At 36.4% G+C, this 72,089-nt stretch overlaps 2 protein-coding genes across 2 annotated transcripts in view; one reads left to right on the forward strand and one right to left on the reverse strand.

The window, feature by feature from the left end:
• Nucleotides 1-8,026, reverse strand: part of LOC128548321 (polyamine-transporting ATPase 13A3-like) — a 117,747-nt gene extending 109,721 nt beyond the window's left edge. Inside the window, exon 1 of the mRNA XM_053522807.1 lies at nt 7,983-8,026. The gene's annotated coding sequence lies outside the window, so the exon portion shown is untranslated. The remainder of the gene's footprint in view (nt 1-7,982) is intronic.
• A 12,648-nt stretch (nt 8,027-20,674) lies between these two features.
• Nucleotides 20,675-59,735, forward strand: LOC123543807 (zinc finger and SCAN domain-containing protein 20-like). The gene is made up of 5 exons (XM_053522809.1): nt 20,675-20,781; nt 40,704-40,794; nt 48,167-48,323; nt 54,962-55,498; nt 59,139-59,735. Exons 2-5 carry the CDS (start codon nt 40,708-40,710, stop codon nt 59,390-59,392), a joined length of 1,035 nt encoding a protein of 344 aa, XP_053378784.1. The 5' UTR covers nt 20,675-20,781; nt 40,704-40,707; the 3' UTR covers nt 59,393-59,735.
• The last annotated feature ends 12,354 nt before the right edge of the window (nt 59,736-72,089 follow it).

Genomic DNA, 72,089 nt, shown 5'->3' on the forward strand with positions numbered 1-72,089 from the left:
TTTTTTTTTTTTTGGATTTAACGTCGCACCGACACATGATAGGTCATATGGCGACTTTCCAGCTTTAATGGTGGAGGAAGACCCCAGATGCCCCTCCGTGCATTATTTCATCACGAGCGGGCACCTGGGTAGAACCACCGACCTTCCGTAAGCCAGCTGGATGGCTTCCTCACATGAAGAATTCAACGCCCCGAGTGAGGCTCGAACCCACATCGATGAGGGGCAAGTGATTTGAAGTCAGCGACCTTAACCACTCGGCCACGGAGGCCCCTGGAAATTAATCATGTATTAGAAATTGAGGATGCGCTTCAGAGTAAGGTTATACATTTTATGTCTTTATAAATGAGGGCTAACACTATGAAAGTTGAAGACATCGTAGTGTGATTATACATAACGCCCCAATATAATATAACGTTAAACGTATACCATGCAAATTGAGGATGCATGTCCGAGTAAATTATACATCAATTCATTTTTCAAGAGAACTTTATACGTTAAAGCTTTGGACGACCGTCAGATTGTTTTTTGTATTACTTTTGATATGAGTTTCTGGTAGAATTTTGCAGACAGTTTCTACATTTCCTTAGTTGAGTGATTTTTCGATGAGCATCATGTATGTACTCTTCTATATTCAAGGGTGTTTGCTTAGCATCATGTTTGTAAATCGTTTATATTATTCATTATAGATATTAAATGAACTGACAACACACTGGTGGTGTAATATTTCTTATAAGATACAGAAAAATAAATTAAATTTCACCTATACCCCATACTTATACTTTTTGACAGACTTTGATAAAGGAAATTTTTTCAGCTCAAATTTTATCCAATGTATTCCTCTTTAATAATGACTTAAATTGTATCACCTTATTCTGAGGTGCATCCTCGATTTATATAATGTACATTTCTAATTAATACCGCTTTTTAAACTATTTAACCTGACTCTGAAAGGCACCCACAGCTGTTATAGTATAATGCTATCTTAAATAATGCCTCAGTTTAGCTTTTATGATATATGTAGTCTTCTTTAATAGAGGCTAAATATGTAAACTGACTCTGAGGTGCGTCCTCAACTTTAACAGTATGGACTTCTCTCAAATAAATCTAGTGACTCTGAGATGCGTCCACGATTTCTGTTCTGTATAAGCTGACTATAAGATGCGTATATGCAACTTTTATAATATGTACAGTATTCTTAAATAGAGGCGAAAAGCATAAACCGACTCTGAGACATGTCTTCTATTTCTTTCTATACTTAATTTTCCTCCGTCTTAACACAGGCTTAATGTATAATCTGACTCTAAGGTGCGTCCGCAGCTTTTTTATTGTAAAGTATTTTTAACAAGAGGCAAAATGTATAAACAGACTCTGAGAGGCATCCATACATTTTATAGAATGTATTCATTTTAAAAAGAGGTCAAATGTATCAACTGAGCCTCTTCTTTAAACGAGGCCTAATTTATATACTAACACTGAGATATGTAATCGATTTTTATACTGCATGTTTCTCTTATAATTATGACATGCTTAATGAACAAGCTGTCTCTAAGATGCATCCGAAGATTTTATATAAGTAGTATGTAAAGTCTTCTTTAATAAAGGCAAAATATATAAACTGACTCTGATCTGCACCCATAGATTTTATAGAATGTAGCTCTTTAAAAAAGTGGCCAAATGTATCAACTAACACTGAGGTGCGTTCTCAATTACCATAGTATGCAATCCTGTCTAATAGATGCCTAATATATATACCGGTATATATATTGACTCTGAGATGCCTCGTCGATTTCTACACGGAATATTCCTCTTAAAACATGCTTAATGTGCCAACTGACTATCAGATATGTCCGCAGCTTTTATTAATACAAGATTATAAACTGACTCTGACGTGCGTCCAAAGCTTTCATAATATGCACTCCTCTTCGATAACGGTCCATCAAATGACTCTGAGGTGCGTCCTCAACTTTCATAGGATACACACCTTGTCGATGAAGGCTAAATATATATACTGGATCTGAGATGCGTCCTCGATCTCTGTACAGTATATTCCTTTTTAGTATATGTATAATGTATAAACTGACTTTGAGGTACGTCCGCTGTTTTTTTTTAGTATGCAGTCTTCTTCACTGGAGGCTTAATGTATCAATCGACTCTGAAATGCGTCCTCAATGTCTAAACTGAATATTCTTCTTGAATATAGGCTTAAGGTGTTAGCTGACTCTGAGGTGCTCCTGTAGCTTTTATAGTATATACTTTCTTTAATAGAGGTCAAAAATGTATAAGCTGACTCTAGGCTGCGTCATTAACTTCAAAACTATGTATTCCTCTTCAGTGGAGGCCTAATGTATCAACTAACTCAGAGATGCATCTTCGAGTTCTATACTGTATAGTCCTCTTCAATATAGCCTTAATATATAAACTGACTGTGAGGTGCGTCCGCAGCTGTTACATTCTGCAATCCTCCTAAATGGAGGCTGAATGTATCAAATGACTCTGAAATGCGTCATAAAGTTCTAAACTAAATAATTGACTTTTATATTAAGTACTTTTTTTAATAGAGGCCAAAACTGTACAAGCTGACTGGGGGATGCGTCATTTAACATCAAGACTACATATGTCTAAGACCTAATGTATCAAGATTCTAAGATGTTTCTTCGATTTCTATACTGTATATTCCTTTTCAATATAGGCTTAATATATAAACTGACTGTGAGGTGTGTCCGCAGTTGTTATGGTATGCAGTCTAATTAAATGGAGGGATGCGCCCAACATTTCTACAATGAATATTCCTCTTTAATATATGCTTAATGTATATGCTGACAAAGGGGTGCGTCAGCAGTTGTTATAGTATGTAGCCTTCTTAAATGAAGGCCTTATGTATTAACTAACTCAGGGATGCGTCATTCATTTCTTAAAGGAATATTCCTCTTTAATACATGCTTAGTGTAAAAGCTGATTCTCGGGTGCGTCCGCAGCTTTTATGATATGTAGTCTTATTCAATGGAGGCTTTATGTATCAACTAACTCTGAGATGCGTCATCAATTTCTACACTGAATATTCGTCTTTAATATTGACTAAGGTATTAGCTGACTTTGAGGTGCGTCCGTCGCGTTTAAAGTATGTATTCCTCTTTAGTAGAAGCCAAACATATTAGAATAAGCTGACCCTGAGATGTGTCATTAACTTCAAGACTATGTAATTCCCCTCAATGGAGGCCTAAGGTATGAGCCTACTCTGAGATGCGTCCTCGATTTCTGTACTGTATATTCCTCTTCAAAAAAGGCTTAATTTATAAACTGACTGTGAGGTACGTCCGCAGTTAAATGGAAGTCTTATGTATTAGCCTTCTCCATTTCTCAATGAAAATTCTTTAATACATGTTTAAAATATAAACAGACTCTAGGGTGCGTCCGCAGCTTCTATAGTACGCAGCTAGTCGTCTTCTTCGTAGGAGGCTTAATATATTGATCAACTGACTGCGAGATGCGTTCTCAATGTCTAAGCTGAATATTCGTCTTTAATATGGGCTTAGGTATAAGCTGACTCTGAGGTGCTTCCGCCGCTTTCATAGTATATACTGGTCTTACACACAGGTAAAAAAGGTATAAGCCGGTGTAATGAAGTATTTCGACCCCCATAGAATAATGATCCCCCCCCCCCCCGGTCATTATTCTATAGAAAAAGTGACCCCCGGTCATACTATTATGACCTCCAGATCATAGTACTATGACTCCCCCACGTGAAGTAAACTGAACCTCACGAAGAATATTGACTCCCATAAAAAAACGACCCCCGGTCATTTGGTCAAATTTAGTGATAACTCATGTATCTAAGGCCTAATTGCTGCATTTTATGCCCCCACTCGGGGGAGGGGGCGCATATAGATTTGCCCTTGTCCGTCCGCCCGTCCGTCCTTCCTTTTGACCATTAGCCCCAGATACCATCACTTGACACAGAAATCAGAGCATTCCGCAACGGGAAAAGGGATTCTATTTTTAGACGCTGTATCTTGGTGTATACATTTTTTTCAGGAAAATAACAATTCACAATACGTTCACAAAACACACCAGTGTCAATAATCCCTGCAAACTTCGGTATGAAGTAATTCTTCAGAAGAAAACTGCACAAGAAACTGCTAGCATAGAACTTAGTATTAATAGAAGTTGCAATACTAAGCAGTGGCAGTAAAGTACGGTAGCGGCAACAATAGAAAGTAGTAGTAGTAGTAGTAGTAGTAGTAGTAGTGGCAGTGGCAGTGCCAGCAGCAGCAGCAGCAGCAGCAGCAGAGGAATAAATGACAGCAACAACAGAAGCAGGAGAAGAAGAGGTAGATGTACAAGACGTATTAGTGGAAGCAGGTATAGTAGTATCAGTAGTAGCAGTTGTAGTAGTAGTAGTAGTAGTAGAAGTAGTAGTAGTAGTAGAAGAAGAAGAAGTACATGTAGTAATAGCAATAGAAGTAGCGGCACCAGGTAGTAGTAGTACAATCAAAATGTTAACTATTGGCAATGGAGGGTATTAGAGTTGTAGATCTAGTAAAATTGTCCGTTAGGTTTGGTGGGGATCACTTTTTAATAGATATTATCGTCGAAAGTCTTTTTAGGAGCCGGTGTTTTACACGGAAAGAGTAACTTTTTTAAATAGAATAATGTCCGGGAATCGATATTGTATGAGAGTTCGAATGTAGTAAATTCGGCAGTGAGTATTTTACATAGAAGGAGTCACTTCTTCTATATAATAATAACCGGGGTCGTTATTCTATGAGATTCGAAGGGAGTCATCTTTAGGGAGTCAGTATTTTACTTGGAGGGGTCAGTTTTTCTATAGAATAATGACCGGGGGGTCGTTATTCTATAGAGTTTTCAAAGGGAGTCAGTTTTTTATAAGGGGAGTCAATATTTTACAGGAAAGGAGTCACATTTTCTATAGAAAAATGACCGAGGGGTCGTTATTCTATGGGGGTCGAAATACTTCATTACACCGGCTCTGAGATCGTCATTAATTTCAAGATTATGTACTCCTCTTCTGTGGAGGCTTAATATTTCAACTGTCTTCGATTTCTATACTGTTTATTCCTTTTCAATATAGGCTTAATGTATAAACTGACTGTGAAGTGCGTCCGCAGCTGTTATAGTATGCAGTCTTCTTAAAGGATGCCTTATGCATAAGTTGATTGTGAAGTGCTTATATATACCCTGACTGTGGGGTGCGTCCGCAGCTGTTATAGGTTGCAGTCTTCTTAAAGGATGCCTTATGTATAAACTGGCTGTGAAGTGCGCCCGAAGCTGTTATAGTATAGTTGAAAACTTTTTAAAGGATGTCGTATGTATAAACTGACTGTAAGTGTCCGCAGCTGTTTTGGGTGCAGTCTTCTACAGAGATACTTATGATAACTGACTGTAAAGTGTCGCAGCTTTATAGATGTAGAAACTGACTGTGAAGTGCGTCCGCAGCTGTTATGGGTATGCAGTCTTCTACAGAGATGCCTTATGTATAAACTGACTGTAAAGTGCGTCCGCAGCTGTTATAGATGTAGATACTACTGTAAGTGCGTCCCAGCTGTTATAGATTAGAAACTGACTGTGAGTGCGTCCGCAGCTGTTTTAGTAGCAGTCTTCTTACAGAGATACCTTATGTATAAACTGACTGTGAAGTGCGTCCGCAGCTGTTATAGGTTCAGTCTTCTAAGAGATGCCTTATGTATAAACTGACTGTAAAGTGCGTCCCAGCTGTTATGATGTAGAAACTGACTGTGAGGTGCGTCCGCAGCTGTTTAGTTGCAGTTTCCTTACAGAGATCCTTATGTATAAACTGACTGTGAAGTGCGTCCGCAAGCTGTTATAGGTGTTTGCAGTCTTTCTTACAGAGATACGTATGTATAAACTGACTGTGAAGTGCGTCCGCAGCTGTTTTAGGTTGCAGTCTTCTTACAGAGATACCTTATGTATAAACTGAATGTAGGTGCGTCCGCAGCTGTAGTTGCAGTTTCTTACAAGATGCTAGTAAAACTGACTGTGAGTGCGCCCGCAGCTGTTATAGTTTGCAGTCTTCTACAGAGATACCTTATTAATAAACTGACTGTAAAGTGCGTCCGCAGCTGTTAAGATGTAGAAACTGACTGTGAAATGCGTCCGCAGCTGTTATAGGTTGCAGTCTTCTACAGAGATGCCTTATGTATAAACTGACTGTGAGGTGCGTCCGCAGCTGTTATAGGTTGCAGTGTTCTGACAGAGATGCCTTAGTATAATGACTGTGAGGTGGTCGCAGTGTTATAGGCAGTGTTCTTACAGAGATGCCTTATGTATAAACTGACTGTGAGGTGCGTCCGCAGCTGTTATAGGTTGCAGTTTTCTTACAGAGATGCCTTATGTATAAACTGACTGTGAAGTGCGTCCGCAGCTGTTATATTATGCAGTATTTTTTAAGGATGCCTTATGTATAAACTGACTTAGCGATCCATCCTCTTCTACAATGAATATATGTCTTAATATCTCTTTATGTATAAACTGACTGTAAGGTACGTCCACAGCTCTTATAGTGTGCTGTTTACTTACATGAATGCCTTATGTATATTTTTACTCAGGGATCCGTCCTCAATTTCTACATTGTATATTCCTCTTTAATGTATGCTTAATGTATATGCTGACTCTGAGGTGCGTCCACAGCTGTTATAGTATGCAGTCTTCTTAACTGACTCTGGGATCCGTCATGAATAATCCTCTTTGATATATGCTTAATATATAAGCTGAATCTAGAGTGCGTCCGCAGTTGTTATGTTATGCAGTCTTTTAAAAAGAAGGCCTAATATATCAAGTGACTCTGAGATGCGTCCTCAATTTCTAAACTGTATATTATTCTCCAATATAGGCTTAATGTATCAACTGACTGGGAGGTGCGTCTGCAGCTGTTATAGTATGCAGTCTTGCAATATGGAGGGATCATGTATTAACTGACTCAAGAATGCGTCCTCGGCTTCTACGATGAACTTTCACCTGTTATACATGCTTAATATATAAGCTGACTCTAGGGTGCGCCCACAGCTGTTATTGTGACTAGGTATACAGTGCTCTTCAATGGAGGCCTAATATATCAAATGTCTGAAATTCGTCCTCGATTTTTATACTGTATATTCCTGTTCAAAATAGGATTAATTAATGTATTAACTGACTGTGAGGTGCGTCCGCAACTGTTATGGTATGCAGTCTTCTTAAATAGATGTCTTATGTATAAACTGACTCAGGGATGCGTCCTCCATTTCTATAATGAATATTCTATTTTAAAAATGCTTACGGTATTATCTGACTCTGGGGTGCGTCCGCAGCTTTTACATTAAGTGAGTTTGGTTTTACGGCGAATCGACACAAAATGGTCATATATCGCCGAGAGCTTTTATAGTACTATGCAGTCTTCTTCAATGGAGGCTTAATAGATGCGTCCACATGTAGCTTTTAAAGTACAACGTAATCTGAAGTATAATGATTTAATAAATATGCTGAATCTGAATTGCGTTCGTAGCTGAAAAGTTATGGTATATATTCCTCTTTATTATTGACCATTATATTAGGCCCTACTGGATTACGAGGTCCGTAACTCTTCATAACCCTCTTTATAGTGTTTAGTCCGCTTCTATAGTATAACGTATAGTGTACATTCCTTTCTGTACAAGCTAAAATGTATTTCCTGACTCTAAAGTGCGCCCATAATTGTTGTAGTGGAAGGTCCACTTTAAAATCATATAAACTTGACTCTTAATTTCTCAACTTTATAGTTTGTTGTCCTTTTTAATAATTACCTCAATAGTGGCATCCTTCTCTTGCATCCTTCTCTTCTGTAGCGAACATTTCTCTTTTAAAAGGCATGCTAAGAACTAAATCGAGTACCTGTCAATCATTCATCCAACTCCACCCTATAAATTCACCGCCCCTTACTGTAAGGTGCGTCCGCAGAATCCTAACTGCAAGGTGCGTCTTCGTAAGCCTACCTTTCTCCATATTGGGAAATCCTTTTGTACTACCTTATTTGATTGGTTGGTGATGCTGCTATCATCTCCTACTCTTTACACGGACAATATTCCGTAAAGGCTGAACACCACTAAATCTGACTGTTGTCTACATCTACATCAGGTACATCTACATCTACATCGGTACAACCAACAATCGATTTCCGATTATGACTGGTCGGCGCTGTCAGAGAAACAGTTGTTAAAGAATATAAGATTCTTTCACTGGATGTAGGTGCAGATGGGAATATCCGGCCTCGAGGGTAACTGTTTAGGCGGTAACTCGGCTCCCAGTTACCGCCTAAACAGTTACCCGAGTGCCGGATATTTCCATCTGCGCCTATAACCAGTGACAGAATCTTTTTCTTGCATACCGATTTCAAGAAATATTAATAAAAATAAAATCAATGGAACGGCTTTCTTTTTAGAACTATTTCTTATGGCAGTGTATTTAAACAAAGCGCGAGAAACCAACGTCCGTAAACAGGAAAGAGGGAGTGTGTATAATCCGGCCATTCCCGGCTATCCGGATAGATTTTGACGGAAAATCCGGTCACCCCTATTTATTTATCATTTGTTTACATATTACAATAATTTATACATCATTGTAAAGCTGACGTGATGCAGTTTAAGAATATGTAAAGAAGTTAATAATCCGACCTTTAACGAATTTAAAATATTATTTTGAAATTTAGTTTTTTTTTACCGTAATCAAAATAGAATTCAGAAGGTGATAAAATACGGCCATCTCTACTTTTTTCTAATTACGTTGTATTTTGCAATGAAATATATGTATTTTGAAGCTGACATTATGCAGATTACAAATATGTAAAGATTTAGAGCATCCGACTGCAAATGACTTGTTAATACCGATTTGAAAATAGCTGATTTTTCCCCGTTGTCACCATCAGTTTCCGTAAGTCAGAAAACACGGCCATCCTTGTTATTTTCCTCATAACTTTAAATTTGACAATTATCTATTCATGATTTGAAAGATTAAATTCTGTAGTTTATAAATATGTAAAGATATGATCTATCATATCTCTAATGCCTTTGTAATACTCTTTTAATTTTTTCACAAATGAGTTGGAATGGCAGTATCAATTTCTCACGGCTATGCATAACCCTATTTTACAACTGCGATTATCATTATATAACTTTCAAACATATGAACCATCTTATATTTTCTTAAGCAGTTTACCAACATTTTTAAGACTTGTCTGCAGGCCCACTGATGTGTGGCAGTGAATATTGTTCATTGTGCGTCAGTTTAATCGCACGGCTTTGTTAAACTAAACTGCGGGCTGTAGGCAATTATAATTTAATGTTTCTGATATGTGTACCTTATGGATTCCTTTGATATTATAAATAGCACTGGATAGTTTTCTATGAGAACTTGCAAGGATAAATGGAACAATGTCAAATCAAACTTCAGCAGTGAAGATCAGCAGACAATACGAACAACAGTTAAATGTGATCAATAACATTTATTAAATTGTATTTGAAAATATAACGAGTATAGGGTAATATGTATATAAAAAGTACTTATCAAAATGAACAAATATATACATTTATCAGTGTGATATCTGTTAATCATATGAAATAATACAATGAAAATACAATGTACATTTATAGAACAGAACAGAACAGAACAAATCTATTATTTTTAAGACTTGAGCTTACGCTCCTCATCCTTGAACAAAGAAACACATATATAAATATCAATAGCAATTTACATTAACAATCAAACTACAAGGTACATTTATATAGTGTCAACATTATTAACTTTATATACATATAATTAAAGTAGTGTCGTTTGATGAAATGTAATCAATTTACTTTGATACCAATTTACAGTTTGAAATTTTAAAAAAATCTGCTAACAAAATGTATTAAATTACCATGTGCATGATCTTTTTTTGTTTTGTTTTTTTTTTTGTTTTTTTGTTGGGTTTAACGTCGCGCCGACACAATTTTAGGTCATATGGCGACTTTCCAGCTTTAATGGTGGAGGAAGACCCCAGGTGCCCCTCCGTGCACTATTTCATCACGAGCGGGCACCTGGGTAGAACCACCGACCTTCCGTAAGCCAGCTGGATGGCTTCCTCACGTGAAGAATTCTACGCCCCAAATGAGGTTTCGAACCTACATCGATGAGGGGCAAATGGTTTGAAGTCAACGACTCTAACCACTCGGCCACGGAGGCCCCATGTGCATGATCTACATAGCCAACTGTCATTTATATTAGACACGCATTTTTTATGAAACCATTTTCCACAAGATTTATTGTCACATTGTATCATGTCATCTATTATGTCTGGCATTTTACACGTGCAGTAAAGTCTAATTTTTGCTGTTTTTGGCTCATTGCAGGGCATTTTCGGCATTTTCCTTACTTTAGGGAAAAGTTCCATTTTATTCTCTTCAATGCATTTTAACAAATGTTCCCGCATTGACGCAGTTGTAAATCTAATTCTTGATACGTCAACATCAAAATCGTTAAGAACCAGTTCTGTGAGAAAAGCTATCGCGAAAACACCACAATTTGAAGAGTTATTTTGTCTCTGAACATCAGGAATAAGTACCTTTATATTGCTGTTTTCCCTGTTGTAAATTTGAGAAATTTGGATAGTAAGGTTAGCATTTAAAGTCCTATTTGATTTCAAACTGTCAAGGATAAAAACTGGTCCATTAGATGTCTTTTGAAACGACGATACCCAATGACTGTTGCCATTAAAATGAAGCTGGCCACTTGGAGCATTTTGCTTTTTGAAATGTTCATGTACAACCCATTCTTGTTTGGTGTCATCAAAATGAGGGGCAAATAAAGTGTCCTGTAAACCATTTGATGGGCCTGAAGATTTAAGCAGATTTTGAACATGATTCATGACTCGATCGTTCAGCCATGCATTTTCGTTTAAAATATCGTCCCTGTCTGATAATAGAAGCTGTTCAATCCATTTATCCTCTACACAAGTATTTAAATCGATGTTTGAAGTGCTCAGTTCTTCAATCAAAATTTCTTCAGCTATTGTTGACATATCATTGTTTCCTACCGAATCGATATTTTCTTCAAATTTTATCTTCTTTTTGGCTTTAGAGGAAGTTTCGTTGGATTTTCGTTTTTTAAGCTACTTTTTAGAACGCGATTCCCTTTTGTACATGGAGTCCGTGGTGTAACATTACATTTGTTTTCTGTTTTGAACATGGGTGTCGGTATATCATTTGCTGACGGTGTGGAGCATTTCTGTGCAGACATAGAATCAGGCGCAGCCATTACTTCAAAATCTGTTTTTCTGGGTTTTTTCTGGCCCGGACAAAAAAGGACAAAATCAAACAGGGAATGCCATGTTCCAAAAACGCAGCTTCCCCCAAAAGATGAACACACATACACTCACACACAACAACACACACACACACACACGCGCGCGCGCGCGCGCGCGCGCGCATACAAAGCAAACACACGAGGACAAAACGAACAAATTAAGGATCACAGTGGGGCACCTCCTTCTAACGGTCAATGGCAAAAGAAACAGAACTGGGGAGCTAAACCAGTTTATGGTGCCCACCAAACCTCACTGTTAGCCCCACCATATTCCAAAGACACAGATAGTGTACATGAAAGTAATCCCCGCCAGGTGTCTCTAACACGTAATGGAAACAAAAAAGCATGGCATATAAAGCACAAAATGCTCCTGTATAGATATATAAAAAGCAAACATTAAGAACCAAAAAACGTATGCACTCAATGCCTTTGTAGAAGACAGAGCAACAAGAGAAACAACTTTAAGGGCCCGACGAAAAATAGGTCAGTCCTGGTGGGATTTCAGAACTACTTATCATAGAGTCCTCCACCAGTTCCGTCAGACACAGGAAAGCGTAGCGTCCAACTGTAAAAGGGCTGAACGTCAAACATACCGCTATCAAACCGTTACCATTAACACAAACAGTGCCACCGAGATGCTGGAGCAGCTTTGACGGGAAACACTTAATAGACGAAGAAAGATCAGGGTCATACTTTTCTAAATTATTAAACTCAGCCTCATAGACATCGAGGCAGATCAGTATCTTACAAAATTGCGATCTACTTCCAGAACCAGGGCAACCCATCGCCTAAGACAATACCTCTACAGATTTCTTCAAGTACAGCTTATTCCCCAGCACAATTCCGACATGGCACAGGCTACCAGCATCTGTTGCTGAGGCTCCTTCTCTGGCATCTTTCAAGAATGAGCTATCTCACCCACCCTTCTAACTTGGTCTTTTATCCAAGCTATGAGTAAAGTTATAGGATTGGTATGAGCTGTGCCTGACAGGCCTTGTACCCTGTAACAGGAACGGAAGCCGGATTTGTCCATCACTAATGACCGCACATGTAGTTGGGTCAAACTACCTTTACATTTCTCACTGTTATTATTTTCATGCACCTATGTTCATGTCAGCGTAACTTTTTCTGTTATTACTATGTTTCTTAATTTGTCCTGTGAAGGATTGTCAAGTTTAATATCAAAGTATCGAAGTAGATGTATTTTTAATGTAGAAGGCAGATCAATACCATATCAGATGTCAGCCTACACTGGTCTACTCGCAAGTTGTCCAAATAAATAGTGCCAATCTTTCTCTATAGCATCGTGGTTTCTTTTACTCTATCGCGTTCCAGTATTAGCATTCTATCGAAATCGACATGTTCCTAACACATGCTAGGTAAATTTGGCAGCGTAAGAATTTAATGTCTCGAAAAGATAAATTAAAAGTATTTCCGAATTCAAAAGAGGCCTAAATATTTGCCACTCAGAATTGTTTGCAAACTTCGACTGTTCAAGAAATTACGGAAGTCCTTTAAGCATAAATTAGAAAAATTAGTTTCAAAAATAGAAAAAAGTGGAAACTTTACAAGTCATGTAACAAGTAAGATTGCTTATGGTAAACAAAATCTTCCATGGCGGAATTTTGAAATTAAAAGGTTGATAAAGAAACGGGGCATGCTACACTGTAAAGTTAAGAAAAGTATTTTTTTTTGGGGGGGGCGGGGGGGCGGGGCGGTATACAAAGTTTACAAAATGATTCTTGTGTTTCTTTTGCTTGGGTTTAACGTCGCACCGACACAATTATAGGTCATATGGCGACTTTCCAGCTTTGATGGTGGAGGAAGACCCTAAGTGCCCCTCTGTGCATTATTTCATCACGACCGGGTACCTGGGTAGAACCACCGACCTTCCGCAAGTCAGCTGGATGGCTTCCTCACATGAAGAATTCAAAGCCCCGAGTGAGGCTCGACCCCACATTGATCAGGGGCAAGTGATTTGAAGTCAGTGACCTTAAAGACACTGATTCTGGTATGCCAGGTATATGGCCTATGGGAATGATACGGTCTGCGTATTGGCGGTAAGGGCCAATACACAAGACTGGACAATTGATAGACTAGCTTCTGTTTACCATAATAAGCTACTGTATATAGCTACTGTACAGTACATAGATTGCATGTTATATTTCTCACCTTTATAGTAATCCAGTTCCCACCTTTAAAACGAGTTTAGAAAGTCTGATTAAATCAGGGCGAAACAAACAAAGTGATAAAATACAGCAGTATTTTTTTTAATAAGTCAAGTTTTTTAATAATATTTATTAAAAATGCAACCAAAGAGCTATAAGAATAAATAGATCGGCAACTTGAAAGGCATATAGAGCAAATCTCGCCAACGTTCCGTGATAACTAAATGAGATCTCGTTTACCGGAAGTAACGCTTTCTCCGCGCGCCATTTTGTATTCGAAAGCAATCATTCATCGGTAAATTAATTATCACCGTATGACCACGCTTCTTTTGATGGCAAGAAACGTGTACTTTGTGTCTTAAGTTAAGACTTTTTCACATTAAACTTATGTTGTTTTAGACGCTAACATGTATTTGAAATGTAGTTTTAAAGGTACAAATTGTAACTCCATGCACGCCGATGTTTGTTTTTACGAAGATAACGCCAATTCACGCTCTGACACGAGATCACGCGAGATTACAGCCAGTTGCCATTCTGTGTATTTTATACTTCTTTGATGCAACTGAACGCTTCTTTAATTTCTAATAAAATCCAGCAATGATCTAATTTTCTGGTTTTATTTTGTTACTTAGATAAAAATCATAATAATTGAATAAAACAAGAGCTGTCTCCATAGGATGACACATGCCCCCGATGGCACTTTGAATGAATAGTTATGGCCGATGTTAGAGTTTAGGACCTTTGACCTACGGAGCTGGGTCTTGCGCGCGACACGTCGTCTTACTGTGTCACACATTCATGTGTAATTATTTTAAAATCCATGCATGAATGACAATGATATGGACCGGACACGTCCATCAATGCACTATCATGAAAAATGACCTTTAATGTCTAAGTGTGACCTTGACCTTTGAGCTACGGACCTGGGTCTTGCGTGCGACATGTCATCTTACTGTGGTACACATTCATGCCAAGTTTTTTGAAAATCCATCCATCGATGACAAAGATATGGACCGGACACGCCCATCAATGCACTATCCTTTAACGTCTAAGTGTGACCTTGACCTTTGAGCTACGGACCTGGGTCTTGCGCGCGACACGTCGTCTTACTGGTGTACACATTCATGCCAAGTTATTTGAAAATCCATCCATCGATGACAAAGATATGGACCGGACACGCCCATCAATGCACTATCCTTTAACGTCTAAGTGTGACCTTGACCTTTGAGCTACGGACCTGGGTCTTGCGCGCGACACGTCGTCTTACTGTGGTACACATTCATGCCAAGTTATTTGAAAATCCATCCATCGATGACAAAGATATGGACCGGACACGCCCATCAATGCACTATCCTTTAATGTCTAAGTGTGACCTTGACCTTTGAGCTACGGGCCTGGGTCTTGCGCGCGACACGTCGTCTTACTGTGGTACACATTCATGCCAAGTTATTTGAAAATCCATCCATCGATGACAAAGATATGGACCGGACACGAAAATTGCGGACAGACTGACAGACCGACAGACAGACTGACAGACCGACAGACTGACAGACCGACAGACGGTTCAAAAACTATATGCCTCCCTTCGGGGGCATAAAAATGGTCATTTCTCTTATTCAGTTTTAGATACATTTTAATCATTATTTTTTATTAAATAAAGGTAAGAGTTTTTGAAAAATGTGAGAATTGCTTTACTTTAAAAGTTATAATTTAATTGGTCAATGACTGAGAAATTACAATTAGCATATTATCAACTAAAAATGCTGTGTATATTTAAAAAAAACAACACTTTTTAATCAATGAAATGCAAAACACAGAAAATAACTAATTATCTGTACATATCAATAAAGTTTATGATCCTCTGACATGGACTACATGTCATGTCTACAGGGGTTTTATGGACCCTTGACAGGATTCTGTTTATTGAGGATTAAGATGTCTGGCATTTGGTGGTGGGGGGGGGGGGGGGGGGGAAGAGGGTCACTTGTATTGGAGATTTTCTTAGCCTTTAACCACTCGGTCACGGAAGCCCCCGATTCTTGTGGTGTTGCTCCCGAGAAATTGGTGTTTTAAACTCTAGCACCAAGTATATAAGTCTGAAATTTTAAACAAACAATTTTCTTCTGTTTTTACAAATGATCCAGATCATAATCTACCAAACCTTGGACCTAGCCCTTTTGCCAGCTTGCCTGAAATAAAAAAAAAACAACAATAAACAAACAAACAGAAAAATGGTAATAAGAAAATTCTAAAATCCATAAAAAGCAGCAGATCCGGATCAGATTTAATCTAGAATTTTTAAGAAATGTGCAAATAAGAAAGCACTTATATGTTACTGCTTTATTCAATAAATCCCATAAGACTAGCTCTGTACCCTCTGATTGGTCCGAGGACTATATAACGCCTGGTTTTTAAAAAAGGTGAAATTTTCAAGCTTTAAATTTTAGGCCATTGTCTTTAACCTGTATAGCTTGTAAGATCATGCAGCACAAAGTAGTTGGTAATATTTTAGATCATTTAGATAAATTCAATATCGTGGTGGACAATCAGCATGATTTTCGAGTCCAGCGATCTTGCGAGACAAAGATAGTGGGTTTTATTCATGATTTAGCCCAGTCAGTACAGCCAATCCAGGTTGATGTTGCCATCATGGATTTTTCTAAAGCCTTGGATGTAGTCCATCATGGCAAACTACTCTTAAAATTATTCCATTATGGCATCAGGTGCTCTCATTCTTTACAATTCTTGGATATTAGCATTTCTGGGAAATCGAAGTCAAAATGTTGTGGTCGATTGGGCAATGTCCGGCTCGGCTCCTCTTATATCAGGCGTCCCTCAAGGTCAGTTTAGGACCTCTCCTGTTTCTGCTTTACATAAATGGCCTACCCTACCTGTGTCTGTATCTTCTAGCGGACGCTTTTTGCAGATGATTGTGTAGTCTGTAGGACAATACGTTCTCAGAATGATTCAGTTTAGCTGAAAAGGGACCTTGACAGTTTATCATTATGAGAGCAGAAATGGAAGACGTCATTCAACGTAAACAAATGCAACATACTGCATGTCTCTAGGTCCAGAAAACTTATAAATACAGTCTACACTTTGCACAGTCAGTCTCTGTCTGTTGTCAGTCAAAACACCTATTTAGGCATGGAAGTATCAACCACTTTATCTTGGTCTCCACGTGTAAATAAAATTTCTAATAAAGTTAGCCAGTACTAAGGTTTCTTAATACGTAACATACATTCTTCCACAGAGGCAGCTGCTTGTAATACTATTGTAAGACTAAATTAATATGTTACACCTTACTCAAGGCAGTACAGGCACTACAATCATCTGGCATTTCAGATTCCATCTACTACATCTGATTATTACAAAAATTCATTCTTTCCTAGAACAGTTTCTCAATAGAACACATTTCCATCTCATGTAGTCAGTGTTGAAACCGTCTCCGGGTTCAAATCACCACTGGCTAGATTGATTTAAAATGGAAATGGAAAAGGTACAAAGAGCCAGCCAGATATGTTATGAAGGACTACTAATATCAAAGCAGTGTAACATCAATGCTTGAAACTCTTAAATGGCAGACATTAAAACAAAGAAAAATACATGCATCTTTAATTATGTTGTATAAAATATCACACAACCTCGTCTATGTAGATCATAACCACCCGACAACCTCTAGAAATTTAAACTTTATCATTCCATCTTCAAGAACACAATATCATATGAACTCCTTTTCCCCCGCACAGTCAGATACTGGAACGCCTTACCTTATAACATCAAGGACAATGTGAACCTTCAGTGCTTCACATTTGACCTAGACTCATATATGTACTAATGTCATCATCCTGTGTTTATTTTTAATAGGCTGTATATATAACTACTCTTATTCTCTTAACAACATGAATATCATGTATCATGTAACATGGCAACATGCTTTTAACAACTGCTCCGACCTCCCAGTTATGATCAGAAATTGATTGTTGGGAGTATCTCCGTAGATGTAGATGTAGATATTTACACCATAATTCCACTACGGATCTTTTTGCTTTTATCCTGTTTTAACCCTACTAACTTCTTCCTTCCTGGGCAACCTTCCAGTTATAAAAGAAATTGATTGTTGGAAGTAACATAGTTGAAGTTGAAACAGTTTATGTGTAAATATAATCCGCAATTAAGGGAATTGAGGTTTTAGGTGTTAGGTTTTTGCACCTTTTATCACAGCTGTTAGGAAGCACTAGGTGGATTGAGTAGCATAGGATACCTGACCGTCTTTTACTTTCTCTAACACCCCCGTACCCTACACATTGCCATAATTTAACAATAAGGAACGTTTGCCATTTGATATTATAAAAGAAATTAGAAGACAAAAGAAGGCAGCGAAAAGGATAAAATCAGCAGATTGTTTTAACGCACTGTAGTTTCCTTATATACAAGTTAACACTCCTTTTCTTCTTTTTTTTTTAAAGTAGCGATATAGTTCTTTATGGGAATATAAGTCTCTGAAAATCTGATATGATAGACAATGTCGAAAAACCGTTATAATGTATACAAATTGTATAACCCTATCTCTTATTTTACAGCTTGCTTACTATATGTTTAACTGTTTATCTTTGTTATATATAGTCGGTAAAAAAGCGCTTGTTGCTTATGTTGTATTGTTTCTCTGTCTCGCCAACTTAAGGAGGTAGGTTACCTTAATATTTGTATGTGCGCATGTCCAACCGGAAGCAAACGTGACGATTTACGACAACGTTTACGACAAACTAAATGTATTTATATATCCATTCTTCTGAAAACATATTATGAACCTGTCTCCGATCTGATGCTTTATGATTTGATAATACTTAAATAATGAATAAATTGCCGCAGAAATGCTTCAAAACAATGTTGCCTTAAAATGATATCACTTACGTCATGACGTTACGTGTCAGTTACCGCACAAAATTTATAGCTTTTATTTTGAAAGTACGTAATTCTGTGCATTTTCTTTATTTAAACTATTTTCGAACAGCAATTATTTGCTGAAATATTTTTATGAGTCTTTTGCTTTGAATAATAATCAATATTTTGCTTCTTTTATTTAGTTATATTGAAATGTTATGCGGAATGTAAGAAAATGGATGATGGTAACTAACGTTATTTGGAATATAGTTGGGTGTAAGGTTACTTGTTACGGCCATTTTCAAATAAAAAATCTGGCATTTTGATTTGTCATACCTATTTTCCAGTTTCCATATACCTTCAACAAAATTCCTAATTGGTCAGTTTATATTGTATTACTATTTTGTTAATAATGCATGTATTCACACGAAATTTCACATATCGACATTTGAAAAGGTACTGCAGCTAATTATTGATTTATTTTTGGCGACTCACAGCCAAAGTAACCTCATTAGGCGTTTTGACTAACATTACATATTTTGCACGTGCAGGGCATGTGCACCAACATGCACGTGTTCGTTTACACTTTTGGCATTTCTGACGAAAGTCCTACTAGAAAAACACATATCATGGTGAAATTGACACAAAAGCAACGCGATCGAGCTATCGGAATATTGCTAACCGGGACACATTTACGATATGTGTGTAATTATTTTTGCAATTGCAAAAGAATTTTGATATAATTTGTTTGTAGCTGTTACTTTGATGGTTATTTCCATTTTTAACCTTATTTCCGTTTACAAGAACCTTCAATCGTTGGTTATCTACCATCCGCGCTCTTTTGGCAAAATTTAACCCAAGGACAATTCATTGAAGTGACCGATTTTGAGATTTGTTGTAAAATTCCGACAGCCCGGGCGCGTTGCTCTTGTGTCAATTTCACAATGATATGTGTTTTTCTAGTAGGACTTTCGTCAGTAATGCCAAAAATGTTCACTAACAAGTGCATAATGGTGCGCATGCCCTGCACGTGCAAAATATGCAATATTGGTCAAAACGCCTAATGCGGTTACGCTGGCCGTGAGTCGGCCAAAAATAAATCAATAATTAGCTGCGGTACCTATTCAAATGTCGGTATGTGAAATTTCTTGTAAATACATGCATTATTAACAAAATAGTAATACAATATAAACTGACCAATTAGGAATTTTGTTAAGTGTATAATTTGTTACTTATATACTAAAACTAAGCTATTATATTGTTCAAATTTCAGTAGAAAATTGTGGTTTCTTAAATTGAATTGATGTTACCATGGTAACTAAGCCCGTGACCTATATATCTAAATATAAAATTCAGAAGCGTTGACACTGGTCTATTTAAGGAACACAGCTTCGGCTTTTTATTTTCATTTCTACAATATCCATGAGAATAATAGCAGCATGCCGAACTATTTTTCCATGAAAAATGCCAGACGAAGGGTACTGCTTACCTATTTTAAGCTGTGAAATCTGTTTGAATAAATGCAAATAACACGAAAATATAACTTACGTTAGAAAAAATATGTTTTAAAGCTACATTAACAAGAAAGATAATTTTGTTCATTTTTTTTAATAAGAAATTACGACAAAAAGCAAGATATAAGCTATTTTAAACATCTCTGTTGCCATGGTTACTTTAAACTTTAAGAAAAATAGAGTTTAATGTAAAGTGCTTGGTATTTTGCTAACAATAGTACCCAAATATTCCATGTTGGTCATTAACAGAATGGCACTGGAGCCGTCGAAAAACCCGTTTTTATACATAGTTGTTTAAAAATGAGGGAAAATGCGTTACCATGGAAACAGAGCCCCGCAACATATACATTTTAAGCTTTTATTAGAAAGCTAACGCGCATACTAGTAAAATTATCAATTATGCAGACTTCTACGGATATCAATGAAACTAAAATACAATGAAAAGTGTTAAATATTCATATTTTCCTTCTTCTTCTTTTAATATAAGATGCCGGTGGAGGGTCATGTTCTTTAAACCTAAATAAAACTTGAACTTGAAGGGTCAGAGATAAACGAAATTGAGTTTGAATAAAGAAGTATAAATAGTTTTATAGCTCTTCGAATTGGAGCATTTAAAACATCATATTACACGGAATATAAACAATTGCTGTGGTTCAACTTATTTGAATTTACCCTGGTAACAAAGTAACCTACCTCCTTCAAATAAAATTTATCTTATCTTCTCTTATCTTATCTTATCTTGGATTTTATATGAAATAAAGAACAGTCGGATTTAGTGGTGTTCTGCCTAGAAGTACGGATTACGGAACGTCCTTTCGTTACAGAAATTATACAATCATATTTACCCATCAAAAAGTTAAAGATATTGTACATTTTTTGGAAGGTGTAAGGTAAAAAACGGATTTGAAAAATTTAAAATATGATAAGAATATACACACCACAAGATGATGTCTTTATAAATTATTTATTAATCGTTGCAAAAATTAGATTTCAACTTCTTCTTTTGACGCATTCTCCCAGCAGTTTCCGGACCGAAATCGCTATTTTTTGCCAGTAACTTTCAAACAAAACATAGTAGAAACACAAAATTTTCACAGAGGAAAGCTAGGTTCTTCGTATACACGATGCAGAATTCGTATTACCCTTGCGTTCATAACAAAAATGTAGATGAGGCCTCAAACAGGGCAATTAATTCCATTAATATCTCAATTAGTCCAGGGCATACATGTGATCTCCTGCGCGGGAGGGTCAAAATCCTGATTTTTTCACCTTGCCTCCCGTCTCCCGACCAAAACCATATTTCTCCCGCTTTTCAAAAAAAAAAAAAAAAAAAAAAAAAAATCAGTATTATGACTGGGTTACGACTGTTGTGTATTATACATGTTTGACACACATGTAGCTGGAGGAAAGAGTTGTTTTTCACAGGTGAATTATTAATTGTTTGTCTTGATAAGGGATTAGACAAGCAGGACATTTCCCACCTGTCTCACGGGGCCGAATATCTGCCCATTCTCAATGCCAATTAAGCTCCATTTTTTACCAATTTGAAGCAAAAAACTCCCAGTCATAAGAAAATAATTCCCAACTGAAATGAATTTTGATTATTCAAAGAAAAATTTTGCTCAGTAATAAAATCACATAAGTAATTGTTGGAAAAACCAACCCATTACTATTTTTAGAACAGGAGTGTTATTTCCCCTAATGGAGTTACGCCATTTTCTTCCAATGTTTACCAAATTAATTTTGCTACTAAATCGGACATATTTCATTGAAAACTGGATGACAACACACACTCATTTATTTGATAATATCAATCTACATTATTTTGGTAAGGGTAAATACATGTTGATGCATTTCTGTTTTCTATTTTTCATGTCAAAATCATCAGTATTTTTATACGAAAGTGGGTGGGGTAAAGAATTTACATAATTTATGAGTTGTGTTCAGACCAATTTAGAGCTTCGTTTTTTTTAAGTCCTCGAGTAGAATAATGTTAATGCATGTTCACCTTCATTTCAGACCTAAATTGAGACTTTGTTTCTACAAATTTAATCTATTAAGAAAGTTAGAACAAGAGGGAGTTTCTGTAAGATAGCATGCTCGACTTTTTTCAGTGATTGACTCTGAATTAAAGCTTTGCCAGTAAAAGAGGCAATTAAAGCTTTGCCAGTAAAAGGGGCATAATAGTCAATAGCTTTGAATGTAACAGAGATATTAGACATTATATAAAACTTTAACAAAAAACAATGAAGTTAAAAAGTGGCATAACTCTGTCAAAATTCAAATCAAGAGTTATGAGGATTGTTCCTTCCGGTGTAGACTTATATACATTATTTTGTGGCCGAAAATGTTGGATTTTGCCTCTAAGTTACGTGTCCGCGCGCTTAATTTATGTCGATGAAAAACCTCCAGTTTTGAGACCCCAACTCCAGCTGAAAAATGGCAAACCTCCAGTTTTGGGATTCTAAACTTATCACATGTATGGTCCAGGGTCTTTCAAAAATGAGTGACCCTGATTAGTCCAAGTAGTTTTCCGGACCTTTCATTGTAATGGTTGTAACCTTTCTGTAAAAGAAAACATTTCCGATTTCGTTATATGTATTCAAATTTAAAACATAATTCTAAGGCGTGATGACGATTTGAAAAGTATATTTCAAGAATTTAACAAATACTAGATTTATAATACGCTCATTACAGTTACATCTAATGACGTTTGCAACGTCACGCTTAAATCATGGGACGTATTTAGCGGACTGGTTATATTACAAAAAAAAATTAAGAACATTTAATATAATTAACAGCTTTTTTTAGAAAAAAAAAAGAACAAGACCGGTCTCAGAATCTAACGCCCTGACCACTCGGGCATGGACACTGCTGCTAAACATTTGATTGATAGACGGTATCGTAGGTAAATCCCTGTCTTTTTTGGTTCCTGTTTTTAATCGATAATTTAATGCCGTAGTGTAGTGAACAGGTCGATTTTTTCTGAATTTCATTGTTTAATTTTATTACTATCGGAATGTTTTACTGTATCGTCTGTAAATGGGAGCATCAATTGACTGATGTTTACCTTCAAGGGGCCTCAATTTCTGCGCATCTGCACTGTAACTGGAATTCCCCTGCAGTTGACAATTTCTTGTGTAAACATTACATCGAAGTAAGTTAAAACAACCAGGATGTTCAAATAATAAGTAGGTTTCGTAATGCTAGGTTTTCGCTGCTATGAAAAGGCAGCAAAGGTCTAGATGATATGATATTGTTACCCAGATACTTTACGACGGCGTAAAGTCTATACAGCACGAAATGTAAAAGGTCCGGAAAACTACTTGGGTCCGGAAACTACTGGGAAACCAGTAGGGGTGACAAATGAGATATGAAAAAAATCAATTTTTTTCTATTAGAGTGACGGCTGATTTAGTGGTAATACAGTAATATAATGATATGAACTTAGGTGCTACCTAGAAGGCAGAGCTCCCTTGAAAAATCACCGGTGTCCCTTGAAAATTAAAGGAGTGCTGCTAGAATTATCTGGAATTATTGATCCGTTTTAGGAAGTTTATTAAAATTTTAAGAATTGATGATAATTCATGATTTCTGAATGAATGTCTTAGAATGCATTAAGATTAAATCTTGACATGCGAAAACTCTACAAATATGCTATATACGAATTAAGGAAAGTTACGGTTCTTTTCAGAAGGAAGAATGTGTCCAACTTTAAGGCAAAAATACTGCTATGATAGACGTCTGGTATGGGAGAATGAAAATCATTTACATGTACAAAGCTTGTTTAAAACCCAAAAGACTAGCCATCTTTAAAAGTTAGTGATGAGAATTTTACCCAGAGAAAATCAGTGTTTGCTGAAATTCTCAAAAACTCCTGTTTTATTTACTGGACTGCTAAGTTAACAGTCTATGACATTTTTATTGTTAATCTTTTAGCACAACTGGTATAGAATAGGAATGGTAGCAGGAGCATTTTTGATGATTATTGATAATTTATAGCCAATAGTTTTTTTTCCTAGTAATAAACTCTGGTCAGTGATTTTTGACCTTGTGGATGAAATATATGTGAAGGGGAGAAGAGCATTATGTGTTTTTCACAGTTCAATGCCTGTATATTTTGATCCAAAAACCTTTTTTGAAAATAAGTTTTATCTACAGACAGTACATTGGAACCTGACATAACTAACTAAACACTTGTTAAATTTCACATGAATGACTTTATTTTTTACAATGCTTTCAAAACTTATAATAAATAAATAAAAAACTGAAATAAAAAAGAAATTAAAAAAAAATGCTTCTGGTGAGGATCGAACTCCTGACCTTTGGTTTTCGACGCGAACTCGCTAACCACTACACCAATGTGAAAGTATGACGTCATCAACACAAATATAAGTATATATAATATATTTCAGTTATGGCAGCGTGACGAAAATCGTTTCGCATTGAAAATATTGTATTTTATCTTTTTTTCTTCGTAGAAAATGTATTTAGCACTGAATTCTTATTATCAGACGCACATTTACATCTTTATTCAACGTTCAAAGCTGCAAGCGAAACGCTTTTGTCAACCGTAAACAGCAAGCGTCTACTGATGTCTTACTGATTAATTACTATGAGCATTGTATACAGGGAGAAAACCGAACAACACCGTTTCCAAAAAAGTACCACGAATTTTCAACTCGATAGTAAAACTATACACAGTTTTATTCATTTTCTTTTTCACACGTCTAACCGTAATGCGACGCTGTCGGCGCCGGTTTGCGGCGCCAGTAGCTCTGCTATAAATTGCTACGTTTTCCAAAGTTTTACCAGTACAACTAGTCCACTTTCTGAAATATGGCATCATATTTATAACAACTATGAATAATTTTTTCATCATTTTTGTGACTTACCCTTCGCAACTATTGTTTTAAGTGTGTAAATTGTGCACACCTACAGCTTTAAAATAGTATGTTTTTCGGTTTTGGTATACATTTTATAAATCGGATCATTTGTACAAATGCATACAAATGGCGCGCATAGCCTTCATTTACTAGCAAATTCAAAATAAAACAAAAAATAACTTTTATTCAAATGATTCAAACACTCTTTTGTCAACTTAAGCAGTCTAGACATAGAAATTGAAAATATAATTGTTTTGCTCTTTCCTGACTGGGAAAACCAGCAGAATTTAATCAATCATGTTACAAAAAGGAACCGGCATTGCTTAAATCCATAAAAGTAAGGCATTCAAATCGTCCTTTAAATGATATGAGACATCTCATAAATGATTGTTATCGGCATGATGCACAAATCAAGCCAGACGTAACTATTATATGGAAAAGTATCACAAAACATATACGATATTCAAGAAAAGATTTTAATCACTACTTGTCCAGACTTCAGTGCAAATTTTGGAAATAATAGTAACATTCATAGTTTAGGTAACATATTTGTTCAGAACTTCTCGATGAACTTAGACAGATTAACTAAAAGTTGCACTTATAATGTAACAAATTTCAAAACAAATATTTGACAGTTTGCCTTAAAAATAAACACATATGGTACGAAATAGTGTAGTATTTTGGGCTGAGTAAATATATCATTTCGTGTGTTCATCTCATATCAAAAGTCACACCTTGTCCCGTAAATGACTTACTAAACCTGATTTTGTTACTTGTATGCAACAGTATAATATAAATACATTATATGCTTTATAGATCTCGAGTGCTTGCAAAAGCTATGTATTCTTTATATATTCTATGATCAAGATTATTACCACTCCCCAGTAATATAAGCCAGTGTCGATAACATCAACATTAATATTTTTGAGAACTCTTTGTGTTCAAAAACCCGGAGAAATTAACATCAGACTAGTAATTCATACACCAAGAGAACCAATTAAATACATATGTGACTGTTACAGGAATTTTAACAGTAACATTCGTAACAAAATATCAACCCTATTGACTATATATTGAGTTAAGTCAAATCTCGTATCATCCCTTATTACAATGTCCCGTAAATGACTTCGTAAACTTGGAGGTCTCGTCACTCTCAGCAAACACTCTGCGTGACTTTCCTGTTGCGTTCAGCTCATCGACCACCTTTAAAACAATGCTGTTGCTGCCGCCCAGATTCTACCTTCTTTTGCTAGCCATCTAAACAGCCTCACTACTTTACTGCATTTCTCCATGTATTTTGTCATTCTTGTCTATAACTTTGATTTTGCCAATGTAGCATTTCTATTACAAACTATTCGAATTTCTTCTGAGCTTGCCCTTCGTCTACATTAATTTTGCACTGTTCCTATTTTCAACAATTTTGCAGAATGCATCTTACTTTTCTCTCTTCTTCTTTCTATTTGTTGTTTTCCTCTTTTCATTTTAAAACAGGAAAGAAGTAACCTTTAACGCGCAGGTTCTCTCTTGGAAGCCATTCATCGCCCAATAAAGTTTTTTTTTCTTGTCCTGTACTCTTACATTCTCTGTGCTTTTGTCTTGGCCATTTTGTGAAAAAAAAAAATAAGAGGAAAACTAAGAATTTGCTGTCTTATATACATTAGAAATCTTAAACATTACCTTCCAAAATCGGTATAAAAAATACTTCTATTGTTTTGTTCAAAAATAATTCCATACCGCATGAAGGGTTTACATCCATATAGAGTATAGTTTTATATAAAAATACATATAATGCATAGTGTGTATTTGCCATAAACCATCATAATGCTTTAATAATGATGAATTTTCATCATTTGCGTGTATTTGATGTCTTTAAATTATGTTCTTACCCAAAATCGGGCTTAGAAAATTTTTGTCATTTACGGGACGCATTTTATCTGCAGTACCATCTCATTCAAACCATAACACAGGTTGCATTATTAACATATTTTTTAAAGTAATGACAAGAGAGGCTTTATGATATTTTATAATAATCAGTTCAAGTAAGTGATAAGCAGACGATCCCGCTTCGCTTTAAGATCATTGCAAAACAACTTTTTTGTTGGAATGTGTCAATGAAAGAATCAACATCGATTTACTTTGTATATTTAAACATCAATTTTTAAATATCCTTTAAAGAAGATATAAGCGAATAATTTTGAATAGTATGATGAATTTGCACGACAATGTTATATCTTGTCTTGCAAATTTCGTCACCGGCCCTAGCCAAGGTCATGCTTGGAAACCGGGAATACTATTTGTTTCTAAACATCAACATCAAATATAGTTCTGTTTATATTTCAGATAAATAAAGTCGAAATGCAATTGTAAGAATAGTTTTACATACTTTAGCTTCGCTGGCCATTATTACAGAAAACTGTAACTGCGGTTTTTGTTCGAGATGAATTTGACTGCCGAAGTTACCCAATGAGCGTATCGGAAAAGGAAAGAGCGCCAATGTGATCAAAATGTTCTCATGATGCCATTCATAAATGTGACGTCATATAAATTACCTTAGAAGAATTATTCAAGAACATTGTGGGTTTTTCCACACAGATTTTAATTCAAGGTGTCGAATATACACGACTGTCGAATTTATCCGAAGTTACTCTATAGGGCATTTATGAAGATAATTTGTTACTTTACGGACCTAATTCTATAAAATATACACTGAATTTAGGGTAACATGTACATGTATGTAGTCAACTTAATCAATTGATCTTTTTAAATGTCAATTTGTTTAGATTTCTTAATGATGATTTTTTTCTATGTTATTCAAATGGATTCAAGTTTTAATTATGAAATATAATTATGAAATATATGAGTAGATTTATTTTACAATAGTAGATGTAAATATTAACTAGGGGTTAGAATTAGAGGCCAGGGTATATGTTTATCCTTTAGTATAATAATGATAGCCCATTTGTAATAACATGTAATATGGGTATTATAAGTGCAATATGATGTGGAATTTATTTTTATGATATGTTTTTATATATTTAACAAGATATTATAGTCTCAGGTAACACAGGATTGAGTGGCAGCATTCAGTATGTTTGGTGTTATTATATGTAATTTACATGTATGCACTGTGATGTTATTTATGTATGCTGATGAGACTGAAACAAATAAATAAACAAACTAATATTACAATTTGAAGGTCATTCATTTCATTGTAGGTCAATATTTTAAACTTTTCATAGGTGTTGTGATTTAATCAGCTTCTTTTGATTGACAGGAATAAGTGTTAAAATATAAATGGATTAACTGGCAAACCTGTAGTATATTAAACTTTAATTAATCTAAACCTTGACTGATCTTATGGAAATAAAAAAACAAACAACAAAATTATACTCATCACTCAGAAATGATGTTGCTTCAAAAATGAAACTAACTCAATATCTTGTCTAAGTTTATTTGCAAAAATTAAATAAATTAAATTTGACAGATTCAGTAATTCCTTCCTATTTTCCATTGACATCAGATTATCAGATTTACAGAGTGGGCCATCTACAGTAATATGGTTTTAAACATTTTCTTTTTGACATACAAGAAGAAAGTAATATCCTTTATTCTAAAGAATTAAGATTACAAAATTTACATTTTATTAATCCCCCGCCACAAATGGTGGGGGGTTATAGGAATGGTCTCCGTCCGTCCTTCCGTCTGTCCATAACACTTTCGTGTCCGCTCCATATCTCCTAAACCCCTTGAAGGATTTTCATGAAACTTGGGGCAAATGATCACCTCATCAAGACGATGTGCAGAACCCATGAGTCAGCCATGCCAGCTCAAGGTCAAGGTCACAACTTAGGGTCAAAGGTTTGAGCCTTCAATTTTGTGTCCGCTCTCTATCTCCTAAACCCCTTGGAGGATGATCATGAAACTGGGGTCAAATGATCACCTCATCAAGACGATGTGCAGAACCCATAAGTCAGCCATGTCGGTTCAAGGTCAAGGTCACAACTTAAGGTCAAAGATTTGAGCCTTCTATTTTGTGTCCGCTCTGTATCTCTTAAACCCCTTGAAGGATAATCATGAATTTTGGGTCAAATGATCACCTCATCAAGAACTCAAGGTTAAGGTCACAGCTCAAGGTCAAAGGTTTGAGCTCTGTATCTCCTAAACCCCTTGATTGATTTTCTTGAAACTTGGGTCAAATGATCACCTCATCAAGACATTGTGCAGAATTCATGAGTCAGCCATGTCAGTTCAAGGTCAAGGTTAAAGCTAAAGGTCAAAGCCCTTTCACTATCCATAGCAGTGGCGGGGGATTTAGCTGTCTTTCAGACTGCCTTGTATCATTATGATCCATGTTGTTATATCTACCTTTTTTTATTTCAAAATTATGTTATGATAATCTAAATCTACTAAGAGCAATAGTTATTCGAAATTTTTTATCTTCAGTTATACTTAAGTATTTTTTAAGATTAAAGGAATGTTTAAATCTACTATAACAAGAGCCATGTTAGACATGGCTAATCCCCCTGCAGGGCATATTATAATTGAAGGCTAAATTTCCTGGCAAGTTAGTGTCTGAAAGTATTAATTTTGGGGAAAGTTTTGAAGAACCGTTTAGTTGTGGTCCGCATCAGGGGTTTTAAAGATGTGGAAGAAAGAATAAATCAGTGGAGAGGTGGTTTACTGCTAAATTTTATTAATTTTCATGAACAGTATAGCTATGATGTTTTTCTATATGGCTGCTGTAAAAAGAAGGAATGGAAAGCTAACAGGGAAAAATGACCATAAGAGGTTACCTATATGTGAATCCAAGTTAAATAGCACTTCCTCCAATGTGTTCTGTCAGTGGATGAAGTTTGAAGAAACTCCCTCCAGTACTTTTGGAGTTATGCTTCGGACAAATTTTTTTAAGGAAATATGATGAAGGGGAATAACTAAAAAAATAGGCAATGTAGAGTTATTGTTCTTGCACACTGCACTTCCTCCCAATGTGTTCTATCAGTGTTTGAAGTTTGAAGAAAATCCCTCCAGTACTTTTGGAGTTATGTTTCAGACAAAATTATTTAAGAAAATATGATAAAGGGGAATAACTAAAAAAATAGACAAGGTAGAGTTATTTTTCTTGCACACTGCACTTCCTCCAAATGTGTTCTATCAGTGTATAAAGTTTGAAGAAAATCCCTCCAGTACTTTTGGAGTTATGCTCCGGACAAAGATCGTTGCGGACTCACAGATGCACACACGGACAGATAGCATTTCTAATATCACGCTTCGCCTTTAGCGGGGGGATAAATAAGAGAGTAATTGTGGAGAATTGTTAATGTTTGCATATCAAGTTTGATAATAATTGTCCAATATTCTCTGAAGATAAAGAATTACTGTTACTATCTTGACTTAATCCATATATCCGACAATCCCAGGTTTTCTAACAGCATTTTTATTTGAAACACCCAGTTTGAATTATTATATGTACAGTAATGTTATTGTTTGCATCGTTATGCAGCATATGATAAATTCTTTTTTGTAGTGAGTTTTCATTCGATTTCAGTGAACGGAACCAGTAGCTTACCATATAATACTAATTATTTATCTTTTTTATGCCCCCGCGTCTACTGATGTGGGAGGCATATAGTGATCGTCCTGTCCGTCTGTTCGTCCGTTCGTCCGTCCGTACGAGGTTAACCAAATGGGACCGTTTTGTCTAGCATCAATACCCCTTACTAGAATGACTTGATACTAATGCAGATGTAACCTGTGACCATTCCTCATCTTCAGACATCACCTTACCTCAGTTTGACCTTGACCTCATTTTGGACTTAGGTTGCTTTATATGGGCCATCTCTTGGTTAACCAAATGGGACCGTTTCGTTTAGCATCAATACCCCTTACTAGAATGACTTTATACTAATGCAGACATAACCTGTGACCATTCCTCATCTTCAGACATCACCTGACCTCAGTTTGACCTTGACCTTGACCTCATTTTGGACTAAGGTTGCTTTATATGGGCCATCTCTTGGTTAACCAAATGGGACCGTTCCATCTGGCATCAATACCCCTTACTAGAATGACTTGATACTAATGCAGATGTAACCTCTGACCATTCCTCATCTTCAGACGTCACCCGACTACAGTTTGACCTTGAATTTGACCTTGAACTTGACGTCATTTTGGACTTAGGTTGCTTTGTATTGACAAGGATGCCACCGGGGGCATCAAACGTTTATTGAACGCAGCTTCTTGTTTTCTTATTCTATTATAGTACGGATGCTTGTAAAATTAATTCTATTTCCCTCATTTTTGTCTTTCACAAAATGTATTTCTTGCTTTCTTGAAATTATTTTTTGCTGTATATGTAACAAGATTCATCAAACCACTTCGACTTATTAGATAATCGAGAATTTGTATTTGATATAACTTGAACATGTACAGTTTATCATTATAAGGACAAAATTTACTAAAACATGCAAGAGAATGCTGCCAATTAATTAACAGTTGATAGACTTAATTTGTCTTGCATCACTTGCCTATTAAGGATAACAATGTACTCAACTGTAAAATCATGTGTGCGATATAATCATTCACAGTCAGACTTCTTTGAGTCACATGTCGGTTTGAAACAAGGCCACCCGTCATCTCCATTACTTTTTATGTTTTTTGTGAATGATCTAATGAATAATTATAAATTCGGATTTGAATGATATATTTACTATAGAGGAAATGAAGTTATTCCTTTTACTCTATGCTGACGATCAGGCAGTATTTGCTAGGTCTCCAGACAGTCAGCAAAAGTTGTTGAATGATATTGAAAATTATTGCAATGCCTGGAGCCTTAGAATTAATACAGCAACATTAAAGGCATGATATTTGAGAAAGGGAGGTTAACACGTCGTGACTTTTGTTTGTACGGTTCTAGCTTGGAGGTAGTAAATAGTTTCAAGTATCTTGGTATTAACCTGTATAGAAAGGGTAACTGGTATAGGAGTCAGAAAGACATAGCTAAACATGCATCATATGCATTAAAGGGTTTATTCCAAATCTTCAAATCAATTGAATTACCAAATTCACAAAAATGTAAGCTTTTTGATGCATTAGTGTCTTCTATTCTACATTTTGGAGATGAACTGATTGGTTCATACCCATGCACAGACTTGGAACTTGTTCACACTAAATTTCTAAGAAGAATCTTTATTATGCCCCCCTTCGAAGAAGGAGGGGTATATTGTTTTGCAGATGTTGGTCGGTCGGTCGGTCGGTCTGTCGGTCGGAATGTAGGCCAATCCGTTTCCGGATGATAACTCAAGAACGCTTGGGCCTAGGATCATGAAAGTTGATAGGGAGGTTGGTCATCACCAGCAGATGACCCCTATTGATTTTGAGGTCTGTATGTCAAAGGTCACAGTGACACTGAATAGTAAAACGGTTTCCGGATGATAACTCGAGAACACTTGGGCCTAGGATCATGAAAGTTGATGGGGAGTTTGGTAATGACCAGCAGATGACCCCTATTGATTTTGAGGTCAGTATGTTAAAGGTCAAGGTCACAGTGACCCTGAACAGTAAAACGGTTTCCGGATGATAACTCAAGAATGCTTGGGCCTAGGATCATGAAAGTTGATGGGGAGTTTGGTAATGACCAGCAGATGACCCCTATTGATTTTGAGGTAAGTATGTCAAAGGTCAAGGTCACAGTGACCAGGAACAGTAAAATGGTTTCCAGGCGATAACTCAAGAACACTTGGGCCTAGTGTCAGGAAAATTGATAGTTAGGTTGGCCATGATTAGCAGATGACCCCTATTGATTTTGAGGTCATTAGGTCAAAGGTCAAGGTCGCATTGGCCAGGAACAGTTAAACGATTTCTGATCTTCTTATCCAAAACCATAGGGCTTTGGTATTTGGTATGAAGCAAAATCTAGTGGTCCTCTATCAAGATTGTTCAGATTATTTCCCTGGGGTCAGATATGGCCCCACCCTGGGGGTCACATGGTTTATATAGACTTATATAGGAAAAAAGCTTCGAAAAACCTCTTGTCCAAAACCACAGGGCCTAGGGCTTTGATATTTTGTATATGACATCATCTAGTGGTCCTCTACTTAGATTGTTCAAATTATTCCCCTAGGGTCAAATATGGCTCCGCCCTCGGGGTCACATGGTTTACATAGATTTATATAGGGAAAAAATTTGAAAATCTTCTTGTCCAAACCACAAAGACTATGGCTTTGATATTTTGTAATGTTGCATCATTTAGTGGTTCTCTACCAAGTTTGTTCAAATTATCCCTCTAGGGTCAAATATGGCCCCGTCCCAGGGGTCATATGGTTCATATAGACTTTTATAGGGAAAAATCTAGAATCTTCATGTCCATAACTTACATCATTCAAATTTGGACGACATGTATAGTTTTGTGTGGCAAGATGAACCTTGACACGAGTTGATCTTGACCTAGTGACCTACTTTCACATTTCTGTAGCTACAGCCTTCAAATTTGGACCACATGCATAGGTTTGTGTACCAAAAAAAACTTTGACCTTGTTATTGACCTAGTGACCTACTTTCACATTTTTGAAGGTACAGGCTTTAAATTTGGACCATATGCAAAGCTTTTTGTTCCCAAATAAAATTTGACCTTGATTTTGACCTAGTGACCTACTTTCACATTTCTCAAGCTACAGCCTTCAAATTTGAACCACAAGCATAGTTTTGTGTACTGAAATGAACTTTGATCTTGAGATTGACCTAGTGACCTACTTTCACATTTCTGAAGGTACAGGCTTCAAATTTGGACCACTTGCATAGTTTTGTGTTCCGAAATAAAATTTGACCTTGATTTTGACCTAGTGACCTACTTTCACATTTCTCAAGCTACAGCCTTCAAATTTGGACCATGTGCATATTTTTATGTTCTGAATTGAAATTTGACATTGATTTTTACCTATTTCCTACTTTCACATTTCTCAAGCTACAGCCTCCAAATTTGAAGCACATGCATAGTTCTGTCTACCGAAATGAACTTTGACCTTGAAATTGATCTAGTGACCTGCTTTCACATTTCTCAAGCCACAGCTTCAGATTTGGACCACATACACATTGTTTTGTACCGAAATGAAATTTGACCTTGAGCTAGCCTTGAAATTTGGAAAATGGCTTACTGGATGGCACCAAGATCACTCTGTAATCTCTTGTTAGGTTAATAGGTTAAAGGTCAAGGTCAGATTAAACCAGAATGGTAGAACTTTAATTTACAGTGAGCATATAATTCTGTTCCTTGTGCAATTACTGAATGCATCAAGGGGGGCATTTCGTGTTCGACGAGCTCTTGTTAGTGAAGCGTTCAACAAATACTGCGGCTTTGTATGGTGAATTAGGTAGGGTACCGCTTATTATTATCCGTAAGGTTAGAATGATCAAGTACTGGCTCAAAATTCTGAAGTCACCACATGATAGTTTAATATATAAAACCTATGAAATGTTAAGGTTAGATGCAAATGTGTCAAGATCTTATAATGGTAGATTCTGGGCCTTTCAGATAAAACAACTGTTGCAGGAACATGGGTTGAGTAATGTTTGGGACAGCAGTGTACATGAGGGGATAAATTTTCTCATGATAAGACAGAGAATATTTGATATGTATCATCAACAGTGGTATGCTAGTATAAATAACTCTAGTAAACCGAAAACATACAGTGTATTTAAACATGACTTTAATTTTGAAAGTTACTTAGATAATATAGCTATACCTAAATTTAGAATAGCGCTTTCAAAGTTTAGAGTTTCTTCACATGAATTATCAATAGAATCTGGAAGATATTATAATATACCACAGTCTGAGAGCAAATGCCGTCGTTGCTCGATGAGTGTAGTTGAAACAGAGTATCATTTTCTGCTGGTGTGTCCTTTTTATAGAGACCTTAGGAGAAAGTTTCTTCGGCCATATTTCTGTCACTGGCCAACTATGAACAAATTTGATATTTTGATGTCTTCAGAACAAAAGTTGGTTCCGTTACATTTAGCAAAATACATATACTTTGCTGGAGAAAAAAGAAAAACACTAACTTGAATGTTAGTGAAAATACAATTCATACATGTATTGGGGATGTGTATCACTGTGAAGGTTAAAATGATCTATCAATGCCTCTGTGTTAACTCTTACCAACATATGTGGCTATATATATAATTATATATTATATTGTGGCTATAAACACTATAACATGTTTAATGCTAATAAAATATCTTTCTATTCTATTTCTATTTCTATTTCTATTCTATTCTATTCTATTTCTATTTCTATTTCTATTTCTATTTCTATTTCTATTCTATTCTATTCTATTTCTATTCTATTTCTATTCTATCCCTATTCTATTCTATTCTATTATATTCTATAATCTAACAATTAAGTTGTCAACAACAAACAATGTGCATTATAAAACATTTTTCCACAATAGATTTATTGCTTATTTCCTACACAAAATCAGCATAATATTTGGACAAAATTAATTAATGCATCCGAAAATCCCCAAACTTTGATTTAATTAGCCAAATATAAATCTTCTATAAACACTTCATTGACTTATATAAATTATTTTCTCACAATATAACAAACAAGACAAATGGGTCAATTTTTTGTTCAGTCTTATTTTTTACCATTGAACTTTATTGTACAAAATTTGCAAATATTTATATATTTCTATACTATGATGTAAATATTACTGTTAATTGATAGCAAACTTTCAAACCTTGAACAACAAGGCTTATTTTAACATCAATAATATATTTTATACTTTGTAGTTATTATAATATCAAATGTACTTCTATTTTTTTCAATCACTGAACATCAAACAAAGGGATTAAAATATTGTTATAGTTAGTTTAAAAGTTTTGTAACTATTATCAAAAGTAGATCTACCTGTAATCGTATAAGTCACATTTTCAATCATTGAACAAACAAATGGATTAAAAGATAACCTTGTAATTAACTTGTGTTTAAATTTTATGGTCATCTCGACACGAACAAACATCATAAAATATATTTTTTTAATGTATTAACCTAATTATAATACATATGAAATTATTCATAACTATACAACACTTCTTTTAGCACAGGCGAATGTTCTATAATGAAAAAGTAATGATTCTAAATGAAAATAGGTATTTATTTACATGACTGGTAATTATCCTGAAACGAAACTGAGAATATCGACGTAAATCTTTGATAATTTATTAAATCTATTATAATGCTGTCATTTGACCCAAGCAGAAACAGATGGAAGCTTTTGAATATTTTCCTGATGGCCAAGATATGTTATTGTCAAAAGTTTGGTATATCATATTAATATATAAGTTAATTTTTAAACCGATCATCACGTGATGAACCATGGTCATGTGAATGTTGTGTTGTGTTGTGCAGAGATCAATGAGCGAAGCGGCAAGGGAGATCACTGCATTGGAGTTTGGTTTGCCGTGTTCTTGTGGCATTATGCTTATTAATGACATTTTATCCAATTTTCTGACCAATGCTTGATCTTTTAAAAAAAAATATCTTGTTTTTTTCTACCAACTGGAAATCTTTCTTACATCATTATTGAGTGATGGATAATATTCAGCAATCAAATGAAATTCTGTATTCATTGCCAACAAAGCATTTGGTTACGCACACCTATTTAAGTGGTACGCATACAACCCGATGGTGCTGTAGTTATAGAGGTTATAGATAACAAAGACGTTATCATTTCACTCAGTGTCACACATGACTCAGCGTGAAGCCACTCTTATTAAATCTCTCATTATGACTTAAAATACCGAGAATACCTTACCAAGCAATCCGATTGGTACATTATTCAGGTGGCATAAGGTCATACGAGGTCATAAAATTGTGCTTAATACGGCACGCTGAAAAAAAATCCTGACTGATGGAAGTAGAACAAATTGGCGGCGCCCAGATGTTGACGAAGATTTTTCAGTTCCATCACTGCCTCATTTGGCACACCTTTGTTATATTCGCCTACACATTGCCGTAAGGCTAGCTACATGCTCGCTATTATTTTGAAGTTCAAATATGCACTTCAATCTGTAAATAATGCCTCTTATTTGTAAGCTTGACCCTGGCCAATTTGACACTAACAGCTAAAGACTGTTTACTGCCTCGTATTATACTTCTTTGGAATTCGGATGTCAGTTTTGTCATACTTACTTTAATCAGAGAGCTAACAATAAACAGTTAGCTATGTAAATAGCTTACCACCCACCTCATTTTAAATGACACAAGGTGCATAACTCTGGACCAATTCTTCATGAATTTATGATGCCCCCTTTTTACTCAGAATCTTATTGTAATTTTGATGCATTTTAGGAAATCGATTCCACATCATCACCCACATCATATGACACAAGGTGCATAACTCTTGCACAAATATTATGTGAATTATGCCCCCTTTTTGCTTAGAATTTTACTTATATATAGTGTTCTGATACACTTTATCTTTGCCTCTCTTATTACTTAATATTTTTGACACAGAATCAAGCTATTGTGCAATATCTTCATCCACCATTGGATACATTAATTACTCCAGTGACAGCTCCAGTTTCCTCAGATGTGCCTAGTTTCACTATCCAGCATCAAAGTAGTCGAGCGCGCTGTCTCCTGTGACAGCTCTTGTTATTCGATGTTGCCGTGCAAAATTCATCAATTTATCGGATGTTAATATGAAAATAGCTAAGACTCTCACGTTTCATGACTTGAAATACAGACGTTAAACAAAAATCATGAACTTCAACTCTGAGCTATAAAAATGAATTTTTTGCTGAAGCACTGTATTTTATTTTGGCGGGAAAACAATACACATGCGTTTCATGTCGTAAGTTTTTGGTTATTGAATAATTCATTATTAAATGTGTGCATATTTTCCTGGTAACATCTGCCAATAGATTTCAACATTTAGAAGCTTATGTAAATTACTTTAAGTTAAGTTTCAGAAATGTAGATTGTCTTTGCACACAGTATTTACGGAAGGAGTTTTAGATCAACGTCCGGAGATTTGATGTATATGACTTTTTTAGGCGAATCCTTTTAAATCACATTACCATGGATCCATAGCCTGATCAGATATCACTCTCTCCACCTACATTAAGTTCGTCTGTTTAAAACCCAATGAACAAAATTTATCAAAAAACTAAACCCTATGAAATGAAATACATTTTACACCACCACACATCCTACCCAGACTGAGGTCCACTTCTCACAAAAAAATGATAACAGCAATTAAGAATTTTAATACTATGGTGGCTGCAAATACACCAGAGGTCCAGGATGTAAATAACAACAACCACACAGACCAATCATAACTATAGTTCACTCTGACAGATTATTATGATATTTTCCATGAAACACAATGATTCCAGTCAAAACAGGATCATATAAAAGACAATAGTTCATGCTGAAAATGCATCTGAGGCCTTCTCTAGCCTTCTGTTTTATCAAAACATATAGGAGAGATCCCCGCCACTCGCCCCCTGCGAGTCACTTTGCCACTCGCAAGTGCCCTGTCAGGCACTAGCACCCTGCCCTTTTCAAATCCTGGCGGGAACACTGCTATAATATCGCACAGTAATAAACTACATTATATGACGGCTATTTAAGCATTTACAAAAAAAAACACTTTTTCATGATGAAAGAAAAAAAGTTTGATGTAATTGCATGGGTCTTTCTGTCTGTCTGTGACTGTCACAAGCTGATAAATGTATATATATATAATTTTGAACAATGATGTACAAAAAAAAAAAAAATGTCAAATACTAGATGTATGTTCTATGTAATTTCATCTGTTGTTAATACTATTTGAACCTTCCTGTATGTTTTTTTTAACTTTTGCACTTTGTTGAATGGGATGATAGTGACTATAAACAGCTGAAAAGATGTCTTAATCTCAGAAATGACTACATTAAAAAGAAATGCTCAGCATCTTCAGTGCCATAGCCACATTCACACTGACATGAATATCTCAGATTATTCTTAAGAAAGATCAATATTCAAACAACTACACCTGTTTCTAAGTCTGGATTAAGGCTGGGCGGACATCCTCACGAACAACTGAATGTGGAAAAAATCAACAGAAACTACCACATGTTTGTATGTACAGATTTATGAATAAAGCTACAGTTTTGTTGGTTTATTTCTCAGGCACAACAGTTCTTACTGGGCAATTACATAATGGGAACCTGTGAAGAGAAACTGCCAAACTACCAAAAATGATATGTACTGCCCAAAATTCCACATTATTCATGCCCTAACTCTTCAATTACTTGTTACCTTGATCAACATGTAGATGGTAAAGCGTCCATGATGTAAATTCTTTTTAGGCCGAGATAGAAGGGCACTAGTTATACCTAAAGTGTAACATTATCCTTCACTGCTTTTTTCAGTTTTGCACATGGGGCATAAGTACTGATAGAGTACTTTAGTTGGGAAAATACTGGGAAAATGCCAAACTGAATTATAATCAAATATTTTAATAACTATAAAAACAAGCATAAGCTTGTTTAGTGATTTATTGAAGAAAAACGCAAATTTTCAACAATAAATATCATCAGTGATTGTCGTTGCGTAACCCTCTTCCATCTTCTTTTGACTTCTGAATATACAGGCTTTCACAATTAATCCGTCTCTGAATGTCGGAAAATCTCGACGCTGTTAATGTAAGACACTTTACAGTACTTCCTTGCATTCCGTCTTTCTCTTAAAAACACTTAAACAGAAATTTCTCGCAAATCTTTTCAGTAATACTGCGCAATGTTGCAGCAGCAGCCATTATTGGCATAGTTGTCAGAGGTTAGGGTTTTATGGTACCACATGACCTGTAGGCTGAGCATGGCATATGGTACCACATGACCTGTAGGCGGAGCGTGGCGTATGGTACCACATGACCTGTAGGCTGAGCATGGCATATGGTACCACATGACCTGTAGGCGGAGCGTGGCATATGGTACCACATGACCTGTAGGCGGAGCGTGGCGTATGGTACCACATGACCTGTAGGCGGAGCGTGGCGTATGGTACCACATGACCTGTAGGCGGAGCGTGGCGTATGGTACCACATGACCTGTAGGCGGAGCGTGGCGTATGGTACCACATGACCTGTAGGCGGAGCGTGGCGTATGGTACCACATGACCTGTAGGCGGAGCGTGGTGTATGATCAATTAGACACAAAAACCACCAGTTAAATGAGCATTAAGAGGTTTTTTTTTTCCGAATATTGGAATGTATACTGGTATTTATAAAAATCTTTAATAAAGGCTACTGTAAGAAGATAAAAGCATTGAATAAACTAGTATTGACCAGTCTTAAGTATTTCCAAAATGGAGCCAGAGGACCAAAATTGGATCAACCAGTATTGACAACTAAACTTTTTAATACTTCTACTTTGAAAATCCTAGTGAGAACTCTGATTTTATTATTTAATTTAGGTTTTATCTCTTGACAGAAAAGCCATCATCCAGGGCCCTCCTGTGTTCTCTTAAAGAGAAGTTCTGAACTGGTGTGTGTGTGTGTGTTATGTGTAATCCGATTAAACCTAATGCTACTATGTGTATAATCATGTCTGCATATGAATGCACTCCTTCAATTTTCCTCATGCTGGGCATCAAATAGACTTTTATATGCAGCTTATTTACGTGTCATGTGATAAACTAACTTATCACTCTTCGTTAGAGACATGGATTTGCAACAGATGTTTTGATTTTCAATAATGTATGTGACAGTTGCCATACCCATTTCGCTTCATGATGCCGAACTGAAATATAATATGATTACTTATATCAATATGAAATATAGTAAAAGAGCAAAATACAATTTCATCTTACAGTACTAGGTCTTGTATCTATAGTAAACACAGTAATTTTCATGGCAATATCAATTTTACTTATTCACTTTCAGAATCATGATGGGAGATTTTGAGTTACTGAAGGAAGTACCAGGATACAGGGCAATTCTTAAAGTTGTTCTTAAAAGCCAGATACAGTTACTTGTAAGTACCATACACCTGTGTACCAGTAATTTGATTGTTCAGTTTTGTACATGTGTGCAATATATAAATATCAGGGATTATGATTTTTGTGCCTAAAATACCCTTTAGATTATTCTATATCTTTTGGATTTCACTGAACTAGACCAGAGTTATGGTTCTTGACTTAGTGAAAAATACACATAAAGTGCTTAAAAGTTTCTGTTGCATATATCTTAAAAATGTTTCACCAAGAGTCAGGTATCCATGTACAGTGACAGGAAGTGGGGACACCTGTGTTCTATGGACACAAATCTGGTTTGTTTGATCAGAACAGAGCACCAGTCTCCTTGCTTTTCCAAAAAATTTCATTGATTAGTTTTATGAAATAAATCTTTTTAAATGGGTGTAACACCACACGCCTCTTTGTAGGTTGCATAGATTAAGAAGGTCAGCAGTTTTTCACACACGGTTTATTTACAAGATGAACTATACTAAGAATCACTCCAGGTATAAATACATCTGCTTCTTGAACAGTTTTTGTCCCATGCCAAATTTTAAATAATTTATATTTCTAAGCCGAAAAGTTCTATGTTATAATAATCTAACAACCATTTCAAAGTCTTCCACATTTCTTAACCCATTCTCTAACCCAAACTCATATTGTTCAATTACTGTAAGTGTACTTATATTAGCGCAGCTAAATTTTAGCGCAAACGCCTTAAATTGAGTAGTTTAGACTTATTAGCGCGTACTTGTAGTAGCGCAGTATCACCAGCGCTAAAATAGCCAATTGGTGCCTGAATGGTATTCGTAATGAAATCGACCAGGCAAATAAACATGCATAGGTCTACAGTATGACATAAAATCTACATCCGTTTAGATCAGTGTTAATCTGTATACTGTAAATTTGTACATGTGTACAGTGCAGAATCATCATCAGGTGATAATTGTTTGTTTTCAAATTTACACTTGGTTTTCAAAGCAGTAAAATGTTAAGCAACACTCATAATTAGCGTGACCGGACAAACTGGCGATCTACTCCGAAGGTGTTATATACCATGTTTACGGACAATGACGAAGATAAAAAGAAAACGCAACTTAATTTACAGAAATAGATGACTTTTGTACTAATATTCAAACAGGTAAAATTATTCTATTCAAAACTTCCTGCAGAATAATAGTTATTGTCATATTTACACAATAAATATATATTTCTCTGTGTTCTCTTGCATTGTAATTATGGTATTTTCAATACTATAAATATCACTTTTTTAGGGAAAGCCTTTCATTTCAGTCTAATATTAGCGCTGGACATGAATTAGCGCATGCCAGATCCCGCTAATTGCGCGAAAATTAGTACTCCGCTAATATTAATACACTTACAGTATCTGATTCCGTTTTTGTTAGCTCACCTGTCACAAAGTGACAAGGTGAGCTTTTGTGATCACGCGGTGTCCGTCGTCCGTCGTCCGTCCGTGCGTGCATGCGTGCGTGCGTCAGTCCGTAAACTTTTGCTTGTGACCACTCTAGAGGTCACATTTTTCATGGGATCTTTATGAAAGTTGGTCAGAATGTTCACCTTGATGATATCTAGGTCAAGTTCGAAACTGGGTCACGTGCCGTCAAAAACTAGGTCAGTAGGTCTAAAAATAGAAAAACTTTGTGACCTCTCTAGAGGCCATATATTTCACAAGATCTTCATGAAAATTGGTCAGAAGGTTCACCTTGATGATATCTAGGTCAAGTTCGAAAGTGGGTCATGTGTCTTCAAAAACTAGGTCAGTAGGTCAAATAATAGAAAAACCTTGTGACCTCTCTAAAGGCCATATTTTTCATGGGATCTGTATGAAAGTTGGTCTGAATGTTCATCTTAATGATATCTAGGTCAAGTTCGAAACTGGGTCACGTGTGGTCAAAAACTAGGTCAGTAGGTCTAAAAATAGAAAAACCTTGTGACCTCTCTAGAGGCCAAATATTTCATGAGATCTTCATGAAAATTGGTCAGAATGTTCACCTTGATGATATCTAGGTCAAGTTCGAAAGTGGGTCACTTGCCATCAAAAACTAGGTCATTAGGTCAAATAATAGAAAAACCTTGTGACCTCTCTAGAGGCCATATTTTTCATGGGATCTGTATGAAAGTTGGTCTGAATGTTCATCTTGATGATATCTAGGTCAAGTTTGAAAGTGGGTCACGTGCCGTCAAAAACTAGGTCAGTAGGTCAAATAATAGAAAAACCTTGTGACCTCTCTAAAGGCCATATTTTTCATGGGATCTGTATGAAAGTTGGTCTGAATGTTCATCTTGATGATATCTAGGTCAAATTCGAAACTGGGTTACGTGCGGTCAAAAACTAGGTCAGTAGTTCTAAAAATAGAAAAACCTTGTGACCTCTCTAGAGGCCATATATTTCATGAGATCTTCATGAAAATTGGTCAGAATGTTCACCTTGATGGTATCTAGGTCAATTTCGAAAGTGGGTCACGTGCCGTCAAAAACAAGGTCAGTAGGTCAAATAATGGAAAAACCTTGTGACCTCTCTAGAGGCCATTTTTTTCATGGGATCTGTATGAAAGTTGGTCTGAATGTTCATCTTGATGATATCTAGGTCAAGTTCGAAAGTGGGTCACGTGCCTTCAAAAACTAGGTCAGTAGATCAAATAATAGATAAACCTTGTGACCTCTCTAAAGGCCATATTTTTCATGGGATCTATATGAAAGTTGGTCTGAATGTTCATCTTGATGATATCTAGGTCAAGTTCGAAACAGGGTCATGTGCGGTCAAAAACTAGGTCAGTAGGTCTAAAAATAGAAAAACCTTGTGACCTCTCTAGAGGCCATACTTGTGAATGGATCTCCATAAAAATTGGTCAGAATGTTCATCTTGATGATATGTAAGTCAAGTTCGAAAGTGGGTCACGTGCCATCAAAAAGTAGGTCAGTAGGTTAAATAATGTAAAAACGTTGTGACCTCTCTAGAGGCCATATTTTTCATGGGATCTGTATGAAAGTTGGTCTGAATGTTTATCTTGATGATATATAGGTCAAGTTTGAAACTGGGTCAACTGCAATCAAAAACTAGGTCAGTAGGTCTTGAAATAGAAAAACCTTGTGACCTCTCTAGAGGCCATACCCTTGAATGGATCTTCATGAAAATTGGTCAGAATGTTCACCTTGATGATATCTAGGTCGAGTTTGAAACTGGGTCACGTGCCTTATAAAACTAGGTCAGTAGGTCAAATAATAAGAAAACCTTGTGACCTCTCTAGAGGCCATACTTTTCATGGGAACTGTATGAAAGTTGGTCTGAATGTTCATCTTGATGATATCTAGGTCAGGTTTGAAACTTGGTCAACTGCGATCAAAAACTAGGTCTGTAGGTCTAAAATTAGAAAAATCTTTTGACCTCTCTAGAGGCCATATTTTTCAATGGATCTTCATGAAAATTGATCTGAATGTTCACCTTGATGATATCTAGGTCAGTTTCGAAACTGGGTCACGTGCGGTCAAAAACTAGGCCAGTAGGTATAAAAATAGAAAAACCTTGTGACCTCTCTAGAGGCCATCTTTTTCATGAGATCTTCATGAAAATTAGTGAGAATGTTCACATTGTTGATATCTAGGTAAAGTTCAAAACAGGGTCACTTACCTTTGAAAACTAGGTCAATAGGTCAAATAATAGAAAAACCTTGTGACCTCTCTAGAGACCATATGTTTCAATGGATCTTTATGAAAATTGGTCAGAATTTTTATCTTGATAATATCTAGGTCAAGTTCAAAACTGGGTCACATGAGCTCAAAAACTAGGTCACTATGTCAAATAATAGAAAAAACGACGTCATACTCAAAACTGGGTCATGTGAGAAGAGGTGAGCGATTCAGGACCATCATGGTCCTCTTGTTAAACATTTCCCATCCTCCTGATTCCGTCTCTCTTCCTAATTCAGTCTTCTTTTTTTAAGCATTTTCCCTGAGTCTTTTTCACAAATTGCATCGCTATTATTAACATGTTTACAAGTATTCCAAAATATTCATAGCAATTTCAAAAAAATGTCAATCAAAATGGTCATTATGTACTCATATAACCGTAAACATCAGATGTAGAGTCGATCATAATTGGGTATTTTTGTAAATAAATGACTGGTACTGAACCAAACAAAATAAATTTTTAATTAGGGTCAAATCTAATAGACAACACATTCAACTGTGATTCCCTTCGCTAAAGTTGTAAACAACAAAAATATGCTGACCAGGTAAACAAAGTTACATTTCTGACCAATAAATGAAAATTCAATCAAAAACAATAACAAAATAATTAAGGCTGACCGAATCAATTTCTGTTGAGTACTTTGCAATATCTGACCGGTAATAATAGTAAACAAAGTCATTTAGGCCAAAACATAATGGATAAAACATTCCGATGTTACGAAATTTGCTAGAGTAGTAAATACCAACAATGACCTACACAATAAAAACAAGGCAGTCTGAAAGACAGCTAAATCCCCCGCCACTGCTATGGATAGTGAAAGGATAAACCTTTGACCTTTAGCTTTGACCTTGACCTTGAACTGACATGACTTACTCATAAATTCTGCACAACGTCTTGATGAGGTGATCATTTGACCTCAAGTTTCATAAAAATCCTTCAGGGGGTTTAGGAGATACAGAGCTCAAACCTTTGACCTTGAGTTGTGACCTTGACCTTGAGTTGACATGGCTGACTCTTGAGTTCTTGATGAGATGATCATTTGACCCAAGTTTGGTGAAAATCCTTCAAGGCGTTTAGGAGATACAGAGTGGACACAAAATGTACGGCTCAAACCTTTGACCCTAAGTTATGACCTTGACCTTGAGCCGGCATGGCTGACTAATGAGTTCTGCACATCGTTTTGATGAGGTGATCATTTGACCCAAGTTTTATAAAATTCCTTCAAGGGGTTTAAGAGATACAGAGTGGACTTAAAATGGAAGGCTCAGACCTTTGACCTTGAGTTGTGACCTTGACTTTGAGCCAGCATGGCTGACTCATGAGTTCTGCACATCGCCTTGATGAGGTGATCATTTGACCCAAATGAATCCTTCAAGGGAAATAGGAGATACAGAGCAGACACAAAATGGAAGGCTCAAACCTTTGACCTTCAGTTGTGACCTTGACCCTGAGCCGGCATGGCTGACTCATGAGTTCTGCACATTGCCTTGATAAGGTGATCATTTGACCCAAGTTTGATGAAAATCCTTAAGGGGTTTAGAAGATACAGAGTGGACACAAAATGGAAGGCTCAAACCTTTGACCCTAAGTTGTCACCTTGACCTTGAGCCGGCATGGCTGACTAATGGGTTCTGCACATCGTCTTGATAAGGTGATCATTTGACCCAAGTTTTATAAAATTCCTGCAAGGGGTTTAGGAGATATAGAGCGGACACAAAATTGAAGGCTCAAACCTTTGACCTTGAGTTTTGACCTTGACCTTGAGCAGACAAGGCTGACTCATGGGTTCTGCACATCGTCATGATGAGGTGATCATTTGACCCAAGTTTTATGAAAATCCTTCAAGGGGTTTAAGAGATATGGAGCGGACACGAAAGTGTTACGGACAGACAGACGGAAGGACAGAAGGAAGGATGGACGGAGACCATTCCTATAACCCCCACTACTTGTGGCCGGGGATTAAAAAGTCACGTAAACAAAATCAGAATTTTCTGCCAAAATCAATAACAGATAAAATAAACACAATGATTAATTAACTGAAAACTGACCTGCGAGCTATCATTGTGTTACATTGGACCTATATGGCTTAAGTTGCTGACATTGAGTCCCCAGTTGCTTGCTGCTATGGCTTAAGTTGCTGACATTGAGTCCCCTGTTGCTTGCTGCTATGGCTTAAGTTGCTGACATTGAGTCCCCTGTTTCTTGCTGCTATGGCTTAAGTTGCTGACATTGAGTCCCCTGTTGCTTGCTGCTATGGCTTAAGTTGCTGACATTGTGTCCCCTGTTTCTTGCTGCTATGGCTTAAGTTGCTGACATTGAGTCCCCTGTTTCTTGCTGCTATGGCTTAAGTTGCTGACATTGAGTCCCCTGTTTCTTGCTGCTATGGCTTAAGTTGCTGACATTGAGTCCCCTGTTTCTTGCTGCTATGGCTTAAGTTGCTGACATTGAGTCCCCTGTTCCTTGCTGCTATGGCTTAAGTTGCTGACATTGAGTCCCCTGTTGCTTGCTGCTATGGCTTAAGTTGCTGACATTGAGTCCCCTGTTGCTTGCTGCTATGGCTTAAGTTGCTGACATTGTGTCCCCTGTTTCTTGCTGCTATGGCTTAAGTTGCTGACATTGAGTCCCCTGTTGCTTGCTGCTATGGCTTAAGTTGCTGACATTGAGTCCCCTGTTTCTTGCTGCTATGGCTTAAGTTGCTGACATTGAGTCCCCTGTTGCTTGCTGCTATGGCTTAAGTTGCTGACATTGAGTCCCCTGTTTCTTGCTGCTATGGCTTAAGTTGCTGACATTGAGTCCCCTGTTTCTTGCTGCTATGGCTTAAGTTGCTGACATTGAGTCCCCTGTTGCTTGCTGCTATGGCTTAAGTTGCTGACATTGAGTCCCCTGTTGCTTGCTGCTATGGCTTAAGTTGCTGACATTGAGTCCCCTGTTGCTTGCTGCTATGGCTTAAGAAACCTTGCTAGGCATATAGAATATCTTACATGTTAGGATGCAATCCAACTGGCTTACAGAAAGTCGATGGTTCTACCTAAGTGCCTGCTCATGCCTGTAATTATGCACTGAGGCACCTGCGGTTTTCCTCCACCATTAAAAAGTGGAATAAATAAACTATAATTGTGTTTATGTGAGGTTAAAGTCAACAAACAAATACTTTTAACTGGAAATATTTGGAGACCAGGAAAACAATATGTGCTAACTTTGATAAAAAAAAGCAACAGATAAAATACCTATTCAGAGGTCCACCTCTTTCTTCAAAAGTGGATCAAAGAACCTAAACGTTATGGTTTTTAACTTAATAATATGCCATTAAGGATTGTGACAAAACTCCTATATTTTGGATATATGAGCCGCGCCATGAGAAAACCAACATAGTGGGTTTGCGACCAGCATGGATCCAGACCAGCTTGGTCAGGGTCCATGCTGTTCGCTTTTAAAGCCTATTGGAATTGGAGAGACTGTTAGTGAACAGTATGGATCCTGACCAGACTGGGTGGATGCACAGTCTGGTCTGGATCCATGCTGGTCGCAAACCCACTATGTTGGTTTTCCCATGGCGCGGCTCATATTAAGATTGCGGCAAACTTCCTTGTAGGAGATATTGAGCTGATCAGATTTGTACAATAATATAAGTGTTATCTTGATTACATTTCAGATAGATGAGTTATGCATTTATTGTCTTTCAGATAGATCAGTTATGCAACTACACTGGTGAAGAATCTTTCATCCTTACAGCAAATGCCAGTGATGGTGCCCAGTCACTTTTAGGATCGGGTACCGGAAAAGGCTTTCTGGAGAATCATAGTGAAATAAAGACTCAGTTCCTAGGCTACTGTCTCAAATGTAAGTATATATATTAAAGCCTTTCCTATATTCTTAGGGTCGGGGTAAACACCCCAGGATACCTTTATTTTCATAGAAAGCTTGAATTTAACTGTTTTTGTTGCATTTTCGGCTCGACTATTCATAGAATAGTAGAGCTATTGGACTCGCCCATGTGTCGGCGTCCGCGTCCCGATTTGGTTAAGTTTTTGTATGTAAGCTGGTATCTCAGCATCCACTTATAGGAATGAAATTGAAACTTCACACACTTATTCACTGTGATAAACGGACCTACATTGCACAGGTTCCATAACCCTTTTTCGCTTTTTTTACAAAATTATGCCCCTTTTTCGACTTAGAAATTTTTGGTTAAGGTTTTGCATGTAAGCTGGTATCTCAGTAACCACTTGTGGAAATGGATTGAAACTTCACACACTTATTTACTGTGATAAACTGACTTACATTGCACAGGTTCCATAACTCTATTTTGCTTTTTTACAAAATTATGCCCCTTTTCAGACTAAGAATTTTTTGGTTAAGGTTTTGTATGTAAGCTGGTATCTCAGTACTCACTAATTGGAATGGATTGAAACTTCACATACTTGTTCACTGTCATGATCTGACTCGCACAAAGCAGGTCCCATAACTTTATTTTGCTTTTTTTTCAAAATTATGCCCCTTTTTCAACATAGAAATTTTTGGTTAAGTTTTTATATGTAAGCTGGTATCTCAGTATCCACTAATAGGAAAGGATTGAAATTTCACACACTTGTTCACTGTCGTGATATGACTTGCAATGCAAAGGGTCAATAACTCAACTTCGCATTTTACAAAATTATGCCCCTTTTTCAACTTGGGAGTTTTTTGTTAAATTCCTATATGTAAGCTGGTATCTGACAGTACCCACTAATGGGAATGGATTGAAACTTCACACACTTGTCTACTGTCATGAGCTGATAAGCAGGTTCCATAACCCTATTTTGCTTTTTTACTAAATTATGTCCCTTTTTCGACTTTCGTATTCATTCAGTCGACAAGGCTGTTGAATAGTCGAGCGTTGCTGTCCTCTGACAGCTCTTGTTTTTTCCATACTCAGCAATAAATTGAGCGTGAATATAGGTGTGTCCTAAGTAGCAGACTTATAACACGAAACCTGGGACGCCCGATTCATCCGAGGTTCGCATACTGCATAATAGTGATGAAACAGACATCCTTGGTGTGCTTTATGAGCAGTATAGCCTACTTATAATATTCTTAAATTTCACACTATGTACCTGGATAATCTTAACTCTGTTCAGCGACCCAAACTCAGTGCCAACATGGCAGATGTAAAGCTGATACAACTTCGTTTTCTGTGCAATTTCGATGTATAAAGGAATGTTTCCGTTGTTATATCTGTCTCCATTGATCAAGTGTATATTTATTTCAAAAAGTATCATGTAAAATATATCAACCCTTGTGTTTTCAGGTGGAATACCGACGAACAAGGCAAACTTTTCAATGAAAAATTTTACAAAAAATCTTAAAAAATACTTATATGCTTTTGATGCCTCTACTGTTTTGTTGTTTGAAAGCAAAAATATACTGCTTTATAGGCCCGTTTACACTATATTGTTAACCCACTACATGTTGACACAATACATGTTCAAATGTACTGACAGCGAGAAAAGGGATAAAAACCTAACTTCGACTTGATAAAAACCGAACTCAGTTTACATGAGGAATGGATAAAAACCTAACTTACACGAAATCGCTTGAAGGATAAACACCTAACTGACTAGTATTCTATAGAAATGAATGAATTGACATGTACATAGTCTGATTATTGTAAACATTACTTTACTTTATAAGCGGTATTGTCTTCAAACTTCGTCATTAATTTTACAAGATGTTATATGTATGCCCACTACAGTAAAATATTTTTCCATAATCTTAATATTATCCAAATAGCAATGTTTGCAAAAACCTGGATAAACCCTAAAAAATAATTCAATATAAAAGTCAAAATTATTATATAATTATATAAGAAATTATTCAATACAACCGATGTTCGAAGTTCTGTAACCCCAAACCTCTCTCTCCATCTCTCTCTCTCACACAGTGTTTCAGAAGAATTGCATTTGTTTCAAATCTTTTATATCTTATAGTGTAATAGATTTTATAGAGGTGCTAATGGGATATTCTGATATTGTTTAAATGGGACTAGATTTATGATTAATTATTAAATATGATATTTTTCAGATGGTAAGTAGGGAAGAAAAGTGTGTGTGTGTGTGTGTGTCCAGGTTGGGGTGATCATGGACTGACAGGGCAGGGGTGTGGAAATCCACACATTTTTCACTTGTCCATGGACACGAAAAATCTACCTGTCCATAGTCAAATTTCACTCGCTTGGATTTGTAATATTAAACCTTCATGAAACTACAAATAGACTGGTGAGTTCTTTATTCAGGACAATGAAAAGAAAAGCATATCACAGTAACTGTGGTAATAAACAAGCTGTTAAAATATTTGCCTTTTAAAGTTTATGAAAGTCTGAAATCGCACAAGCAGGGTTCGGGATCTTTTGATGCCATGCCCCAAAACACTGTCCACGCAATGGTACAAAGCCAGATGAATTCAGAGAAAGACTCATAAACGTTCTGACTTATTTTTAGTCATACTTGCGATCTCTGTCACAGTGCTTTTGATTTTCATTTGGCTGCCTACTGGCTCCTATATTTCCTCTGACAGTGACTCATTGTCTCAGCAGTTGGAATTCTACTTTTTTAAGTTGTTTACGTTTCTGATTTTTTATCATAGTTACCGAGTTACAGTGTGCGCAAGACCTAGCCAAAGAACCAATCAGATCATGGAAAGTGATGCTTAAAGGCACAGATGCATGTTTTTTTTCTAAAACTGCAGCCATCGAGAGACTCTCAGCAAGTACATCATGGATTTCATACCTTAAATTATCTTTATCACGTCCATACACTTGAAGCAACACACAATCTAAATGATATTTTTTGTTTTCTCATTTTATACCTGAAAAATTCTGCTTTTCCGCTGACACACAGAATGAAAAATGCACTTGTCTGCCAGCAAAAAATCACGAGCTGGACAAGTTTGATATAGGAATCACACATCCCTGCAGGGGTGGGTGGGTCAAAGAACTTCGAGCATCTATAATTCATACATAAAGCATAGATGAATAGCTATGGTTTTTTTTGGTTAGGTGTTTATCCATTCTAAGTTCGTATTTATCCAGCACTGTTTCCAATACCAGTCAGGAATTGTCCGCAAATCTAAACCCACCTCATAATCAATACAGTTTTTAAGCTATAAAAATGAATTTCAAATTTTGATATTGTTAAACATTGTCAAAGAGATGTTTATTGAACTAATACAGTTGATAATTGAGGTCTTATTGCAATTTCTGGTACTTTAAAACAGTTAGAAACATCAAACATGTTCATTTTGAAGACTTCTTTGAGTACATTTTAATGAATTCCAGCCACATAATGTGACTTCGGTTGAAATATTTAGTACACAAATCATGTTATCAATACAGGATATTATGGCTATCAAAAGTTTTACGCTAACAGTGCATACTAAGTTAACATAAAAACATGAAAAAAGACAGGGAAATTAACTACATACATCGTCTTTCTGTGAGCCATGAGTTAAGGTCGCTGAACAGAGTTAGGATTATCCGGGTATATAGTGTGAATTTATGCTTTATTTATTTCAGAAATAAGTATATCTAAATAACAAAATAAGTATTTGCAAGCTTTCTTAAGGTGTCCCAGTGTATGCAGTTTATCACTGTAATTGCGAAGAAGAATCGGGGTTCGTGTTATGAGTCTGCTACTTATGATACACCTATATTCATGCTCAATTTATTGCTTAATATGATAAAGCTGCAATAAAAACAATTATATTCAAAGCTTTCTACATAAATATAGGTATCCCTGGGTGTCCCGGGGTGTTTACCCAGATGACTAATATCGAACTTATCCAAGATTTTATTGAGGCTAACATTCTGACCAAGTTTCATTAAGATTGGGCCAAAATTGTGACCTCTAGAGTGTTAACAAGCTTTTCCTTTGATTTGACCTGGTGACCTAGTTTTTGACCCCAGATAACCCAATATCGAACTTGTCCAAGATTTTTATGAGGGTAACATTCTGACCAAGTTTCATTAAGATTAGGCCAAAATTGTGACCTCTAGAGTGTTAACAGTCAAAATTGTTGATGATGGACGGACGGACAACGGAGGACGGACACAGGGCGATCACAAAAGCTCACCTTGAGCACTTCGTGCTCAGGTGAGCTAAAAATCATGAAAAAATTCTTGTGAAGTTTGACTACTGTAACAACAAGCAAGACAACCCAACTGTCTACTGTCTACTGACTGACCAACCAATCAGTTTAGCTCTGTTCATGTCAGTTGGTAACTCATTATCATCAATTGTTTGTTTCCAGTAACTGCTCAAAAAATTAGGGTAGGTAGGTCGGTAATGTGGGACTTTTCGGAAATTATTTTTGTGTCAAAAAATGAATACATTAAAGGGGGTTATGCCTTTAGAGCATCAGTAAGCTGATTTCTAACATCACTGACCATGTTTAAAGCATAAAAAGTGCAGAATGTTAGCCTCAATAAAATCTTGGATAAGTTCGATATTAGTCATCTGGGGTCAAAAACTAGGTCACCAGGTCAAATCAAAGGAAAAGCTTGTTAACACTCTAGAGGTCACAGTTTTGGCCCAATCTTAATGAAACTTGGTCAGAATGTTACCCTCATAAAAATCTTGGACATGTATGATATTGGGTCATCTGGGATCAAAAACTAGGTCACCAGGTCAAATCAAAGGAAAAACTTGTTAACACTCAAGAGGTCACAATTTTGGCCCAATCTTAATGAAACTTGGTCAGAATGTTACCCTTAATACAGTCTTGGATGAGTTTGATATTGGGTCATCTGGGGTCAAAAACTAGGTAACCAGGTCAAATCAAAGGAAAAGCTTGTTAACACTGTGGAGGCCACATTTATAACTGTATCTTCATGAAACTTGGTCAGAATGTTACTTATGATGATCTCAAAGTCCAATTTGAATCTGGGTCATGTAGGATCAAAAACTAGGTCACCAGGTCAAATCAAAGGAAAAGCTAGTTAACACTCTAGAGGCCACATTTATGACCATATCTTAATGAAACTTGGTCAGAATGTAAATCTTGATGATGTATAGGTCATGTTTAAATCTGGGTCAGGTGGGGTCAAAAACTAGGCCACCGGGTCAAATCAAAGGAAAAGCTTGTTAACACTCTAGAGGCCACATTTATGACTATATCTTTATGAAACTTGGTCGGAATAATATTTATTAATCTTGATGATCTTTAGGTCAAGTTCGAATCTGGGTTATGTGGGGTCAAAAACTAGGTCACCAGGTCAGATCAAAGGGAAAGCTTGTTAACACTGTAGAGGCCGCATTTATGACTGTATCTTCATGAAACTTGGTCAGAATGTTACTCATGATGATCTTAAAGTCCAGTTTGAATCTGGATCATGTAGGGTCAAAACTAGGTCACCAGGTCAAATCAAAGGAAAAGCTAGTTAACACTCTAGAGGCTACATTTATGACCATATCTTAATGAAACTTGGTCAGAATGTTAATCTTGATGATGTATAGGTCATGTTCAAATATGGGTCAGGTGGGCTCAAAAACTAGGTCACCAGGTCAAATCAAAGGAAAAGCTTGTTAACACTCTAGAGGCCACATTTATGACTGTATCTTCATGAAACTTAGTCAGAATGTTAATCTTGATGATCTTTAGGTCAGGTTTGAATCTGGGTCATTTGAGGTCAAAAACTAAGTCACCAGGTCAAATCAAACGAAAAGTTAGTTAACACTTTTGTGACCATATCTTAATGAAACTATCTTGATGATCTTTAGGTAAATAGGTCAAGTGAGCAATACAGGGCCTTCATGGCTCTCTTGTTTTACTGATGCTAGTAGATGGGGGTGTCAGTAAGTCACTGTGACAGTGCACCTTCATGGCCAGAGATTGTCGCTGACTTTCTTGTCCCTCTGATGTTTGTTCAAAATCCTGCTTTGGGTGAAGAATTCTTTAATGTGAGGAAGCCATCCTGGTGGCTTAGCTATAGTTTGTAGTTCTAACCAAGTTGCACAATTTAATGATCTTGAGATTGAAAACGGAAAGCAAGAACAGGAGAAACTCAATCTACGGCTGTTTTAATTCTTAGGATGATTGTTTATGGTCAGTAGATATTGTTTTGGGGGTCAGTAGGTTAAATTTCAAGGTTTTTATGACCTCTAGACTGAGAACATTTTATGACAAAGTGGAAAATGCTAGAGCTTGTGGTACTGGTAGACAAATTACATAGGACAACTGTGTGTGGTCATTAGATATCCACTGGACATATTGTCAGTTTGACTTCAAGACTAAAACATGGTTTCACATCAGTTATTGGAGAACACTTAAGCCTCTGATTTTTATGCCAGCCAGAAGGTTTTTTTTTTACAAGAAAAAACAGACAGTGATATATGAAATGAATTTGTGTATTCCATACAGAGTTTTCTAACACAGTATCATGTTTATGTATTAGACAAGCTTAAATACAAATTATTAAAAATTAAAAAAAAATTTATTCCTTACAGCTCTTCACAACCCAGAGGAGACAGTTTCGCATCATGATAGTACACGCTCTAAAGGCAGAACCCATCCGTATGCACGAGGGGCATCGTCCTCGCCAACTGCTAATAAACCTAGGAGTGGATTTTCTGACTCGGTCAAGTTGGGCGGCTCAGATACTACACAGTTGAATGATTCAAGACACACAAACAGTAGCTCCACAATAGTTTATCACTCTAGTGTATCTGCTACAGAAACATACAAGAGAAGAGAACCTAACTCACCACATAAATCTTCCATTTTCCAAACTTCTCGCATGGATTTTAAAGACAGATTATCAGACATTTATCATCAAGATCATGTTCAAACTCCTGGTGATTATGATCAAACTGATCAAGGTCAGGCTCAGGAAAGTGATAGTGTTGTAGTGAAAACTGAGCTAGAATCAGATGATGTGGAAGTTACAGGAGTTGAGCTTGGCAATCACCTATATGGTGATGAAAATTTAGGAGGACAGTTTAGTTCTGATAGTAATCAGACAGCAGCTAGTCCGGATGATTTTGGTAAGTAGAATTGAACTGGGTCTAAAGATAATTTTTTTCAAAATGTAGTTTACATGAGTATGTGATTTAGATGTTTCAGGATTGGCTACTGAAGATTAGGAAACTAAGGTAACGGTGAAGGTTTCTTGTTTGGCATACTGTTAGGTAGTTGATGAAAGGATAGAACAACTTATTTCCAGTTGAGCCCATGGCAGGTATCATATTTACCTCCTCAGCATCCAGTCTAGGATGGTGCTGTTAGAAACAGTACCACTTAGAGGTAAATTGTGTAGCACTGAACAGTAGTTGGAATATAAGCTGCAAATAGGTTGTACCAGGATCACTTGCCTTGTAGTACAAGCTAATAAACACTGCATCACTGATTCCATTATTATTATCAATATTTTTATTTTCTTATTCAGAGTGAGATGCTAATTTAACACACCCTGAATATTATTAGGTTATTTAATTTTGTTCTGTACAATACGGAGAAATATTTGGACGAGTACCGAGCTGAGAACACCATATTCCACAAGGCGAGTCCAATATGGTTTTTACAGATGGGTATGAGTCCAGATATACCTCATACTGTATAGTATAATATTAAGTAACCTTTTTTAGCTCACCTGTCACAAAGTGACAAGGTGAGCTTTTGTGATCACGTGACGTCCGTCGTCCGTCCGTCCGTGCGTGCGTTCGTGCGTGCGTAAACTTTTGCTTGTGATCACTCTAGAGGTCACATTTTTCATGGGATCTTTATGAAAGTTGGTCAGAATGTTCATCTTGATGATATCTAGGTCAAGTTCGAAACTGGGTCACGTGCGGTCAAAAACTAGGTCAGTAGGTCTAAAAATAGAAAAACCTTGTGACCTCTCTAGAGGCCATATTTTTCATGAGATCTTCATGAAAATTGGTCAGAATGTTCACCTTGATGATATCTAGGTCAAGTTCGAAACTGGGTCACGTGGGGTCAAAAACTAGGTCAGTAGGTCTAAAAATAGAAAAACCTTGTGACCTCTATAGAGGCCATATTTCTCAATGGATCTTCATGAAAATTGGTCAGAATGTTCACCTTGATGATATCTAGGTCAAATTCGAAACTGGGTCACGTGCGGTCAACAACTAGGTCAGTAGGTCTAAAAATAGAGAACCTTGTGACCTCTCTAGAGGCCATATTTCTCAATGGATCTTCATGAAAAATGGTGAGAATGTTCACCTAGATGATATCTAGGTCAATTTTGAAACTGGGTTACGTGCGGTCAAAAACTAGGTCAGTAGGTCTAAAAATAGAAGAACCTTGTGACGTCTCTAGAGGCCATGTTTCTCAATAGATCTTCATGAAAATTGATCAGAATGTTCCTCTTGATGATATCTAGGTCAAGTTCGAAACTGGGTCACGTGTGGTCAAAAACTAGGTCAGTAGGTCGAAAAATAGAAAAACCTTGTGACCTCTCTAGAGGCCATATTTTTCATGAGATCTTCATGAAAATTGGTGAGAATGTTCACCTTGATGATATCTAGGTCAGATTCAGAAGTGGGTCACGTGCCTTCAAAAACTAGGTCATTAGGTTAAATAATAGAAAAACCTTGTGACCTCTCTAGAGGTCATATTTTTCAATGGATCTTCATGAAAATTGGTCAGAATTTTTTATCTTGATGATATCTAGGTCACATGTGCTCAAAAACTAGGTAACTATGTCAAATAATAGAAATAACGACGTCGTACTCAGTTCAACACTAGGTCATGTGGGGATAGGTGAGCGATTCAGGACCATCATGGTCCTCTTGTATTCTATATCTATTTTTTTTTAGTTTAGATTAAAATGATACACTTAATATTGTATTTCTGCCTCCAGCTTGGTACGTGTGCAGATATATATTATACAGACGCATAATTTCAACAAGCAACATTTCCATGCGTTTTTATCGTATGTTTAACATGGGACTGTTGAACCGTCCAAATACGGAAAAAATACAGGACTTTTGTACGCATGTGCATCCAATAAGGTTATTTATTCTTTACCTATTTTATCTATCCAATCGCGATGGTTCATTTGCAACACGTGACCGTACAATATATTACGGTATTTGGATGCAGGTGCATACAAAAATCCTGTATTTTCTGTATTTGGACGCACGCGCGTACAAAAAATCCTGTATTTTCTGTATTTGGACAGTTCAACAGTCCCATGTTAAACATACGATAAAGCCCGAACCGCGTGAAAATGTTCCGAATGTAAACCAGATGAAGTAGGCGCTCTATGTACAGAGTTTGATTATACGTCTTGAAATCTGGATTTAATTTGAGTTTTTTTGTTTACAACACACAAAAACGATTCAAGGGATAACAATGCTATCTGATTTAGGAATTTAAACGTTCGTTAATAATCAAAAACTTAAAAATACAGTAAAAATGATCATCAGATGTTGGAATATTTGAAAAGTCGCTAAAAGAAGCCGTTCCGGACGAAACCTAGAAATTGGTATCAGCCCTGACTGTCTGAATAGCTACCTCAGCAGTTTTTATTTAACGGTTAAGAAACAAAATGGAGAAGATTATGAAAGGCAGTGGACGGCCGGTCAGCATCCAAAACATGTCTGCTCTATAATTCAGTTTTCGTTGGCTCTTCACCAAACTTGCTGACAGTGTTTGCGGGCATTACATCTCGGCCAACTTCGAAAACCAGCCAAATTGTACCAGGCACTCTTTGATTATAGTCCTTGAATTACTCGAAAAACAGGGAATATAGCCTTGTCCGCTCTTTTAAGTCGAACAGTTTTCATCCGATCTTCACCAAACTTGCTGACAATGTTTGTGGGCATAATATCTCAGCCAAGTATTATTACCACCCAAATCGCCAAATGGCTGTTGTAGGGAGGTTGCACCATATTCTTTTTTTAATGATGATACGCAGAAAAAACAACATTCAGTGAATTACGTATATTACGTATGAAGTGAAATAAATATAGAATAAAAAGGTTATTTAAGGTCAAACATTGTTCTGTTATATTTGCACTCATACCAAACTGGGAAAAACTAAAAAAAGGCAGGAATACAATATTCAGTGAAACATTTTTAATTTAAACTATTATTATAGTAAGATAAAATAGATATAGAATAAAAAGGTTATTTAACATTGTACTGTACAATACGAGATATATTTGGACTCGTACCCAGCTGAAAAAACCATATTGAACTCGCCTAGCGGCTCATCCAGTATGGTTTTCTCAGCTGGGTACTCGTCCAAATATATCCGTATTGTACAGAACAATGTTAAATAACCTAATAATATTGTACGGTCACGTGTTGCAAATAAACGTTCACGATTGGATAAATAAAATAGATATAGAATAATAAACAGTATTTTATCCATAAGTATAACCAACTAGAAAGTGATAATTGATAGAAAAATTATGAACATAAATCATTTTTCAAATCATAAAGTGATACAAAAATATGGAAACTATTCAGTGTACAGTATTTGACAGCTTTAGGCTGAAAACATAGCCTGCTTCTGAACAACTGATCTGTATCTGAATTAGAACTACTTTGTTCACTGAAAAAGTAAGGTTTTGGTTGTGTATTTATGAATTTTTGTCATATTTATTATTGCATCCAGTATAATTATGTTATTAAATGTCTTTTTTTCATTTATTCCAGCTATGGTTAATTCTGTAGATAGAGGAGGGATTTTAGACATGAATACTTCAGAATCGAATATTGACAATTTATCGGCATCAAAACATTATTACCCATGTCGATACTGTGGCCGAGTGTTCCAGCATAATTCATGGTTGACAAGGCATATTAGAGGTCACACAGGAGAAAAACCATATGAATGTCGTGTTTGTGGGAAACGTTTTACACGATCAGGAACGATGAAAGTACACACGTTGATGCATAATATAAAATAATTTCGTGTACATTTTGGTAAACCGGTTTGAAATATAGTGCAACATTGAACATGTAACAAATTCAAAAAAGATTTTGAAATAAAAAGTGTGTTGAGTTTAAACTTTAAGGCAGTGGACCCATAATGATAATTGGCAAATTGTATGCAGTTTCAGCATTCTCATCTTTTTGCTGAAAACAGTGCCTGTAAAACTGCATTTCTTCTGATTCAAAGTGTTGCATTTTCTAACTAGAATACATAATCGCATAGACATTGTCGAATGTCAGTCTTCTATCTTAATCTTGTTTTATTTTTGAGTCTGTAAGAAAGTATACATAGCAACCAGTAACATTAACCATTCCTGAGTTCCATGCCCTGCTTTACACAACAGCTTTTCTAGTACGTCATGAATTATATTCGTTATGCTTTTCATTTGAAAAAATATTCCCTTTTATGCGCTCCAAAAATATGTCCTGTCTCATCAATTTCGTATTGTTTTCTTTGAATATCTCCAGGTATTTTGAAACTTAAACTATAATCATTCCCCATTTGGACTTCAAATATGGGGCAAAATTGTTGATTTCCTTAAAAATGGGGGAAAATTTTTGATTTCCTTAAAAAATGAGGCAAAATTGTTGATTTTCTTAAACTTTGAAGCAAATGAAGGTTGGGACATGCAGCAACTTGACATAACAAGACCCATAATCTGTTTTTAGCTCACCTGAGCCAAAGGCGCATGTTGAGCTTTTGTGACCGCTCAATGTCCATCAGGCGTCTTGTGTCTTGCGTCCATCAACATTTTTAGCTCGACTATTCGAAGAATAGGGGAGCTATCCTACTCGCCCCGGCGTCAGCGTGAGCGTGGGCTTCACACAAATGGTAAAGTTTGCGTACCACCCCAAATATTTTCAAAGTCCATTGAGATATTGCTTTCATATTTTGTATACTTGTTTACCATCATGACCCCAGTCTGTGAAAAGGAGGAGGCAACTCTATCAAGCATTTTGACTGAATTATGGCCCCTTTTCGACTTAGAATGAATGTTAAAGTTTGCGTACCACCCCAAATATTTTCAAAGTCCATTGAGATATTGCTTTCATATTTTGCATACTTGTTTACCATCATGACCCCAGTCTGTGAAAAGGAGGAGGCAACTCTATCAAGCATTTTGACTGAATTATGGCCCCTTTTCGACTTAGAATAAATGTTAATGTTTGCGTACCACCTCAAATATTTTCAAAGTCAATTGAGATATTGCTTTCATATTTTGCATACTTGTTTATCATCATGACCCCAGTCTGTGAAAAGGAGGAGGCAACTCTATCGAGCATTTTGACTGAATTATGGCCCCTTTTCGACTTAGAATAAATGTTTAAGTTTTGCATACCACCCCAAATATTTTCAAAGTCCATTGAGATATTGCTTTCATATTTTGCATACTTGTTTACCATCATGACCCCAGTCTGTAAAAAGGAGAAGACAACTCTATCAAGCATTTTGATTGAATTATGGCCCCTTTTCGACTTAGAATATGTAGCGAACCCCTTAGTCGAGCGGTTACGAGGTGGCTCTATAAGAGGTGCTACACGAGTTCGCCTGGGCCCGGCTGGTGGCAAACATAGATTATGGATAGATTCAGTTAACTTTATAAGATATAACGGAGGTGATATTAACTTAAGCAGAACTTTTATTAACCATGTTAACAGTGCAAACTATTATAAATAACATGACATGCAATATTCAACTCAGTAATTCATAAATGACATTAGTAATAAATGTTAATATATATATTTATATATCAGTTCACAATATTTTTGCTGTGCACCTTGGTTTAATCACTACACGTCTTTACAGTTTGTTTAAACTACTTAAACACAGATGAAAGTTCCACTATTCCAATTTATATTCATATAAATTGAAAGGCACTCATTGAAACAGATCACTTTTGGGAATACTCTTTTACACCACTTTAAATTAGGTTCATCAATCATTCAGCAACGATAGTGTCTGAATTATATTAGATAAACTCCGGTAAATACTTATGTCGCACACTGTACAAATTAGACACTAAAAATTACGCACTGTACACTAGATCTATAACAGGGTATAATGCTAAGGTTTACAAAGGTATCCGGGCTATTGGTATAGCATAACTATATACCAGTTGGTATAATTGGTATAGATGGTATAATTAGTATAACTCTACTTGGTATAATTGGTATGCAACATCTTCATCTGATTAATTCTCGTAAATAATTAGGTTTAACACTAAACAAATGGATTTACCACACTTTGGCACTTTTTCGGTTGGTATAATAATTATTAGGCACTTGTAGATCTAATATGATAGATCCAGAAACACTATACACGGTATAAACACTGGAGATGGAGATTCCTATAAGGAACTTATATATTTATAACATTACGCCACTTAGTCGTTTATTTGTTTAATACCAATAACGGTAAGACTCTACCTCTTCTTGTGACATGGTTGGTATATGATGGTATACGACGGTATAGACTACTTGTCTATGGTATTAATACCAGTTGGTGAGCGGACCGCCAGCCTGGGTGTTTACAATACACCAATTGAATTTCGCGCCACTTGACCTTTTATATGTGAGATTTCGTCACATCTCGCACGCGCCACGAGATTTTAAACACAGCAATGGCGGACAAAACACAGTAGTAAATGGAAATTTCACACTTCTTCACGAATTACGGACACACAACACGATGTCATATGAAAACTTTGATAGGTTATTTAAGTATTGAACACATATTATTGATTTCATAAGTATTTAGGCATTTTAGTAACTTTTAAAAGAACTAACGAGCATCGATCTCAGAACAGTTATTGGGCGATTTCAAGCGATAAACAAGTTCAAATATACGAGTCCAATATACAGGTGCACAGCTACAAATAAATCTGTAAAATGAAAAACATTTTCAAATGGTCATCAAAACACACGATGTTAAATGAATATACATTTACTTTTCGTAATATAACATCAGAATGAACATATAAAACACAATGGAAAAACGAGTGGGTGGGGTAAGATTAACATCGTACCACAGATAAGAAAATATGCTAATTCCTTATGATATAAATGTAGAGCCCGATTCTGGTGAATCAGAACAATGATAAAACTAAATCTTTATCTATTCTTAACTGATAATTGGTGAATTAAAATAGGGAACTTCAAAATTTCATGATATCAAATAAATGTGGAGACAATCAAGACACTGGCCGTTACATTGCCCCCCTCCATAAAATTTTGGTCTCCAAAAATATGCAGACTCAGGTTTTGATTGACAGAAATATATATACTAAGAACTAACCCCAATGAACAGTAAAAATATATGTTATACTAACTATTACTGTCGGAATGACTAAAGACACCAGCAACTCTAAACTACATGTTAATTGCAATATATAGTAACGACAGTGATATTATAAAGTGATAACTAAACTTGCATGATATAACTTTACAGAAGAACATTCATACAAAATCAGTATCTCAGCAGTATACCTAAACGGACAAAACATATACCTGTAATGTTGATAATAAGAAAATTTGTCATCCTTTACTTAAACTTGTAAGATTCAAAATTTGAACAAGTTCAGTTCAGCTTATATATTAAATGCTTTTATAAAAGTGAAAACTGTCAACTTTAACATTAACTATTCGGGAAATCAAGAACAATTCAACAACAGATATCTAGCACATACATATACCAATACAATGTTTATAATCATTTTAATTATGCTGCATATTTTAACACTATCAAGTCTCTCTATGTATGAATTAATATCCTAACACTTTCATCAGTTTTACCAAAAGTTTCAATCCCAACCAACATTTAATTTAATACTCCCAAATAGGTCAATTCCTAGCGTCCCAATTTATAAGCCTTCATTGGCATAACGTTTGCACCAACCACACTACACTCCTCTATCTTCGCGATTGTTGCGTTCACTAGACCTGGGAGGCGATAATAACATGCCTAAATAATACATTTCGTAGAGATAACGAACATCATGTGGTAAAGTTCTAAGGTCACATGCTTCATTTCGTAGGAAATTTAATATGAATCGGAAATGAGCAGGGTCCCTGTCAATAAAGTATTGGTTGCCATATATTGGCGTCATTCCATCCGGTCCAACAATTTTTGGCCAGCAAGGAGTTGGGGTCTTGTTGTAATGTCACACGAGAGGTCTCAAACCTTTGCCCTCCAATATTAAGGATGATCCTTTCTTTCTAGGTCTTTTGCATTTCGGGAATTATTGATTTATCGTCCAGGATAGAACCAGTGCTCGTGCACTCATCGGTCTGGTCTGTATCATTAGTAACTCCACTTTCATTTTGATTATCAATGTCATTTTCATGGGACTCCTTAGTATCACTCGCTATTTCTTTTTCTTCTGAAGCGTCACCTTTTTCATTTACAACTTTCACTGAATTGCTCTTAGGATTATCTTCTGGATCACTTACATTCTGTTTCTCAAACAACTTCTCTTTGTTAAAACTGATAGCATTGAGCTTTATCTTTTCAATGCGCACACTACACTCTTTAGTTATATTTGACTCTGACTTTTCATTTCTCACTTTTCCTTTATCATTCTGGCCACATTCACTATCATTGTGTTTCTCATTTGTGTCTTTTCTCCCAAACCTGAGTCACTTATCCCTCATTGCTTTTGCACTTTGTACCAATTTCACTACTATCAGCTTCACTTGCAGGACATTACTCACAAATTTTACTGTAACTTCTTTTTTCTCTATTTAATTCACTTTTACTTCTCTCTTTTTGTTCATCTTTCTTTTTAACCATCGATGTTGCACTTACAGTATTACATATCTCAGCACTTGTTTGACTTTTCTTTTTTCCTTCGAATTTTTTTGCTGTACGGTTCACTTCCGTTTTTATCTCGGTATTTCTTTCCTTTTGTTTGTCTGGCAGCACTTTCGTAATTTTTCTTTCACTGTTTGTCCATTACACTTATTACTTTTATCTTTCCTCTGTGAATTTTCTCCTTCCCTATTCTCTTGATCCTCCTGCCTTTTCTTATTTCATTAGTGTAGTTTTTCTTTTCAGTATTCTTATCATCATTCTCCTTACTATTCTCTGTACTTCCATTCTTACAACCCTTTGTCTGTGCTTTATCGGACTTACTACTTTCCGGATGATTCCCAGTGTTCTTTTCTGATATCAGCTTTGATGATTTTGAACTTCCATTGCTTTTTATATGTTCGATTTTGTTATCTCTATCTTCCTTTTTCCTAATCTTATCTTTGTCCGTATTTAAACTCTTTGGTTCACTATTTTCTGCTTTTTCTAAGTCCCTGACCTTGTATTCAACCTCTTTGCCTTACTAACTTTTGCACTATTGGGAATTTTTTTTCTCCACTTTTGGACTTGTCATTTCTATCAGTGTCACTTTTATTCTCTTTCTTTTTTTCACCCCTTTCACTCTTTCTGTTTTAGAATTCTGATTACGGGTGGACACTCTTTCGGTTTCCATATTTATCTTTGCCTTGTGCTGCCACATTCTTGTTTGTTTTAATAACACGTTCTTCATCTTTGCATTTTGTACTTTCTCTGTCAGTTTTGTCATTAACATTCTCTTTCTTCCTCTTTATGATTTTCTCTCTCTGCTCGTTACTCTCAATTTCATGGCTTCTTTTTGCTCCTTTTTCAGTCCCTTTCTGCACTACCCTCCTATCACTACTTTCTTTTACACTTTGTTTCTTCTTCTTAATATTACTGGGTAATCCCCTTCACTTTCACTTTCACTCTCGGATGAGTCATAGAGTTTGAATTTTGACCATGATCTTTCCTTCTTCTTAATCCTTAAACTTCCACTGTCACTTACTCCCGACTTGGAACTTTCTGACGTTTCTGACGTATCGTCACTGCTACTTTCACTTGATGTACTACATGTAGACTCTGAATCACTCGAGAATGTTTCACTTCCAGTTTCTTTCTTCTTATCAGTCTTACTTCTATTTAACCTTGGATCTATCTCATCTTGACATGGAGTCCCTTCGGAGAAATCAAACTCCTCCTCACTTACATCTTCTAATTCCATTTTAAAACTTTTGCTTACTACTTTCCTGTCTGGGGTTACTATTGGTGTAATTGGAGTCTTCAACGTACTTGTAATTTCATCATCTATTCCTGATTCTTCACTTTCCTCATTTATACCAACCATTGTTGGGCCGTATTCTTTTTGTAACAATCTTATATTTCTAAGATATTCTGGTTCTACACTTTTAATTATCTTGGGCAGGGCATCTCTCTTCCATTTAATTAATTTATCTACTGCCCCTTCTCTTCCACCATCAGGGTCCATTAATTCAAAGTCTTCTGTTCTAACATTTAAACATTGTTGGTGCTTATATGATCTTCGGGTGAATAGTCGCTCTACATCTCCTGCACTGATACATAAAGGGCTGTGTTTTTCTTGGGCATGACGACACGCAATATGGTGTTTTTCAAATGTTACATTTTGACATATCACGCACAACCACTGAAACAAAAGGAAATACTTTATGAACATTGGGAAAAACATACGCAAAAATATATATATATATATATATATATATATATATATATATATATATATATATATATATATATATATATATATATATATATATATGTATTTTTAATGTTTTAATTTTTCATAGAACAGGGGACCTTTAGCACCGTTCTTGTGGTCTGAATATTGGATCCTGATGCCCTTCGTATCGTTTAAGTCGGTCATGATGTACTACCTAAGGTTTAGCACGTCTGCCTTGCTGTATTTGATATACTATGTCATTTAGTTTCTTTAAAACCTCATAAGGTCCAGTCCATCGTCTGGTTAGCTTTGCACTTAAACCCGCTTTAATCTTCGGATCATATAGCCATACCATGTCGCCAACCGCATATGAATTCTCACTTAATCTATGGTCATACTGGCGTTTCTGAGACTCGCTCGCGATCGCAAGATTCTTTCGTGCTACGTGTGTACCTTATCAATTATCTCTGAGAGATAATCGCGTAATCGGTTTCAGTAATTTTGCTAACGTTTTCAGGACTCCCTATTGCTAGATCAATTGGTAAATCCATTTCGCGCCCAAACATCAACATACTTGGGGAAAAACCTTTGCTTTCTTGTACAGAAGAATTATATGCCATTGTAAGAATAGACAAGTAGGAGTCCCAGTCTTATGGTTTGCAGACACAAATTTCGATAACATATTGGCTATACTTTTGTTTGCGGATTCGGCTAATCCGTTTGATTGTGGTCTAAAGGCTGTTGTTCTTGTCTTTTCTGACTCCAAAATTTACACATTTCCTTGAAAGTCTGAGACTCAAAGTTTGATCCTTGGTCAGAATGTATTTGTTTTTGGCACACCAAACACTGATACAAACTTCTCAACTAGTTTGTTTGCTACGGTTGTGCTTCTTGGTTTTGAGGGGAAAACAGCCACCAGCCATTTAGTAAAATAGTCTATTATTGTGAGTACATTACTTGTTTCCATGGTTGCTTCTCGGAAAAGGCCCCATTATATCGATACCAACTCTTTCTAAAGGAGCTCCGACATTATATATCTTAAGAGCAGATTTGGCTTTTTCTTTTGACAGGACCTTTCCTGGAAGCACAAACATCACACGACTTGACCAGTTACTTATATCATGTTTCATTTTAAACCAAAAGAACCTCTGTCTTACTTTTGCTAGGGTTTTACGTATTCCTAGATGTCCACCAGATGGACTGTCGTGTAATTCCTTTAACACCTCGGGAATCAACTTCCTAGGCAATATTACACGATATTGGTATGATTTACCATCAACTCCAACCCACTGATGGTACAAAATGTGACTGATTATCTTCAGTGAGTCTAGCCTGTTCCAGTAATACTTGAGTTTCAACAGAACTCGGTGCAACTTCAGACCAGTTAGGTCTTAAGTTTTCATTTACCCATTGTTTTACTGTATTTATTACGGTGTCGCTATCCTGTTTTAGGGCAACTGATTCTTGACTAAGAATTCTATCATTTTCCTTATCTGTGTTCTCGCATGTGTGGATATTCATACATCCATTATCACATGCCGTCCTGAGAACTGTTACTCTCTCTTCCTTACTCGCTAGTTTGTCATCAACGTTTTCTTTCTCAACTATTGACCTGTTATCCTCAGTGATGGGGTACATGACCGGCATCTCAGACCCACTACTGGCTTTCCCCGAACTATCAACAGTTTTTAACATTGTACTCTTTGTGAAACTCTGATAAACGTTTATTGGGCCCTGACAAGCATCTACCAGATCTGGTGTTCCACAATCTTTCACGTGACTACAGCCGTCTTTATCACTCTTACATAAGTTCTGACAAACTTTAACTTCAGAAGTAAATTCATAGTTTGTCTTCGTAGAACTTTCTTTTCTATCACATACTTCACTTTTACGGGCTGACACAAATGTGTCTTCTGCTTTTATGGAATACCTAATCTCAGCCCTATCGCAGTAGCTGCAACCTTCTAGAATACAGGGTCGCCTAGACAAAGCATCGGCATTTGAATGAACTCTACCGGCTCTGTGTGTAATTTCAAAATTATACGTCGATAATACTTTAGCCATCTGGCTATTTGGCCTTCCGGATTTTTGAAATTGGTGAGCCATCTCAAAGCTCCATGATCACTTCTAATGAGGAAATGACGGCCAAATAAATAATGGTGATAATGCTTAACAGCACAAATCACAGCAAGTAGCTCTCGCCGAGTCACGCAGTAGTGTCTTTCTGGTTTTGATAGACACTTACTGTAACAGGAGATTACCTTTTCTGTATCTCCTTGCTGTTGGGACAGCACAGCACCTATTCCTACTGCACTTGCATCGGTGTCAAGAATATAAAGACCTTCCGACCTAGGATAGGCCAATATAGGTGCCTCTGTTAAGGCCATTTTCAACTTACTGAATGCGTTTTCACAATCATCTGTCCATACGTAACTTTGTCCTTTTTCAGTAAGTTTGTGCAACGGTTTTGCAATTGTAGAGAAACTCTTGACAAATTTTCTGTAGTATGAACAAAGTCCAAGAAGCTCCTCAGTTCACGGACGTTACGGGGCGTTCTCCAATTTTTCACATCCTCTATCTTTCGAGAATCAGTGGTAATACCATCTTCACTCACCAAATGTCCCAGAAAAGACACTTGAGTTTTGAAAAAGAACACATTTTTCAGGACTGAGTTTTAAGTTAGCTTCACTTTTTGTAAATATGGTATCAAGACTTTCTATATGTTCATCAAAAGTTTTTGAATAACAGATTATATCGTCAAGGTATACCAAACATTGTTTCCACGTAAGACCTACCAAAATGCGCTCCATCAATCTCTCAAAGGGCGCAGGCGAGTTACAAAGTCCAAATGGCATAACGGTGAATTGCCACAAGCCACATCCTTGGACTGCAAACGCTGTCTTATGTTTATCTTTTTCGGCCATACCAACTTGCCAAAATCCTGATTTACAGTCAAGGGTACTAAACCAAGCTGAACCTGATAATGCGTCTAGAGTATTGTCAATTCTTGGTAATGGTTGACTATCTTTTGAAGTACAATCGTTGACCCTACGGAAATCACAGCAAAAACGAATAGTTTATTTATTTTGTTGGGTTTATTGTCGCACCGACACAATTTTAGGTCATATGGCGACTTTCCAGCTTTAATGGTGGAGGAAGACCCCAGGTGCCCCTCCGTGCACAAAAAAAAAAAAAAAAACGAATAGAACCGTTTGGTTTGGTTACCATTACCACTGGGCTACTCCAGGGACTAATCGATGGTTCGATTATGCCCTTCTCAGCCATTTCTTTAATTTCTTTCTCGGCTGCTAGACGTTTAGCAAGAGGTACTCGGTATGGAGCTTGTTTAACAGGTCTTGCCGAACCTGTTTCTATTGTATGTTCAACAATATGTGTTCTTCCTATATCATCAGACTTTTGAAAACACATTTGGTGTTTAATGAGGGAAGATTCTTCACTCTTTCTCCTTGTTCCTTGGAGAGTGTTTGACGCTTTATCATATACTTCACTAAGATGGTTTGGAACATCTTTTCTTTCTGTGGTTGATGATAGATCAACGGATTCCACATTTAACTACTTCAGGGGGACTTACTGCTTCAAAGAAAGCTGCATTAGTGTTTTTGTACACTGTATAAGGTTTCTTGCTTAAGTTTGCACTCGGATTGGAACATCTCCTTACGAATATCAACCAAAGCCTTAGCAACCAATAAGCCACTTTTCTCTATAAAGTTGATATTAGGTTCGACTATGCCAATTGTCTCAGGTACTACACCAGTTAGGCTTTCCAAGAACAATAACCTTAGTTTCAGGTGGTATGACGGTGTTTTCTTTTATTTGTATCCGACAACTAGTAAAACTTTCTGATACATCACGATGATAACATGGTATTTCTTCTTCATTTAGTTTCAAACTTTTTCTGCTAACGTCAATTTGACATTTATGGGATTTAAAGAAATCCATACCTAGTATACCGTCACTCTTAATATCTGCCAAATATACCATATGGTCAAAACTCTGAGATTTTAGCCCGTATCTTTTCATGAAAGGGTGCCATATCCCCAGTGGCAGTTGTCAAGGACATATTAATCGGTATTAAATTTGGTTTTGCTAATGGTGCCATATTTCATACAATTCTCTGCGAAGGATGGTTACATTTGAACCAGTATCTGCTAACATCGATACATTGGTATTATTGATTTTTGCTGCTATGAAAAATCCGTCATCTTTCGTCAACTTATCATTGTCTGTTAATGGTAACGAGTTGGACCTTTCATCTGAGATCGAATTTCGGTCTCAAATTCGACTCGTTTCCGTTTCCCTGGTGAGCATTTGATTTGGAAGATTGATATTTCCCTCTACCTGTTTGACCATACGATTTGCTCTCTGGTAATTATTCTTGTAAAACCACTCCCCCAACTGGTCCTACACCCTATTCGAAATATGCCCTATTATTAGATCGGTAATCTGACCTGTCACTTCTTTCTTGGTACATCTGGACCTGATCCATCAGTGTTTCATTTTATTAGACAACTCATCTATTTTCTTATCTGTTTCACTTTGTTCAGGTTTTACATGCCTAACGTGGCTTCTACCACCCCTACTTTTGTCTGCTTCTTTATGGGCGTCTAACCTTACTGCTATTCTTTCAGCCTCACTTATGTTTTTGGGCCTACTTCTCTAAGCCCTTAATCTTATGTCTGCCTCGGGCAATGCATCTATGAAATAATCTAAAGCCAGTAAATCAACGACTTCTGACGAAGCACTAGGATACGCCTTTCGCGTTAATTTTCTCACAGACTGTGCAAGTTCAGGTATAGTTCATTACGACCTAATGATCTACTTTGTAGCCGAGAACGGAAAATTTCAGCTTTATGCACTGAGCCATAACGATTTTGCCCAAAGCTGACACTATAGAGTCGTAATCTCGTCTTTTGTCACTGTCCAACTCACATAGAATTGCACGGGCGGGCCCCACAATACTACTTGCCAAATATAAAGACTTTATATCATAACTCCACCTGTTTAAGTCAGCAACAATGCTGAACTGTGTTAAATATTCGTCTAAATCGTCAGACCCGTCGTAAGTTTGTGGTTTGAGTTTATTATATGTACTTTCATGGTATGCCTTAGTCGGTTGTCTGTTTACCTGATTGTCATTGGTATATGTACAGAACGATCTGGTATGATTTTGGTCACGTCTAATCAGTTTTTTGTGGACCATTGTTATTTGTGTCGTCACAGTTTGGTGTACTGCTGGTCGGTCCCCGTGGTATATACCTGTCACAATTGGACACATTCTCATTTTGACAATTTGTGTCATTTGCAACCATATGAATGTTTGCTTCGTTACTTGCAATAGTTTTCAAGTCATCTACTGGTTTTGGACGTAACTAAGTTTATCCTCAAATTCGGATAAAGAACCTCTTACTTCTGATTTAACAGATTGTATACTTTGTATTAACTGACTGCTAAGATCTCGGACTAAGTTTTCTAAATGATTATGGACACCATCTCCATCTCCAGCATTTACCGGGGTAGGTGTATTCCGTGGAGTACACCTGTCAACATCTTCCCCTTGCTCACTTACATTATCGTCTTGTATTGATTCACAATCGCTTTCTTGCGGACGGCAATAATTGGCATGATCGTTAAAGGTTACAATACAGGAATCCTCCATTCTGTTCAATAAGTTTACCACCGGTACCCGGACGTCTGATATTTTAAAATTATAGATTTATGGAATCCAGTTATCAAACGCGAGATCCCACCGCTGCCACCAAATTTGTAGCGAACCCCTTAGTCGAGCGGTTACGAGGTGGCTCTATAAGAGGTGCTATACGAGTTCGCCTGGGCCCGGCTGGTGGCAAACATAGATTATGGATAGATTCAGTTAACTTTATAAGATATAACGGAGGTGATATTAACTTAATCAGAACTTTTATTAACCATGTTAACAGTGCAAACTATTATAAATAACATGACATGCAATATTCAACTCAGTAATTCATAAATGACATTAGTAATAAAAATGTTGATATATATATTTATATATCAGTTCACAATATTCTTGCTGTGCACCTTGGTTTAATCACTACACGTCTTTACAGTTTGTTTAAACTACTTAAACACAGATGAAAGTTCCACTATTCCA

The sequence above is a fragment of the Mercenaria mercenaria genome, chromosome 14, assembly GCF_021730395.1.
Source record: "Mercenaria mercenaria strain notata chromosome 14, MADL_Memer_1, whole genome shotgun sequence".
NCBI lineage: Eukaryota > Metazoa > Mollusca > Bivalvia > Venerida > Veneridae > Mercenaria > Mercenaria mercenaria.

What these genes read in the sequence shown, in the direction of transcription:
- LOC123543807 (XM_053522809.1), top strand. Translation starts at nt 40,708, where the DNA reads ATGATGGGAGATTTTGAGTTACTGAAGGAAGTACCAGGATACAGGGCA. An exon ending in AAAGCCAGATACAGTTACTT is followed by an intron (nt 40,795 to 48,166) that starts GTAAGTACCATA and finishes ATTGTCTTTCAG; the next exon opens with ATAGATCAGTTATGCAACTA. An exon ending in AGCTAGTCCGGATGATTTTG is followed by an intron (nt 55,499 to 59,138) that starts GTAAGTAGAATT and finishes CATTTATTCCAG; the next exon opens with CTATGGTTAATTCTGTAGAT.